Raw genomic sequence first — 69280 nt, forward strand, 5'->3', positions numbered from 1 at the left:
CTCCGTTTACCTGATCAGGATATAGGGCTCACGGCGGGTGTGACCGGTCAACAGGGGATGCTTGCTCCAGGAGGTACCTGATCCCACCGCTGGTGTGTCCAGGGGTCCGTGTTTGCCCAACCATCTATTTTGTATTGCTTATAGGAGTTATGAGATTGATCACTGTTCGTTATCTTCACCTTGCATGACAAACAATACGATTTCAGCATTTTGTTGACTTCTCAAATTTATGTAGCAATATTTCCATTTAATATTATGGATATGTCTTTCGAATGGATCGCAGTTGATCAGTGTCCCGTGGGGATCCGGGTTAGAATAGGTCGTCAGTACCCCTTGCTTGTCGTAAGAGGCGACTAAATGGGGCGGTCCTTCGGATGAGACTGCAAAAACTAATGTCCCATGTCACAGCAGGTGTGGCACGATAAAGATCCCTCCCTGCTCAAAGGCCATGAGCGCCGAGCAAAGGCCAAAATTGTTCAGCCCTTCACCGGCAGTGGTGACGTCTCCATATGAGTGAAATATTCTTGAGAGGGACGTTAAACAATATTCAATCAATCAATCAGTTGATCAGTGGTAAAGCGTTCAATTCGTGACCAGGAGGTCGTCAGTTCGCGCCCCGCTCGTACATTTACCATTGCTTCTTCGCCAAAAATTCAGCATTCAGAGGTGAGAATCACGGGTCTTTCTGATATGACCTTACAAACGGAGGCTGCGTGTCGCGGCAGACGATAGCACGATAAAGAATCATCATTGCTACGACCCCGAGCGCTAAGCATAGGTCTACATATGTGGTACTTCACTTACAGATGATGACGTCTTAATATGAGTGAAAAATTGTCATCGGGACAAAAACAACAATCAGTCAAACGGATCGATGCGCGAAAGCACGTCCTGTGTATGATCAATTTTAACCGTCTTGTTCAAATTCAGTATTTCGTATAGCAAATGGTTGTTATTATGATACCATTTGCAAATACAACCCGTCTTTAATTAGATTTTCACTGATGTGTTCTAAGCCTATTATCAAACTGTTATTTACATACTGATGTTGACTATAGATTACTTTGTTTACTGGATGAAGAACACATGACGTCAACAGAGAATGGTCATATCTCCCAACCTCTGGTGTTTCCAGGAGTCTGTGTTTGCCCATCTCGAAATTTTGTATCATTAATTCAATGTATGAGATCGATCACTGTTTGCTGTCTACGTATACACCTGTACATTGTTCACTGTTCGTAATTTTAATTTTGTTCACTACATGTGTATATGTATGTCACATTCAGTATGATATAACTGCACGATGAGTCGATATACACAATAGGGACGGTCCTTAAAAACAAACAAAACACTTCATGGAAACATGTGAACATGTATTTTACCGAGGTGCAAGGCTGATAACAAATCCATGCGAATGATTCATTCTCACTCTAAAGTTCCCATCTTATATTTTAATTTAGTTTTCAGGACATTTGATTAGTGCCGCAGTTACATTACATTTCTACATTTTAATTGGTTTTCATGCTATTGATTGGTTCTGCAGTACGCGCTAATTAAATGTTGTGCAGTACACGTTACCTTCACTTTCAGGTGTGTTATTGACTGAGTGACAGTTATAATTGATATTAAACGTCCTAGCTAGAATTCACACCACGCAAAGGGAGACATTATGTTGGTGCCGCATCATGTGATGCATGCAGTGGGAGTTCTGTGTCGTTGCACGACCTACCGTTACTAGGGGACTTCCGTTACTGGGAACTTCCGTTACTGGGGACTTCCGTTACTAGGGACATCCGCTTTTACTTTCATACTTTCATATATATAATTGAAAGAACGATAGGCCTATCTTTAATTCAAATGATATGAAGAATGATTTTTGAATAATTGCGTGCATATTTATGTTATAATATATATATATATATATATATATATATATATATATATATATATATATATATATATATATATATATATATACGGTGTAACCGTTGGACCGAGCGAAGCATGCTGTGGTCATTGGCGTGCCCCAAGTGATAGTCATAATTCTGTTCAGTACGGTAAATTACATCTCATTTAAAAATATGTATTATTTATGAAATTCCCATTGCACTAAACGCCCAGTATCAAAGGGGGGATATCTATGAGGATAATTACAGGATCCGTCTATTCCTTTAACGCGGAGAAGACGTAAACCGTGCATAGTGACGTCAGATGTAGCCTCGACTTTTTTCTTCGTCTTTCAAACCAAACAATTATAAACAATAATTCATTTCAAAATATATATTATTTATGAAATTTCTATTGCACTAAACGCCCAATAACATCTATATTAAAGGGGGATGTACGAGGATAACAGTTCTACAGCATCCGCCTATTCATTTAAAGCGGGGAATATAACGCCAGCAGACGTAAATCATGAATTTTGACGTCACATTTAGCCCCGAAAATTTTCTCTTTCAAATCAAACAATTATAAACAACAATACACCCCGTTTGCAATTTAAAAGACAGTTAAAATAAAACAAAATTAACCAATAAATTCAAAGTGGTAAAAGGTAAGCATAAATATATCGTATATTTTTATTTAAAGAAATTCATGAACTCGTTCATTTATTTAGTCGTATTACTGTTTTTCTATTTGATGATTGGCTAAAGACTGTAACAATGATAAATATACGATTCATTTTTAACAAACTGGGTTTTTGAATTACAAATTGCACGTTAGTCTTGTATATTTGGCATTCAAAATTAAAACACGAATAACTGTAGAAGCAACTAATGAATAAAGCATAATGGATCACAAAATTTTCAGTGAACGTATATAGAAATTATCTGTATTCATTTGCAAATTTTCTCATTTTTAATTTTACGTATACGTGTTACCTTTAGAGCCTTGCTTCGCGGACGGGCCGAAGCTTCGCTTGGTATTAATTGATATCATATACAGTAAATAAAACTTGATAATTGCAAAATCAATTGGAGCTCGGAATTAAATGCTCCTTGTGTATTATACGTGATCTCTCCGTATTGAAAATCATATTTTACGAATGCAATTGTAATACGTCATGCCAAATAGTTGAGCAAAGACAAACTGAATAGACGTACCTAATTTCAAAATTTGAAACTCAGCATTGCAAATGTGTTTATAATGGTAATTTTGGTCCAGTGTGGCAATTTAAAGGAAAAATTATGAATAAACGTCGTTTCTTTTCGTCAAACGCAATGCACTAAATGAATGACAGAGAAAACTGATACATTGTAAACAGTGGCCGGATTTCTTGGACTTTGTCATGTATTGCACATGCACACTCTTATATCAGTGAAATGTTTTAACTTTAGACTTATCAAGCGCAAACTTCCCAGAACAGTCCCTTAACGTTCGATACCTTACATATTGGACACCTTTCAACTTATTACTAACTTTCAAGATCTGTCATCATAAAACATGTTAACTAAAATGAAAACGTTTTTGTGTTTCTCCATGTTTCTGAATCATTACAAAAAGTCGTAACAGGGACCAAAAACAATGTTAATTAAACAAATATTTAACTAAAATAACAAATTGTTTAAAGAATATTTAACCTGCATGACAGTCGTCATCTCTCGATATTTACACAGTAAATATATGACAACACAAAGTCTGATCTTCACACATTCCGAAATTTTATGTGGTGAGAGGATTAGTTTTTCTCTTTACGTCAATACATTCCTCTTCAACAACATGGGACGATCAAAAGGCACTTGTATTGTGATTAGAACACAAGTTATGTCAGGGATACTAAGGGATTCTTATTTCAAACATCCCTTCATCCTAGCTACAAATACTCAGGTTTGACGATAAATAAATTTTAAAAGGTCTTTCATCTATGTTTCTTACTTATAGGTAAAGCCCAACGTTCAAAATATGAAGCAATTTCTTCAGTATAAATAGGCCCAGACAACATACGATTATTTGCGTCTGTATCGAAAGAAATTTCCGCGATGGGTTGTAAATTGCTCTCAGTTTTCCTCCTCGTTTTCATGTTTGATAAAATTTCTACTTTCCCCGAAGAACATCAAATCAAAGCTGACGGACGACTAGAGGGCATGTTTAACACGCTGTCACAGGAAGTGACATCTCTCAAGAAATTATGGGCAAATGACGTCACAAGGATAAAAGGCCAGATAACCAGACTTGAGAAACAGATGTACCTCCTGCAGGAATCCACTGTCTCGGGTTTTACACAACGTCATCGACGAGCGGCCCATTTACCGTGTAAGTTTGTTAATTACATTGATTGATTGATCATCAATATTTACGTGAGATTTTTTTTCACTCACATCAATTCAATCCCGCTATTCTTAAAGTGTTAAAAATATACATCATCTGGTTAGTTAACCATAGTAGGGGTATGTTTTTGTGTCTTTCTGATTTTATTTTTACAAAAGTTATCACAAGGATTAAAACTGAATTCAATCTAAAGATGGCCGATTAAGTTTTAGTAACACTGTTGGGTATTTTGAATGATTTAGCCACGTAATAAATGAGCAATTTCCTGACACTTCGATAAACGAACACTTTCTAGACACTTTCAACAGGACTTTACATTGCACCTGTATACGAAATCGTTGGCAATGTATCGTTTCATAGACTCTGGTGAAATTAATTTCGTTCTTTAGAATTATTCAGTCATATACTAAAATAATTATTTACATGAGCCCAGTAGCTAAGTACTTCGTTACTAGCTTGAAAATACGGATGTATGTTTAATTGCTGCGATAAAATTGAGAAATTCATTTCAAAATTAAGGATTATCTCCCTCATGCATAGCTCTTATCCTTCAACGAATATGACTCCTTGTTTGTTTTTTTTTTTTGGGGGGGGGGGGTTTCTGACACTTTAGTTTTACTTTCAGCTCCTACAAGATAATTGAATTATTATTTCGATTTTCCAAAATTTCGGCATGCGCATCACTGAAGAGACATGATTTGTCGAAATGCGCATCTGATGCATCAAAATTGGTACCGTATAAGATTTACATGAGGAGTAATTATTCACCAAGCCCGAGGGGCACGGCTATGTAACCATTGATTAAATATTATAATGCTTTACATGGATTTTTAAACTTTCTTTAGTTTATTCCATTGGTCACACCCATGTAGACAGATCTGTCACATTTAAGACATGAACGAGTTTACAGGAAAGTATTCTACCAAACTTCTTTGTGAAATTAAGTTTGTTAAGTTTTTGTTTGGGAATCTTTCTAAATTGATCTTTGTTAAATTCAGATATACCAAAACACGTCTTTGTGGAATTTTGTTGATATTCGGACTTGAATGAATTTGGATGAGACTATGTGAAATTGCTTCCAATATCTTTTTTAAAATAACCTTATTTAAACTTTGAATTTCCGGTGAAGATCCGCAGCAAAAGTAATAACATTGTCTAATCATCTTGCACCTTTTGAATTTGAATAATTCAGTGCTGAACAATCATAATATGGTGGACTTGTGATAGTCTCGTCCAACCAGACGCTCTGCTTATTCCGTAAATATCCGAAGAGCAGTGTTGCGTGTCGGAGATTTCCGGAGATAGCCGAGCGTCTGGTTGAACGAGACTAGACTTGTGACGGCTTGAACTCAAATGGAAATAGCTGGGGAAAATGAATCTGATCTGTCAAAACGGTCGATGAACATTCATTTAAATACTGTGAGATTGACCACAAGTAGACATATTTTAAACGGTAATTCCAGGTTGGACTACAACGGATGGCGGATGCATAAAATCTAACGTAATGAAGGGAAAAAAATACAAGTAGAAAATGTTGTAGGGTTAACGATGGCTACTTAATTCTCGAAAGTTGAATTTATTTTTTCTCAGTTTCTGTGAAGTCAGGCAAACTATTTATGTTTTACAAAACAGAATAATATTCTTACTTTCGACTGGGACAACTTTTACTGCATTATCACGATTAATATCGCAGTTTTGAGACTTTGAAGCGAGCAACCGATTATTTAATGGCTGCTTTGTTGGTTCTCTTCACTCTATATACTATATATACATGTAGCAGTTTGCTCAGATTGTGTCAAAACACTACATGTGAGCGGCGGTATCTATGACAAAACAAAAAAAAAACCTAAAAAAAAAAACACCAAACAAACAAACAAAAAAACCAACAACAACAAAAAAAAAAAAACACTAAACAAAGGAAACTATTAAGAAACCATCGTCTTTGGTGTCTATGTATAAAATTTGAACTTTTGTTCAGTAAAATTGCTTTTATTGACCACGGAAAGAGTGGGTGGGTCGATTCTAAAATTTTGTTTCAATTTTGAATTATAAATTATAGCCGTGTTTCTACGGAGATCTAAACACGTTTATATTATTACAAAGACATAGATAAATAGAGAGGTGGAAAGATAGAGAGATAAAGAGATAGATAAATAGAGATGGAAAGATATAGAGATAAATAGATGGATAGAGAGATAGATAAATAGGTAGATGGAAAGAGAGAAAAAGAACATTCCCTAGTAGCTGGGAGGTGGTTAGTTTGAGCTCTGATCGTATCATGATTGTATCAAAACTAAGTTTAAAAAACTATCATTGCTACAGCCCTAAGCACCAAGTATAGGTCTAGATTTGTGATACTTCACAGCTGGTGACATCTCGATATGAGTGAAAAATTATCGACGGATTGCACATTCGTTCGTAATCTAGTATTGACACTGCTCTTTAACCAAGGGAGAGAGGTTTATTGCAATACAGACAGTTGTGTCATACACTCGTATGCCCAACTGTCTAATTCACCTACATCTGGTCAGTCTAGATATGAGTGAAACATTCTGAGAGGGACATTAAAGCTTTAAGTATATATTTATGTTTTGTTCTTTGTAGCCAGGAGTAGTGTTCATTTTTCCGCGGGGATTAGAGCGGAATCTCACTATGGCGTATCCGATGGCGCGGCCCTTATTTTCCAACACGTGACTGCCAATACCGGAAATGCCTACGACCCGAACCTAGGAATATTTACAGCGCCAACCAACGGCACATACGTGTTTTTCTCCACCATTTTATCGGCAAACACCTATAATGTGTGGGTTGATATTGTGAAAAATGGCGTGAGTCAAGTCAGAGAGGGCGCACATGGGTCAATGAACACGTTGTATCCCTCCGCCAGTAATGTTGTCATCCTAGACCTCTTCCAAGGCGACAAAGTCTGGGTCAGATCCGGAACCACGGGGGCGCTGTATACTCACGAAGATAGTTCCTTGTCTACATTTTCTGGCTTTATGTTGTGAGGATTTACTAAAAAACTAAGAAACATTATTCGAGGTTTTGTATTTATTAGCAGTGTAATTAATCCGGAACATTGTGTTATTTCAGGATGAGCAGCTTTAGATTCTTGAAGCTCAAATGAAATCATATATTTATAAACTGTGTGTGTTTTTTCGTATATTTTTAAGTTATATTTACAGAACTTTCTTTCGTTTGTATGGCATTCATTGTACAAAGGGGCGTGGTAGTCTAATCGCGCCTCTTTGTACAATAGATTTCATACAAACGAAAGAAAACACTGTAAATATGTCTTGTGTCATGAATAATCATATCATCTGTAGCAGGTCTGGCGTTCGCATAGTCGGTACTTCGCGTTGTGTTTGTTTTATTTGATTTGATAGTGGTGACTTCGAAACGCCCCAACTACGCTATGATTAGAAACTTCAAAATAAATTCAAATGAAAATAAGATAAATAACACTTTACGAATTTATTACCAGTATGGATGTGACAAATACATACTCCTACATGTAAAGCCTAGAACTTAGATTAGAATCTATCAAGAAATCCTCCCAACCCAAAGGAAATAATTTAGTAAGTAAAATGGGGTAAAGTAGACGAACAAAACGTAATTCCAAAATAGGAATAATGGAAGGAGAAGTGTAGCTAGCAAGGCCAGCTGCCTCGCTTCAACGAATACTAAGCTGCATGGCTTTATATAGCAAATTAAACAATAGAAACTGTCATTAAAGTTATTGGCTAAAAGATAAAGTGGGAGTGGTCAGATGTAACGGGTGAATAATTTACATCGGGATCGAAATCCAGAAATAAAAGTAAATGTAAAACCCAAACTACCACACATAATCGCAACAAAATTACACGCGATATGACGTCATAAGTTTGGGGTTGATAAAATATTGGTCAAGCTGACTTTTTAGAGTTTCAAAATGACTTGGATGACAATATGTATGGTATTATGGGTAATGATATGGATGAAATTGCGTTGCCTTGAATGGTATTATGGATAATGAAAATACCGCGGGTGAGGTATTGGGCACAAGTACATGCATACATGCATGTCACAGATTTTAGCTACATACAACACGTGCGTTTTGTAGTTGAGAATTACCATTGTAAGTTACAGAAGCTATGGATGTGTGAGTGACGGATTGAGAGTCTCTCTCTCTCTCTCTCTCTCTCTCTCTCTCTCTCTCTCTCTCTCTCTCTTCACCAAAAAACATTCAAACCCTGCAGAGAACATATTGAAATCAGAGATAATGCAAGTAAAACTACAGATTTGGCTCCCAAAATGGCTGAGTATTTTGGCTAATACGCCCCCTTTTTCTCTTGAAACTCCTGGATCCGCCACTGTATGTGTTAATTGAACACATCAAGTGTGCTTAATTTGTTTATATATTGCATGCGTTATATCTTCATCATTGATTAATATTACAAAATTGTAGTTTTCTACCTATGTTCATAGACTGGAAGTTGTACGATTCCATGGGCGTTATTGCACAGCTAAGCTCCGCCCCTGGAAGTTATTGTACAGCTAAGCTCCGCCCCTGGAAGTTATTGTACGCTGGATTTCTGTCAAGGTTTTCTGTCTGATTTATGGTTAAGATCAAAAGAAAAAGTACCGCACCATGACACAATGGTACATATTGAATGTTATGAATATCACCTTGTGTGGATTTTCTCCAGACACATTTTATTTACGAAATAAGATATAATTTTTTAATGTTGTTGGGATATGACATGAATTTGGTCACGTGATCAAATCCTATAACGCCCGCAATTGCCCGAAGGGCGTTATAGTAGATTTGATCACGTACCAACTTCATGTCATATCCCAATAACATTCAGAAATGATATCTATTTCTTATACATGTATTTCTATTTTGATTTGTGTTCTTACTGAGCTTCCATAATTATGTAGCAGATGACCAAAATAACGACTGTAGAACACAAAATATAGTTCGTTAGAGTTTATCGAATAAAAAATTAGGAACAATATCAAAGATAATATAAGATATAGATACTTAATAATTGAAAATGTTTTTAAAAAGACGAAACAAAGACGTAAAGTTAACTGAAATGACGACAATAAGAGTGGAGTAATGATGTGATTTGGTCGCGATCAGCGATGGAGAAACTGGCGTCAGTCTAGCTTACTAAATGAAAACGCAATTGTTGAACACAGATTTCGACAGAAATACAAAGTATCTGAGAGAATTGATGGTGGACATGATGGGTCAAGTTAACGTTAAGCTCTTAGTCAGGTTTTTCGAAAGAAACAACGGTATGTTCATCGTTAGGACTCGCGGTTGTATTCATGCAGGAGACGATTCAAGACAGTAGGACAGATTTAGACAAAGTGCAGGTAGGTTGCGTCTTTTATTTACCTTCAGTATGTGTAAAAGAAAATAAAAATGAACTGACAGAGTTTTTGTTCACTTGAGAGATCTCTGTTGTAGGATTTTAATGAAGACTCGCACCGGTACCCTGACATGAACATGTAAAGTTTTCGAGCCTCGCAACCAGCCTCGCTTATGATCATGCCGATTCATAGCCGTGATGAAAGTTGCCAGGAAACAACAGTTTAACTTATCATCATAAAGTAAATAGGCTTTTAACTCTGCCTTCATGTTTTTGCTTCCAATATCATATAACTTTATTTTATAAATTCGCCATGCAGAAGTTGTAGACGGTATTTAAAATTGTATAAAATGAAACAACAGAACGATATGTTTAATGTTTCTCTTTTATAAATTGATGAAATTCTTGTTTGTTTACAAAATAAATTGTATAAATATCCTGCTGCAGTGGCGGATCTGGGGTTTACGAAAGGATGTGTGTGAAAGTCAAGTATTAGCTAAAACACTCAGCCATTTTGGGTGCCAGTCTGGAATTTTACTTACACTATTTCTATTATTTGAATTGTGGCGAGAGGGGTGAGTGGGTGTCTAAATCCCCCACTACATTGCATAAGCAAGAAGCCCGGTGAAAGTACGGGAACTGACTTTTGAAGCGGTGATTGTATTCATACACAAGAACAAACTGATCACGTGACCAAATTCATGTCACACGAAATTGTACATCGATTTCATTAGTATTGTCATATAAGGAAGTGCATCGGCAAATGTAAATATGCACAAATGGACAAGAGAAAACTGATTATCTACTGTTCAGTAATTGATACTATTTATATAATATACAATGTTACGACTTTGAATTTTATTTTTGAATGTGTTGACTGATTTGACACAATGTTTACATGTACATCTGTATTCGTTTATTGAAAAGTTACATGAATTACATATTTTTCTGTATTTTTTTGGTAGCTTTCACAGATTGATGTCTGTTCCAGACCCTTGGCTGATTATACACAATAAATGGATTACATTTTGAACTTTGGTTTTGAGGCATTTTGTTAACTGGATAAAATTAGTCTTTGCTTTATTAGCCGAGTTGCAACGAAGTTGAACTCGGCTATTGGTTTGGCGGGCGGTCGGGTGGGTGGGCGGTTGGGCGTCAACAATTGGTTTCCGGATGATAAATCGAAAAGTTTACAATCTAATCAAATGAAACTTTGAGATATATTATTTGGTACCAGGTAAGGAAGACCCCTATTGATTTTGGAGAAAAATGATCAAAGGTCAAGGTCACAGTGACCGAAAATAGAATGAAAATTTCAGGAAAATTTGGTTTCCGAATAATAACTCCGAAAGTTTAAATCCGAATCAATTGATACTTGAAGATATTGTTTTGTACCAGGTAAGGAAGATCCCTATTGACTTTGGAGAAAATAGGTCAAAGGTCAAGGTCACAGTGACTGAAAATAGATTTAAAATTCCAAAAGGATTTTGGTTTCCAGAGGATAACTCGAAATTTTTTAATTTGAATCAAATGAAACTTGGATATATTGTTGGATACCAGCAAAGCAAGGCCCCTATTGATTTTGGAGAACAAAGGTCAAGGTCACAGTGACCGAATATAGATTGAAAACTTCAGACAAATATGGTTTCTGGACAGTAACTCGAAAAGTTTAAAACTGAAATTAGTTCTTCACAATTATAAATATACCACGTCATTCCTGGCTTTACAATGTATCCCATGCAACTCGGCTCATGCACCCCTGGGTGCATATACTGATTTTTTTGTTTTACATGTTTCTTGCCTGCATATATTTTTCTATTTCCTCAAATTCTTTTAACAAATTTATCCTACTGTTGTAGACTATTATGTTGACAGTATTATACATGCATTTTATTTTACTCCTTTACTCATATGCAAATGTATGTATACATTAATCTAGGTGTGCACTAAAATTCTTTACAAAAAAATTATTCTTACAATAGCATAGTATATATTTTTTCCTGTATTGTTTCTCACAAATCCAAGAAAGAAGATATGGCTTTTGGACAAAAATATATGCCAACTGTATAATTTTCTTACAAAAAGTACCAGGTTATTTGGATCTTGCTATTTTAAGAAAGATAACTCTTCCATCCGTAATTTCAAAACAAACATTTTTATGCCCCCTTTGAAAAAGAGGGGGCATATTGTTTTGCAACTGTCGGTCGGTCTGTAGACCATGTATTGTCCGCTCAATATCTATCGACCCCTTTGCTTGATAACAACCAAACTTGGTACTGGGGTTGCCCCTGGAGAGTAGATGATCCTTATTGATTTTCAGGTCACATGGTCAAAGGTCAAGGTCAAACTGCTGGTCTTTACCCCATGTGGTAGACCATGTGTTGTCCACTCAATAACTTTTGACCCCTATGCATGATAACTACCAAACTTGGTACAAGGGTTGGCCTTGGAGGGTAGATATCCCTATTGACCTTCAGGTCACATGGTCAAAGGTCAAGGTCAAACCTCTGGTCTTAAGCCCATGTGTTGTCCGCTCAATATCTTTTGACCCCTTTACTTGATAATAGCCAAAATTGATACAGAGGCTTTCCTTAGAGAGTATATGATCCCTATAGATTTTCAGGTCACATGATCAAAGGTCAAGATCAAACTGCTGGTCTTAACCCCATGTGGTAGACCATGAGTTGTCCGCTCAATATCTTGAAAACTATTCACTTGATTGTAATGATATTTTATATGTGGGTTGGTTATAAAAAGAAGACGACCCCTATTGTTTTTCAGGTCTAAAGGTCAAGGGTCAATCTACTCTGGACATAGGAATATACTGTCCGCTCAATATCTTAAGAACCCTTTGCTTGACAGACATCAGACTTGGTACACTGGTACATCATCAGGAGAAAATGACACCTATTGATTTTGAGGTCACATGGTCAAATGTCAAGGGTCAAACTGGACATAGGAATATATTGACCTCTGAATGTCTCAAGAATCCTTTGCTTGACAGACATCAAACTTGGTACACTGGTACATCATCAGGAGAAGATGACTACTAATGAATTTGAGGTCACATGGTCAAGGGTCAAACTGGACATAGGAATATACTGTCCCTTCAATATCTAGAGAACCCTTTGCTTGACAGACATCAAACTTGGTACACTGGTACATCTTCAGGAGTTGATGACCCTTATTGATTTTTAGGTCACATGGTCAATCCACTCTTGACATAGGAATATATTGTCTGCTCAATATTTTGAATTGATGATACTACTCTCAATTAAATGATGTGTATGTGTGTATAACCCTTTTCAATTTTGCACCATTGGGGGCATATGTGTTTTACAAACATTTCTTGTTAACCTTGTTTATAAAGTTTTTTTTAATATATGGCTATATGGAAACTTTTTTTCAATTTTACTTTTTCATATAATTAATATACATGTGTATTTTCTATTTACAGAAGTTGGTACAGATTTAACCACCATGCAGTTTTCAAAAAATTGAATTTTAATGTTTAAAAAAAAACTATTTTCCTGAAATAATAGAAAAAATATCATGACTAAAAATATTGTTTTGTTGTATTTTAATTCAAACATCGTAAACAGGAATATCTTAAAAGACAAAATGAGGAGTTCTGGAGTGTGCAATTAAAAATTAATGAAATGAAATATTCTTTAAAAAATTGTGAAAAATGAACGACAAATACTTGTGATCTGGGGTTATTACAGATGTTTCTATAAATATATGAGGAATTGGTACAGGAAATATCACCAGGTGCATAATTTCACCTATCTGCAGAACTGTAGCTCTCTTTAAAAATATTGGGATGGAACAGAGAGCTACAGATCCACCCCTTATGAAAACCTTCGATTTACGGCGCACAAAAAGCTGCACACAGTTGAGGCCTGATGTCGATGTATTCTTGTGTTACTGTCTCATAAAATTAATATAAAAACATTCTTAACATATTTTCCTACTATACTTATGTCCAAACATACCTTCAAATATTCATTAAACCCCCATGCGACCCGAAAACTCACAACTTCAAATGATTTCGTTTGTTGACGTAGCCATGTTAGGTAAGTTCAAATGAATATTAATAGGAAAGAATGTTAAAACATTTGTTGTTGAAATTTAACCCCCTTCCCAACTTCCCCTAAAATTTTAAGATAAGGACTCAATATGCAGTCGTTGCCCTTTTTAGTATATCATTATCATAATCTGGAGTATATAAAAATTGTAAATCATAGGTCAGTGGATACAATTTCTTTCAACGCCGTCGCCAGTACTTTGTTTTTCGGCAGTCGAGTTACACCTACACATACACTTGTAACCACGAGCAGACCAGTAAATTGAAGCCAATAAGTAAATGTTTGGGAGCGAGTGGGTGTTTGTCCTTTCATTCATTGGATAGGCTCAAAAATATTTTCCTAAGGTAGCTGCCAGAATTGAAAGGGGTTAAATTATAATTCAAGTCTTTTCAGTATGTTTATTTCATTCCCCCTTCATTTGTGAAACAACATACTGTCACAATATGGGGAAGGGGTGGCAAAGCCGGGAAAAAGGATGGTACCCAAGGACACTTTTTGTATTAGAACTTACTCCAAAATATTAAGGAAGTGTCTGTTGGTAAAAAAAATCAACAAAAAACAATTTTGATATTATGACAATTAATTTATTTTCCTCAGCATCCGTCTTTTTAATACACTAGAAGAACAAACTGCGGTTTATTTATGGCCAGTTAAATGAATGATGCATTCTTTTTGTTGAAAATATTGTTGCACATTTCTTTGCAACTGAACATTACTAGAGTTCACAAACATTCCCTAAATGTATACATGCTTTCTAATTCAAAGCTTTTTAATTAATTCAGTTACACCCCCTCCCCCACCATTTTCAGTGATTGCATCTGAGTATGGTAAATTTATTGAATAATTGCTCTCTCGTTGAAATACTTATACTTTCCTCCCACTGGGTGGAATAAAGCAACTCCTTATTCAATTGTTGATTTATAGTAAGTGATACAATATAATATAATTAAACTATAAAATAGCTAAAAGTATCATTAATTGGATTATAATTAAGGGCATTCTTATATCAATGCATAGTATGTATTTTTTAAAAAGTTGTTATTTTCGATTACAGAGCCCATTAATTCAATTATATCATTCATGATTTACAAACATTAATTATATTCCATGATGTGCGCAACAATTTCAAACACGTATTTAATCTTTCCTCTAGGTACACTGTCATTTGTGCATGCTTATTAGGATTTCTCACGCTTACCCGTCTTTTTCTCTCTCTCTCTCTCTCTCTCTCTCTCTCTCTTTCTTTCTTTTTCTCTCTCTCTCTTCATCTTCTCTCATTCATTCTCTTTCATTCATTCTCTCCTTCAACCTCATTCATTCTCTCCTTCAACCTCATTCATTCTCTATCTTCTCTCATTCATTCTCTCTTGTCTCTTATTCATTCTATATATCGCCTCATTCATTCTCTCTCTCCTCTCTCATTCATTCGCTTTTTCTTCTCTCACTCATTCTCTCTTTCCTCTCACTTTCATTCGCTTTCTCTCTTCTCTCATTCATTCAATTTTTCCTATGTTATTCATTCTCTCCCTCACCTCTCTCATTCATTCTATCTCTCATTCATTCTATCTCTCATTCATTCAGTAAATGAATTAGGAAAAAAATAGGACAGTAAGTGAAATAGGGAAAACAGAACAGTAATTAAAGATGGGTCAGTAAACGAAATAGGAAAGATAGGTCAGTAATTAAAGTAGGAAATATGGGACAGTAAATCAAATTAGGAAAGATGGGTCAGTAAACGAAATAGGAAAAATAGGTCAGTAATTAAAGTAGGAAATATGGGACAGTAAATCAAATTAGGAAAGATAGGTCGATAATTAAAGTAGGAAATATGGGACAGTAAATCAAATTAGGAAAGATGGGTCAGTAATTAAAGTAGGAAATATGGGACAGTAAATCAAATTAGAAAAGATGGGTCAGTGATTAAAGTAGGAAATATGGGACAGTAAATCAAATTAGAAAAGATGGGTCAGTAATTAAAGTAGGAAATATGGGACAGTAAATCAAATTAGGAAAGATAAGTCAGTAATTAAAGTAGGAAATATGGGACAGTAAATCAAATTAGGAAAGATGGGTCAGTAATTAAAGTAGGAAACATGGGACAGTAAATCAAATTAGGAAAGATGGGTCAGTAATTAAAGTAGGAAATATGGGACAGTAAATCAAATTAGGAAAGATGGGTCAGTATAATTAAAGTAGGAAATATGGGACAGTAAATCAAATTAGGAAAGATGGGTCAGTAATTAAAGTAGGAAATATGGGACAGTAAATCAAATTAGGAAAGATATGTCAGTAATTAAAGTAGGAAATATGGGACAGTAAATCAAATTAGGAAAGATGGGTCAATATAATTAAAGTAGGAAATATGGGACAGTAAATCAAATTAGGAAAGATAGGTCGATAATTAAAGTAGGAAATATGGGACAGTAAATCAAATTAGGAAAGATAGGTCGATAATTAAAGTAGGAAATATGGGACAGTAAATCAAATTAGGAAAGATTGGTCAGTAATCAAAGTAGGAAAAATAGGACATTAAACGAAATAGGAAAGATAGGAGAATAAATGAAATTGGAGGAAAAGGACAGTAAATGGAATAGTACAGTTAATAAATTGATATTTTAAATCAATGATCCCGTGGGAATCCGGGTTAGAATAAATCGCCAGTTCCCTTTGCTTGTCGTAAAAGGCGACTTAATGGGAATATATGATTAAAATATTTTGCTAAATTGAATACAAGAGTAAGTAAAATAGAACAGTAACTACAATAGTTAAAATAGTACGGTAAATGACACATCATAGGACATTAAATGAAAGGGTACGTGAAATGGAATAAGTAAAATACTAAATAAAGTAGTAGAGTACATGAAGTAGGGATAATAGTGCAATTAATAAAAGAGCATAGTCAATTAAATATTATGTTTCATCAAGTAGTACGGTAAATAGAATAGTACAGAAAAAGAAATATTTACATATGCATCGGATAGTAGATATGATAGTTGATTTAATAAAATATTAAAGGAAATGAAAATGTAATGAATTTGCATAGTGAAAGAATTAGTACAGTAGATAAAATAATACAGGCATAAGGGAATATAGTTAGGAACTGGAGAGTGATGAAAATGTTCTTGGATACTAGACTTAAAAACGGTGTGTGAGAACAGATGTTTTGAGTTCCAGAATTCAAGTCTCTGTGCATGTTTTTGAGAATTTTAAAACTAAGAATGTATTGCTTTTCTGTTGAAGTAAACTATAAATAAAGTAGCACAGTTCATGAAATATCATGTTATATCAACCAGTGCAGTAAATGGAATAGTTTAGTTCATAAAATGTTACGTTACATCAAATAGTACAGTAAATAAATAGTATAGGTCTTAAGATATTACGTTACATCAAATAGTACAGTAAATAAATAGTATAGGTCTTAAGATATTACGTTACATCAAATAGTACAGTAAATAATTAGTATAGGTCTTAAGATATTACGTTACATCAAATAGTAAAGTGAGTGAACTAGTATTGTTCATAAGGTGTTACATTACAAAATATATAGTACAGTAATTCCATTGTTATTTATTACAATTGTTTTGATTGGACAAAAATAAAGCTGAACAAGATCGAGTTTATACATCAATAAATCCGAAAAAGCGATGTATTCATACACGTCTGAACAAATAACATAGTGCGGGGAAACTATTCAAATTTTTGGATTGGAATTATAAGAATCAAACATTCTTTTTGAGGAATTTATCGATGTGCAAACTCCGGACATTTTACTCACAAACTTAACATAAAAGTGCTTCGCACTTTTATTCAGTCTGTGAGTAAAATGTCCGGAGTTTACACATCGATAAATTCCTCAAAAAGAATGTTTAATCCTATAGTAATTATTTTTTTTTAATTACGTTATTTCAAGTAGTATAATAAATTAAATAGGTTGGTTCATAAGATATTTCGTTATAGTTCATGAATTATTACATTACATTAAATCATACAGTAAATAAAATAGTATAGTTCATTAGATATTTCGTTACTTTAAATCATACAGTAAATAAAATATTATAGTTCATTAGATATTACTTTACTTCAAATAGTACAGTAAATAGAATATTATAGTTCATAAGATTTTACGTTACATATATAATACAGTAACTAAAAATTCGATCGTTTATGAAATATTTTTTTACTTCAAGTAGTAAAGTAAAGAAAGTAATATATTTCATAAAATCTTACTATCTGTCAAAGAGTACAGTAAAATAGTATACTTCATAGTATTTTATGTTACATCAAATAGTACAGTAAATAAAGTATTGTAGTTCATTAAATAGTATGTTACATCAAATAGTACAGTAAATAAAGTACTGTAGTTCATTAAATAGTATGTTACATCAAATAGTAAAGTAAATAAAGTACTGTAGTTCATTAAATAGTATGTTACATCAAATAGTAAAATAAATAAAGTACTGTAGTTCATTAAATAGTATGTTACATCAAATAGTAAAGTAAATAAAGTACTGTAGTTCATTAAATAATATGTTACATCAAATAGTAAAATAAATAAAGTACTGTAGTTCATTAAATAGTATGTTACATCAAATAGTAAAGTAAATAAAGTAGTATCTAGATCACTAAATATTGCGTTACATAAAAAAAAAATAATAATAAAGAAAATCATCGAATAATACGGTTAATAGAATAGTATAGTTCATGAGATAAAATATTAAGTTACATCAAATAGTTCATGAGATAAAATATTAAGTTACATCAAATAGTACAGAAAGTAGTAAAGTTCATGAAATATTACGTTACATCAAATAATACAGTAGATAAATTGTAGAGTACTATCTCTCTATCTTCTCTTCCCCTCTCCCCTTTTTGTGCTCTCCTCTCTTATTCATTCATTCTCTCTCTCCTCTCTCATTCATTCTATAGGCCTATCTCTCTGTCATTCATTCTCTCCTCTGTCATTCATTCCTTCTCTCTCCCCTCTCGTTCATTCTCTCTCTCATTCATACCCTCTCCTCTCTCATTCATTCTCTCTCTTCTCTCTCATTCTCTCTCTCGCTTTTTCCTCTCTCATTCTCTCTCTCCTCTCTCATTCTCTCTAATTCTTTCATTCTCTCTCTCTCTCATTCTTCATCTCTCTCATTCTCCCTCATTCTCTCGTTCTTTTTCTCATTTCCCCTCTCTCATTCTCTGTCTCTCCCTCGTATCCTCTCTTTCATTCTCTCTCTTTTTCTTATTCTCATTCACTCATTCTTATTCACTCATTCTCTCTCTCTCTCTCTCTCTCTCTCTCTCTCTCTCTCTCTCTCTCTTTATATCTATCTTTCTCATTCTCTTTCTCACATTATCTCTTTTATTAACTCAAAGACATTAGACATTTATTTTATAAATTACAGGAGCTGCGCGCTCTCTCTCTCTCTCTCTCTCTCTCTCTCTCTCTCTCTCTCTCTCTCTCTCTCTTCGGATTTATTTAGGTTATTCCGAATATCGGTTTCGGTTTCGTTACTTACACGTGTTCCGGTCGAACTTGCGTAAGTGCATATTACATATATTCTCGGTCGTTCTTCTTACGAAACTCGTGTTTATTTTGTCTGAAAGACTCACCAAAGGAGGAAACTCTCGCCAGGATAACATGTTTTCCACAGCTCTGCAACCACAGGTATACACGTACATTGATTATTTGTTATACAAACGCAAGACGGCCCTGTGACTCGTCTTGCTACAATAATTAATTACTCGTGTAATAAAAATTCGTGCGTGAGTGATAAAAATTTAATATACCCTTTGTAAACTATGTATGCGGGTATATCATTACACAAGCGTCTCTGTTGTAAAACCAATAATTATTGGTTGAAAGCAGATGTACCCAGGGTCAGATGATGAAATCAATCGTCAGGTTGGGAACACTTCCCCTAGTATAGCAAGATCATATCGCTAAAACCCGATTATCTGTCTCTAGCGAGAGTAAATATATCCCGTACAACCGAGAAAAACACCCGTGGAGTATATCTCTTCATGTTTCACGTGAAAAGAAGAAAAAATGTCTGACACTTCTGCAATTATATAAATCAAAACAAAAACACTCACGATGTGTATTGGATTTCAGACTGCTTCCCTCTTACGCAGCAACTTTGATATGCAATTTCTTGTCTGTGTTTTCAATTTCTTAGAACCAATTCGCTTCTTGTTGAGTGCGTGTCAGACTAATTCAGCATAGCACAGAATATCCCATTATTTTCAAGAAAACCATCAAAACACCTGTTTATGGTAATGTTTACTCTCTCACTAAAGAGGGATAATCACATTTTAGCAAGAAGATCTTGCTAATGGGGAAATGTTCCCAACCTGATCATTTGAGGAATATCTGCACGCATGTGTTGGACATGCACACAAAAATATAGGGCCTAGTAGTTTCCAGACAGTATAACTAAGCTGTTGATAGCTGTGCATAATGCTGGGCTTGATTTCCCATTGTCCATCATATAGAATTATTATATAACATGATAAAATGTCCTATTGTTTATCTGACAGCGTCATGAATCAAATTCATTCATAGTATTTTATGACACATCTGATATACAAGGGTTTGCATCGGGCTTGTAAAACCATTCTGTAGCAAGAACGTAAAGTTCTATGTTTCTCAAGAAAAAGAGTTTGGCCAAGGAGATTATATTCCCAGCTTTGTCTGATTGTAGTTCTGTGATCCAGTGATTCAGATTGGAATGCAGGTCAATAGGTCAGAGGGCGTAAGTGACTTTTTTTTTAAATCGTAGGCCGTTTTGGCTTATTAACTCCTTGAAAACTTTAAGTTTAAGCCCTAGATAAATAAACTCAAAACTATAAACAAGGTCAAAAACTGAAGACCAGCAACCTTGAGGTTAAGTATTACGGAAGATTCTCATGAATGGATGCCATGCGGTATTCAAAAGAATAAACTTGAAGAAATAAAACAGATCACCAACACATCATGAGAATGGAGTGTGAATTTTGATGACTGCCCGAAGGTGGAAACCCGTCAACTAAATAAAAATTCACACTCCATTCTCATGATGTGTTGGTGATCTGTTTTATTTCTTCAAGTGAAAACTATAGTTTGATACTTATTTTGTTATTTCTCAATTCTTTAGTTTCATGATCACATGACTGATAACTGTTTCAGAATTCTTGTCAGTCGTTTCCTGTGTTGCAGGATCAGGGTTTGACATTTACTTTTTTCAGCACTAGACCAGTCGGGCTACTTCAAATGATTTTTACTAGACCTGACTTTATATCCACTAGCCCTGACCAACTTTCCAGAAAAAAACCCTGATAGTTTCTTCATATTTAGATACTTCATGTAAATGACAAACGTTTACGACGTAATTTATTAACTTGATAAACACTTTATTAATTAGTCAATTCAAATAAACTGTTTAAAATTAACATCGAGTAGATGTCGTAAAACATCACTGCCGACCCGACTTATTTATTAGAACTAAAAAAATAGAGATTATTCCACCACACGGTTCAAGATTGGTAGTTTCTTGTTTATTATTTAACACGACCAGTCGGACTAGTAAATCAACATTTTACCCGACCAGACCTATCATTTAGTAGACTCGGTCGGTCGGACGTGCCTTAGTGTCAAACCCTGAGGATGTTGTTTGTTTTACGTCCTGTCGGTAATTTTTCACTTAGTCATATTGAGACGTCACCAGCTGTAGGTGAGGTATCACAAATTTAGACCTCGGAGCCGTTGCAGCGACAGGAGTGTGATTATTCCTTTTTTTTTCAGTGAAAAATCACATAGAGAAAATCCCCTGATCATTTTGCTGATTGTCCCAATTTTCAAAAAAAAGGAAACACTGGGTTTGATCTAACACGTCTAAAGTGACAGAAAATGATATTGCATAGGCTGTTTTGGTCTTTCTGGTGAATTTTAGTTGGCCATTTTGAATATTTATCACCCAATTGCCGACACCAATCTGTGATCCCAGAGATTAAGCACTAGATCTGACAGTGATTTAGAGAATTACATTATGTTTCACCAACTCCGCTGAATGAAATTATGTTACGGTAATACTATTTACATTGTGTCCTTATTAAATAGGTTGTGACTGTATTGACTCAGTTCTCTTCCCAACTGAGTGGAGCTCGGGCCTCATCTACAGAGAGTTGGAGTCGAAATAATCATCGCAGAAATCATCGGCAAAAGTCATGGAAACGAGAGGACAGGTCAGCCGAGAGCGATGTACGACAGGTTAGTGTTGCCCTGAAGATCCATATCATCATGATTTATTATATTTTAACGTATTTTTACGACAGATTGTAAACAAGTTCCAGGGCTTGAAGCTAGTTTTTATGTCACCAGTCCAGCCGGACTGATGGGGTATAATTTCAACCAGTCCGCAGAAAAATTTACCAGTCTAACAGTTTTCCAGAAATAATTAAACATATTTCATTACTGTTATTAAAATGAAATTTAACTCAATATGCCTCAGACAATATTGTAACACTTAAATGTGGGATTTATATTTACGAATTAGATTCGTCTGATATCTACAGATCTAAACATGCCAAATTAGTGTATAAAATTTCATAAGTATAATTTCTAAAATAATGCTTTAGAAAATTAACCAGTCCCATCGGACTAACTAAAACAAATGTCAGTCACTCCGCCAGACTTTTAACCAGTCACAGACTAACGGGCACATGTTAATTTCGATCCCCGAGTTCTACAACTTTTATATTGTTGACTTGGTGAGGGGAGAGACATATTGTTACATGAACCAGAATTGTATCGTGGAGTCTGATAGAACTAATACATCACTGTATCGTGATCCTCCTAACTTTTATAGAAAGTGTCCTTTCAAATGTTGCTAGATTTTATTGAATCAGCTGTTACTTTTGCTTTTTACTTTAAGATGGAACAGCTGATAAATCTACTCAACTTGGAATATCTGCCTAAGAATTTGTCAGCCCTAGAGTTATGCCCCTTGACAAGTCCTCATGTTGATAGACTGGGGATAGAGAAGTATACTTCATCGCCAACTTTCTTTGAGAACAAATATGGTAAGTCAAGCCATGCAACATAGTATGCACTTGTGAAACATGGCTGTAGATTTATCTGTTTATCTTTTTAATTTTGTTTTCTGCATTGTGTGTAATGTTGTATGAAATTATGAATTTAGGTTTTGGGGACACTAGTTTTGAGAGACCTGTGCAAACTCCTACAGTTTGGAGACCTAAGCTTTTCCTACAACCTCAAAAAGCTGGTAAGATGTGTAAAAAAAAAAAGATAAGTTATTTAAAGTCGCACTTCGAAATATGAATTTCCTAAAGTAAATACATGTATAATATATATCTGTCAAGACTTTAAATGGGACAAATGAGCATATTTTGATTTTGAGTCCTGTCAAAGTTTGTTATGCTGTACAAATAATTGAGATACTTTTCTTTGAACAGGTAATGGTATGTCAATACGTCAGTTTCATGTTAGAAGGACCACTGGAGGGGATTTGGAAAGGCAGGATTTGAATGATGTAACTACTTTCATTTTTTCATTGTTTGAAGATGGGAATTTGACCGTCACAAGGCTCGAAATTAACTGGAAATACTTGCTAAATGTGACCAAGACTGCGTTGCAATATATGCTCACAAACTTTATTGATAGTTAATTCGAATTTTTACAATTTTTTGTTTTTTAGCTTCATTTTTTAAAATCATGTTTATTACTTTATGCTTTATTCCTCTAGAACACTATGTCCATTGTTTTATTGAGCATATAGGCCTTTACTTCAATTATGATTGCAAAATTTATAGCCTTTAGGACCTTGTCAGGTGGGAAGGGGGGTCAGACTGTAGGGTTGGGCTATAGGGATCATCGTATCAGGAAAATTCTGTCATGTCAAAAATTTAAATCTCTTCTTTACTCTTGAACAATATCAAACACAAGCTCTGGCTTCTGGAGGATTATAAGGATGGACCAGTCGAACCTATTCTTGCCTTATGAATTCAGCATTTATGGTTCCTACGGAAGTCATTATCTGAAACACTTTGGGATTCTCTATCACTTATTCCTATCGCCAACAGTTTTGTCAGCAAAGATTTGATTGGCTTACCTTAAAGTTCATTCTGATGAGACCCTATATAGACTGTCTTCAGATCTTTGTATTAGAAACATCAGAATATCAGAGCAGATCAAAGGTCTGGTTTTAATCAGATTGACATCACTTGTAACATAGGATCTCCTTTGTGTGATACGCAGGTGACCCTGAAGGCCCATGGGTCTTTTCTTCATCAAATGAATTTCCTGTGTTCTGTGGGACTGTGTGTTTGTTTATAAGACTGAGATATTTTTAACTGTCTCTCGGAATGCTTTTTTTTTTTTTCATATATGATTATGTTCATCTTTTTCTGTAATTATTTCAGATCAAGAAAACTTTAGAGAAATTTGAATCACGACAACAGGCAATGTTAAAGGCAAGTTATTTATATATCTTTGTGCGAGTGTGTTTTATTACTTACAGAAAAAAACACTCATTTTTGGTGTGAACTGGGCAGTCTATTAATTTAAATTTAAGTCAGATATAAAAGTTCATTCATGCAATGATAAGAAATTTAGACACATTAGATTTATCATTTCTCTCTCAGCCCATGCAACATACCCTACCTGTAACTAGGTGTCTAATATTACAGACAGTTAAGGGTTTACATTTCAGATCTCCATCTCTTCAGTTTGTCATAATGGTTATAATGTCAGAGTCAATAAAAGAAAATTAATTTTGATTTCTAGGTCAGAAGGTCATACTGCAATTCACATTACATGATATACACTGTATGCAGGTCAAAAGGTCATACTGTGATTCACATTACATGAACACTATGCAGGTCGAAAGGTCATATTGTTATTCACATTACATAACATGCACTGTACACAGGTTTCACAGACATTGCTCCGAGGGGCCCTAAGAAATGTTCAAATCAATGGCTGAAAATCTTTTTCCAGTTACAGGGACTTTATTTTCCTGTAAGTTTGTGAGGTGGTTTTTCTACTGTTGCCATTCGTAATTTCTAATACATACATTGTGCTGAAGAAATGGAGAGTGCATGATAGTTTGATCTCCTAGATAGATCTGACGACGCACGATGACTTGAAATAAAGCCTAGAGAAACGGAATTGGAGAAAGACTGTTTTTTTCTCTTTGTATGTGAACAGGAGTTTGCTGGTTCTAAGACCCAGTCGAGTGTGGATTTGATGAAGACACAGCACATTAAGGGACTGGAGGAGAAATACCAGGCTATCCTTCAGCTGATGAAGGAAGAGAAGACTCAGAAATCGCAGTCCAAGTACTTCAACACCTTCCTGTTACACCTGCTGAAGGCTCTAGGCTTCATTGGCATCATTATATTGTTCTACAGATCGTGTAAGTAATGAGTTATGCTGATGTTAGGAGTGTGTTCGAGACCGTCATTCCTATTGTTCTCGTGCTCAGTTCCTAGAGTTGCTAATGACGAGACCACTATTCCCGTTGTTCTCGTGCTCAGTTCCTAGAGTCGCTAATGACGAGACCACTATTCCCGTTGTTCTCGTGCTCAGTTCCTAGAGTCGCTAATGACGAGACCACTATTCCCATTGTTCTCGTGCTCAGTTCCTAGAGTCGCTAATGGTTCTTGTGATACATACTTGTTGTTTGAGATCAACAGGAATTTATATTCGTGTGAAGAACAGAAGAACAGAGGTCTCGAACACACTCTCAGTTAGGCGGTGGGCAGGGCTTGTGTGAGACCTAATGTAAACAAATTGGATGTTAGATAAACATGTCAAGTTAATACAAAATCCCTTGGTTTTTTTTTTTTTTTTTATGTAAGTGATGAATATTCATGTTAATGTGTGAATATTTCCGGGAATTAATGTTTGATTTGCATTCATTTATCACTTATTTTGATATATATAGTTAGGTGTTTCCAAACATGAAACAGCTATATCCCTCCCAGAATGTGAGGAATCCTCTCTCTCTCTCTCTCTATTCCTGTTCCCCTATAATTCAAGATTCCCGGGGGGGGGGGGGGGGGGTATACTTTTTTTTTTTATCTCCATTTGTTGCAAAGAACTTTTTGTTTATAAGGTTTGAACTATATGTACGGGTAGCGAGAGTGAGAGATTTTCATATTTATTATTATTGTACATTTGTTTTGCACATTTAACTAATGAAGACAATTACCTTAAACCCTTAAGTGCTTCACATGTAAAGCAATAAAAACAAAGAACAATATTAAAAGTCTATAGAAAAGGGCATAAAATAACACGAAAACTAATGTTAATATAGTAACCATGAGAAGGAAAAACCAAGTAAGTTTTTTATGTGTGTGTAGAAAGAACTGTGTCCACAAATATTACAGATTAAATGCAAGTTTAAAAAGATGTGTTTTCAGTTTGTTTTTAAAAACAGCTAATGAACCTTCGACATGCAGATTTAGTGGTAATATTCCTTGTGAATTGATCAATGGTGATTAGGCAGAGAAAATAATGAATATAAATGTAATCTTTCCTTTTATTTAAAGCTGCACTCATGACTAACAAGAAGACATTCAGCATCGTTGAAAAGGACCAGGTCAAGGAAGCGTTTGAAGACGTACAGGGAGTGAGTAATCCTGATCAATTAGACACTTGAAAGCATTTTGAAGACATAGATTACGTAACTACTGTGGAATTACTTTAATTCGTGGGGGCCAATGTTCGTGGGTAAGCAAAATTTTGCTGTTTCATGGGGATGCTATTTTGTGGATAGGCGATACGGTGTCACTAGGAGAGATAACTGCACTTGATTTTAAAAAATGTTTGAAGACACGTAAATCTGTGGGTAAGAGTGACCCACAACATCCATTACATGAATCCCCCACGAACAATGATGATTTCACAGTGTCCGTTGAGAATGGTTCAGGTTAATGAAATGTTTGAAGATACACAGAGAGTGAGTGTAGACAGAAAAATTTAGGTCAATGAAACATTTGAAAATGCACAAGTATTGAAAGATAAAAATCTTGGTTAAGGAAATATCTATTGAGAATAGTCTGTGAAATGAAATATTGCAAAGATTTTAAAAGTCCTCGTTTTAAGGAGGGGGTGGGGGTGAACTTGCAACCAAACAAAGGTTTTGCATGGTTTATTGTAGATGGATGAAGTCTTAGAGGACATGAAAGATGTGGTGAAATTCCTGCAGAATCCTCAGACTTTTACAGATGTTGGTGCCAAGATTCCTAAAGGTAAAGCTTCACTTAGGTAGGAGGTGCAAGTCTTCATTCTGTTTTTTTAGCTTCCGTTGTCCCTTTAAGTAATGACTTTGAATTTACATTCCGACTGGTAAAATGAGGCACAGTGAGTTGTGAAATGTGATATCACTATTTAGTGCCAAGTTCTTGTCTTCTGATCTAAGGGCTATTCCAGAAATAAATACATGGGGGGGGGGGGGGGTCGGGAGGCACCTTTTGTATATACCAAGCACCCAAAAAAAATTAAAAATTACCCCATGACCCATCAAATTAATAAACTCATTTTACAATGACCCATCTAATAAAAAAAAACAACTAACCAGACCCACCACAAAAATATTTTTAAAAATGGAAACGGTACAAATCTCGCGAGGTTTTCGGGACAAACATTCTAGTCAATGACGCGGTAATGCCTGTGCGACATTGTATCACAGTAGTTCTGAAGAAACGATGTCACATCAACAATCAAAGGCATCTCTGGCGGGAATGTTGGAAAGATTGGGAGTCCAAACGATGCTATTATCATGAAATGGGTATGGATATGTTTTTCCACGAATCGTTCGTCTTCTAATGGAGCCCGCGCCCGGAGGCCTCTATATCACCATCACACCGACTGATAAATATAACGCATCGGTACCCTCGTATAAATCAACTAAGGTTTGCCTATTATTATTAGAAAACGGAATACCTATTGGTTTCAAAATATTCCCAAAATCGATGCACTGTAAACTGTAATAATCTACAGAACAGAGTTCTCCACGCCGCCATCACGTCCAAAGGGACCCTATTAAAAGCGCCTCTAATTTGAAGAGTGCCATAATGGAAAGTTATGCGCTGCAAAGAGCGACAACTCGAATAGTTCTATGTTACTTTCGATTTCGAAAGCAGCATTTCGAAAGCACGTTTTCAATTTTCCCTCCGACGTTTTGTAACCAACACGACAAGAGCGACAATAAAAATATTCTAAAAACTCAACACCCACGTGGCACAAAATAAAACAATAGAAACTACCCACTACCCATAATAAATATTTTATTAACAATCCCACCACGGACCAATTAAAATATGAAAAAATACGACCACCCACACAAAAAAATATCATTTGCCGCCCGACCCCCCCATTTGATCATTTCTGGAACAGCCCTAATATCATTTCTTGATATAAGGATATTCAAGTTCAGTTTTATTAAAATTGGAATGATTCCATATATCATACTGAAACGACAACATGACCCCACCCCCTCTCTTCCCCTCCCACTCCCTCCCTCTCCCTCCTCCTCATATTTAATGATGTCCTCTGTTTTTGTTTTGTAGGAATTTTGTTAGACGGACCCCCAGGGGTCGGCAAGACGATGTTAGCTCGAGCTGTAGCAGGTCAGAACAATCTTATAACATTGAAATGTACTATAAATACGCACTATACCCTTTCTACAGTGTAATAAAACGGTTATAAAAAACGGGTTCATATAGCCAAGGGTGTTGTTCCGTGAAATGGCGAGGCAATTTGACTAAAACTTTTGTTTTAACGTGATTTTTCCTTTAATATCAAATAAGGATATAGAAAATTACTTAAAAGTCTCAATATGTATATATCATTAAGTAAAATGATTACATTTAACATTTTAAAGTTATCACGCAATATGCTTCACATTTAGATAATCACATTTTTTGTAGAAATCTATAAAAACATAATTACAGGGCTGTGATCTTTTTCCTCTTTTCAGAGGAAATCCTCTGATAGGCTCAATTTTCGAAAAAATGAAACACTCGGGGTTTGATCTAAAGTGACAGAAAATGATATTTTTCCAGGGAGGGTAACTTGGAGGTGTTTTTCCCCGTTTTGGCACCAGCTTTCCTCCGATTTCTGAGGCATTCAGTTACATCCCTGAATTATGCATATTTACAAAATCATGCATAGTTATCCTCCTCAATTATCTCTGTACATGGAAAGTGTTTAAAAATAACTAGAATATTCTTATAGATATATGTTATGTAACTTTATAAGTTTGTGTTTTAAAGCGTTACGGCATATCTGAACTTGCTAATTCCTTAAGAAATAAAAGACTCAATATGTGTAAGGCAGCAAAGCTATGATGTATAAAAACGTAATTTACAATATAGGCAAAAATGCCATAATGTATGAAGTTGTATTTGAGTACATTAGATTACACCTTGCATCTGTAGGCTTAGTTAACGAATGCAAAAAGGAGCTAAAAAAATTGAAAAAAATTTGTATATAGTTATGAGGAATAGTAAATTTGTTTTCACATGTGTACGTTATATAACGGTTTTAAAAATGTTATTTTTTATATTCAATTTATTACACTATGCATGTCAGTCATGAAATCACCCTTGGCTATATGAACTCAGTTTTTCATATCTGTTTTTTGAAGGTACAGCTAAGCGAGTTCAAAAGTGTCCTGACGTCGAAAGGATATGGGAGTTTTAAATATATGTCATACAATGATGGATGTTAATGATATAATGTGTTCACACAGCTTCTGAAGGATCTTATATTAAATTTACAATAATATACCATATTGCGGGTTTTTTCCACAGGGTGATTAAATTGACTTATTTTAGCTGTTACAATGTAGATAGCTTTTCGCCAAAATGCACACCATTTTGTAACTTCAGTATTTGCAAGAGAGATAACTCCTCCTTGCCTGCCAAAATTCATTCCACTAAAAATTATAAGCATACCTTTGAGGCAGCAAATCGTCAATTTTTAGGCCCGTGGAAAAAAGAAAACACTATATGGTATTGATTCAGAACTGAATGCTTGATTTACAGTTTAAAGTAATCACACTGTCTGTCTTTCTGTGAGGATCTATGTACGTGGTAGGGTGTGAACCTGTTGATATTCTCTGTTTCTAGGCGAGGCAGGAGTCCCCTTCATTTATGTAGCAGGCTCCGAGTTTGAGGAGATTTTTGTTGGAGTTGGTGCAAAAAGAGTTAGAGAATTATTTGGTAAGAATGCTGTTTTTTTTCGTTTTTTTTCTTTAGTTTGATGTTGAAAGGAAGCATAGCAGCACTTCACGGTCACATTGGAGGTTGTCTCTCACACTTGTGAACTTTTATAATTTTAAGAGACAAAACTAAAGATGACATATACAGCTGTATCTGCGGACTTAAGTGTATATATATATAACACAACAAATTATTGCCTTTGGTCTGAAGATATGCTGTGACCTTGATCTAATATCATTGATTAAGTTCTGGGTCTCTTAGAAAAGATGGATTGTACATGTATGTGTATTGTTTATCATCCCACACGAAAATCTTTCATATGGAGACGTTCTTAGAAAAGAATTGTAAATTTTGTGTCTGAGTTATAACTTTGTAACAAAGAAATATTAGCTGCTCATAATTCCTTTCACGGATATATTATAGCCAATGTGTGTCTTTACCTTCACTAAAGGTCAAATTCAAGGTCATTTGGGTAAAGATTAATTTCATGTAAGGGTCATGATTTTGTAATGTTTTAGCATGACACAAAAATCAGTGAATATAGTAAAAAGGATATGTATTGATCCTGACCCAGGTCATTTGCTCAAGTTCAAGGTCACCAATATAAAACATTCATTATTTATTCCTGGGTTGAAACTTTGTAATAAAGGAGCATTGGATGCTCAGGATTTTGGCTAGCTTGTATGAAAGTGAGCTCAAAATTTGTGGTATATAACAAAATTTGTCCCAGTTTCAATGTTGGAGCACTTTGTGGGTATTAGTCGTCATGTGATAGTTATAGTTCCTATAATTAATGTGTTGTGTTCCTAATTATTCAATACGTGTCCCGTAGAGTGAGACTGATTTATTCAATACGTGTCCCGTAGAGTGAGACTGATTTATTCAATACGTGTCCCGTAGAGTGAGGCTGATTTATTCAATACGTGTCCCGTAGAGTGAGACTGATTTATTCAATACGTGTCCCGTAGAGCGAGACTGATTTATTCAATACGTGTCCCGTAGAGTGAGACTGATTTATTCAATACGTGTCCCGTAGAGTGAGACTGATTTATTCAATACGTGTCCCGTAGAGTGAGACTGATTTATTCAATACGTGTCCCGTAGAGTGAGACTGATTTATTCAATACGTGTCCCGTAGAGTGAGACTGATTTATTCTATACGTGTCCCGTAGAGTGAGACTGATTTATTCTATACGTGTCCCGTAGAGTGAGACTGATTTATTCAATACCTGTCTCTTAGAGTGAGACTGATTTATTCAATACATGTCCCGTAGAGTGAGACTGATTTATTCAATACCTGTCCCGTAGAGTGAGACTGATTTATTCAATACGTGTCCCGTAGAGTGAGACTGATTTATTCAATACGTGTCCCATAGAGTGAGACTGATTTATTCAATACATGTTCATAAGAGTGAGACTGATTTATTCAATACCTGTCCCTTAGAGTGAGGCTGATTTATTCAATACTTGTCCCATAGAGTGAGACTGATTTATTCAATATGGTTCCCTTGGAGTGAAAATGGATTCTATCACTATCATTGATGTTCTGGGGGGAAAATCTGCAACTGATCTAACTTAATTCTGTTCGAGATCAAGCATCTTAAGGGAATAACAGTGAAATTATTTGTCCTAGGTGAATGTATTGCTGCACAAATGTTTTTTTCTCAGAATACATCTTGAGTAAGTAGTGTATTATGTACTGTTTTTGGTACTCCTGTTTTCAGAATGCATGTTGTCATTGTTTTGATATCTGTGTTTCAGCAACAGCGAAGAAGATCTCACCATGCATCGTGTTTGTTGATGAAATTGACAGTTTGGCGGCTAAGAGAACTTCTAGTCCATACGTCCACCCAGCGGCCAACCAGTGCCTCAACCAGTTACTGACGGAATTAGATGGGTTTGTGTCATCTACTTGTTCAATACGTGAAGCCGATCTCTTTAAAGTTTTCTAGATCAGTGACAAGATTTTAAATGATTATTTGTGGATTTAATTTTTTTCTTCTTCACTCTGCGAGGTCGTAAATTCAGGATCAGCTGTTCTGTATGTTTAAAATTAGAAGTTGAAACTTTCGTCAGCTTTATGTCAAATAAAATTAGTTTTTCAAGAAATAATTATTTTTTAAAAAAAAACAACAGATGTTCTATATCAATTATAATCAAGTGTTTAACAGTTAAAGGGGGTTTCAATTTTGCTGTAGATATATATAATTTCGTGGGGAATGAATTCTTTGGTTTTGTACAGTCATTGAATACGATTTTGCATGGATTAATATTCGTTGTTTATTATTATCTAAGAATTACATATCAAGCATATGAAATATAAACAATGTTGGTTATTTGCAAGCTTAACTTGCTTAGATATCGTTATAATATCACAATTATATCTCTTGGATTCGTATTTACTATTAAAAGAGCTCTTGTAAATTTGAATCCAAGCAATGTAATTGCATGTGATGATACGTGTACCATTTATATACCATTTATATACCATTTGTTCAATGAAGCTTGCTGTCGTTAACACTATTCACCAACAAATTATTACTCAGTGACCTGTGCAAGTCTGAGTCATTGAAATGTTTAAAGTGTTTATATTAATGTATTCTGTTTGTCAATAATATTTGTAAGTAACTCGGGACTTACTGGAGGAAAAAGGCTTGTGTCCTCGCGAAAATTAAATTCATGGTATGGTATGCGGCTTATGTGTCGGATCCCCGGAAGAAGGGCAATGATGGTGCTTGTGGATATACGGATATCATAGAAATGATATAAAATGTGACATACAGATTGGTTTCGTCACTTTGTCATTTCAGATGAGCAGTTAGCTGAAATCCGTAGATCTATGTACACTTTGTCGTGTTAAAATCAATACTTATTATCTTATAATGAAGTATCCTGTTGTAACAGTAATCATTTTCAATTACATTGAACATTTTTATTTCACCTGTGTATTCTAATGATGAGTTGATGTACTACATAATTACACAACAATGTGCAGGTACATAATTTATTTATATGGAATACAGTGATGATGATTATGGTATTGACAAAGTACGGTATAGTGCGTTTTTTCTGCGGTGTGATAATTTTGGCTTATTTTAGCTGTTACTGCTAAAATTTATTCGCCAAATATGCACCCAAGTGCACCTTCAATATTTGCAAGGGAAAAAACTCTTCCTTGTCCACCAAAATTTATTCCGCTAAAATTATCAGCATACCTTTGAGCAATCAAACCGCCAAATTTTAGACCTGCGAGAGAAAAAAAAACGCTATACGGTATATAATCTATTATTGGATGACGAATAACAGTGACATAGATATTTCTGACATTAAAATAAACATTTTCTTGTTGGACTTGATTTCGTTGTTTTCTAAACACGAAAGTAACGATATTTAATCCGACACAAAAGTAAATGTGACTACAGCATACAAGATTTTTTATCCAAGATAAGTTTCCATAGTATGCACTCAAGTTAAAGTTTTTCTGGAATTGAGATGTTGTAAAAAGAAATTGATGCTAACATGTTCTATTTATAGATTTGAGCAATCCACAGGGATCATTTTGATAGGAGCAACAAACAGGAAAGACGTTATTGATCCGTAAGTTCCACATACTATAGTAATGACATACTTAACTATCCCTAAGTTCCACATACTACAATAATGACATACTTAACTATCCGTAAGTTCCACGTACTATAATAATAACATACTTAACTATCCGTAAGTTCCACGTACTTCAATAATAACATAGTTAACTATCCGTAAGTTCCACGTACTACAATAATATATACTTAACTATCCGTAAGTTCCACGTACTTCAGTAATAATATACTTAACTATCCGTAAGTTCCACATACTATAATAATAACATACTTAACTATCCGTAAGTTCCACGTACTATAATAATAGCATACTTAACTATCCATAAGTTCCACGTATTACACTCTTGACATACTTAACTATCCGTAAGTTCCACGTATTACACTCTTGACATACTTAACTATCCGTAAGTTCCATGTACTACAATGATAACATACTTAACTATCCGTGAGTTCTTCGTACAATAATAACTGTAATTCATACTGGTGTGTATATGTCTATAATGACCTAGAGTTAATTTCCAAGTCTTGTTCAGTTTTTGTGTTTTCTTAACATTTTCCCTTAGAACATAGATGTGGTATAGAATATACATACTGAAGATTGTTTTTATAATACTATGACTTGTTAGTTATCATATTTTCATTTCCCTCAGGGCCATGCTGAGACCAGGGCGATTTGACATGCACATTTCTGTGGATAGGCCTGACCAAAAGGGCAGGGAGAAGCTGTTCCAGCTCTATCTAGGCAAAGTGCGGAGTGACACAGGTAATTCAACTGACCACTGAATGTATACAGGCAGAAGTGACCTAAATACCTGTGTTAGCTGACCACTATATGTACAGGCAAAAGTGACCTAGATGCTTATGTTAGCTGACCATTGAGTGACTTGAATACATTTAGATCAGTGTTTGTAATGAACCCCAGATAATGCTGGCTATATGTGTACGTATGTTTCATCATATTATAATTCTATCACGTTTACAGTGACCTTGTACACATTTACATTTCATCATGCTGTAATTCTATCACACAATGACCTTGTGCACATTTACATTTTATCATGGTTTTAGTTCTGTCACACAATGACCTTGAACATATTTACATGTATGTTGATGGTATTCATCTGTTGTGGTGAACGGTTAGACCTTGTAGTTTGACTACAGAAACTATTGGTTCAATGCATTAGTCAATAAAATGGAAATTTTGTACTGATCAATGAAAGTCAAATGTCCAAACTGGTTAACTCATCCCAAAATACCCAGGTTTTTTAACTGAGCAGTCGTCATTGTAGGTTATTTATACCAGTCTTTTCGGTTTGTCTCGTGGATGTTCTTAATTATGTATACCAGTCTTTTCGGTTTGTCTCGTGGATGTTCTTAATTATGTATACCAGTCTTTTCGGTTTGTCTCGTGGATGTTCTTAATTATGTATACCAGTCTTTTCGGTTTGTCTCGTGGATGTTCTTAATTATGTATACCAGTCTTTTCGGTTTGACTTGTGGATGTTTATAATTATATGTTTTTCTTTTGCTTACAGCTGTAAATGTGGAGAATTTGGCTAAAGGCTGTGTCGGCATGACAGGTAAAAGGAGAAGGGGTCTACACAAGCAAAAGTGTTTATTAAATGAATTTCATATTAAAAAATTATATATGAAATAACATAAGCATAAGTCATTGTATTTAAGATATAAGATATGGTACTGTACAATAATAAAAATGATAATAATATAGCACCCTATATGACTATAAATAACCACTCTAAATCACTGCACACAATAAAAATGATACTGCATGTTATAAAAGTAGTAAAAGGAAATTATAATAGCATTAAGACAGATAACATGAACACAATTGTTTTCAAAAATAAATTTCATTTTTGAAAATGCATGAGGGTATGAACTGTGATGCTTCACGTTGGTATATATGTGTACTTCATGAAGCGTGTTAGCTGACAGAATTCCCAGCTGTGAAAATAGATGTACAGTAAAATATCTCTATCTCGAAGTCCGAGGGACCTCGAAAAAACTTCGAGATATCCGGGGGTTCGAGATATCCAAAATTGATCTTGGATATTTTTTTGAAGGAGGATATTTGATGCATAGTATGGGATTTGCATTATAAACAACAACCCTGTTGCGGTTTCGTATAGTTTAATACAAGTTGATAAATTAATATTATGGAATTTCAAAGACAAACATTTCGTTGTTTGAGCGGAGGTCTCCCTATAGGTAACACGTATATACATGTTTAAAAGGAAAATGTAGAAAACCAATGAAAAATTAAACTATACCCATGGAACTTGAAAATTTTGGTCCCAATGGCGTCGATTCGAATACAAGCGTGTGGACATGTATTTCTCCATTTTGAATCTCGTGTACCCAAGTAAACGTCGTTCTGAGATGTTACATGAAATCCGTAAAAGCATGTAAATCTTATTTTCTTAATCATATATAATCACTCATCGATTTAAAACGCGATTGTACAATGCAATGTCTCACATATTTGTGTATTTGCTAAACACCGACGCTGAATATGATGTCACAATGCACTGTTTACATCAGTTGCATAGCGTTTCCCGCGTTCAATAAATAGGCGGATCAAAAATGTCTAAAGTTAGAATACTTTTGATTGAGCTCTGTCCTCATACCTTAGGTGATAATATTTCGAGCTATTTATGCCCTGTTATGGATCTAGATACTAATGCCAATATTTTTTTGCTTCGCCCTCGAACATGGTCACGCCGTAAGATATATATAAACATCCAATTGAATTCACAATGTGTTTCAAAATTAAGACGATCGTGCCTGTATGCTTACTTAAGTTTATTGATGCCCAGGCTCGACTGGGATGTAGTTATTGCGTTGTAATGAAAGAACCTAATGTATCACGTAAGAAACAAAAAGACGGATTTTAAAAGAAAAAACTTTTAAATGTTTATTACATAAATTTTCGTGTTTTCTCTGTACTAGTTTTAATGATGAAGCGTGTATTATTAAATGCGTTATCGTTAATAAGAGCATTACCTTCAAGCGTACTTCGACGATTTTGTGCGTTTATCTAACCCGCATGTTAATGATATAGCGTGTGTCATTCAAAACACCATCCCTGGAATCGGATGTGTTAGTTCATAATTGGCGGTGAACTCTAGCCGTAATGTTGGAAGGCTGCCCTAATCACCCAAGCTGTTGAACCATTTATGGCGACCCTGGTCAACTTGGAAAAAGTGAGCATTGTTTAGCGATCGTTAATTATAATTGATGTAGCTGCGGGTGTGAATGTGTGACTTAACGACGCCAAGTATGGTAAGCAGAGCGGAAAATTGACTGCACTTAGAGATAAACCAGGTGAATTTGGGGTATGGGACCTTGAAAATACTTCGACATGAGCGGAGTATTCAAGATTACCGTGTTCGAAATATCAGAAGTTTTTTTAATCATTTATATAGGGACCGGCGGTTGACTTTGACTCAAGCGGGGTATTCGAGATAAACCATATTCGAGATACAGATATTTTACTGTACTATATTTATCAAGATTCATACAAGCATTGTTTGCAACTGCAACATATTTATGAGAAGATGGCTGTCAAAAACACTTGAAATATATTTAAATTCATACTTAAAAGTGAATGATCTCGACGCATCAAAAGAAATTTTGTAAGTGTTAAGTCATTTCAGGACAGTATCTGTAAATAGGTACAAACACATGAAGGTGAAACTATAAATATATTTATTTCTAGACTAGGCTCTATCTCAAAAAGAAGAGAAAGACAAGCATTCATATTTGTCACACATTTTCACAGGGGCGGACATTAGTAATCTTGTGAACCAGGCAGCACTGAAGGCGGCTAAGGACGGGGCGGACATCGTGGGGATGAGTCACCTGGAGTACGCTAAGGACAAAATTCTCATGGGTGAGTGTGCACCGCCAATATCTGGGATCTCCATATCTTATCGAGAATTTAAATTCTCATATACGAGCATTTTCAGAATCTAGTGGTATCTCATACTGGAAAGGCCAGCTGTGGTGTTAGGACTAACTGCATTTCGCATCTCGATGAAGTAAATATCAGGGGTGTGATTTTTCCTCTTTTCAGAGGAAATCCTCTGGTTGGCTCAATTTTCAAAAAAAAAAAATTAAACACTCTGGGTTTGATCTTAAGTGACAGAAAAAGATATTTTTCCAGGTAGGATGATGTGTTTTCCTTCTATTTTGAGCAGTTTTCCTCTTCTTTCTGAGGAACTCAGTCACAGCCCTGAGTAATGGAAAATGATATTTTATTTGTAAAGTATGAGTGCATGTAGTTGTTGGTGTTCAGATACTGTTACTGTACATTTCTTTCAAATTCTCCCAACAGGTACAGAGAAGAAGACACGAACACCGGACGAGGAGGCTAACTGGGTCACGGCGATACATGAAGCGGGACACGCTATCGTGGGGCTGGAGTCGAAGTCGTCTGCCTCCAAAGTCTACAAAGCCACGATCATGAAGCGAGGCCAAGCTCTAGGCCATGTGAGTTGTTTTACATTTTGTTAAACAAAATGTCACTCTTACAGAAATGACAACTGCTTTAGGTTTAATACCAAACATTTTGACCTAAAGATTGTGGATTCAGCATCTCCGATTCAAGGGCTCTGAAGGTTTTGGAGTCAGGGTCTCTAAATGTTATGAATTCAGAACTTAAAGGTTGTGGATTCTGAGCTTGAAGGTTTTGGAGTGAGGAACTGTAAATGTTGTGGATTCAGGATCTCTGAATGGTTTCAGATTATGGGTCTCTGAAAATCTGAAATTTGTCGTAATGGTTTTCATACCCCAGTCTTTAGATGGGATACATTATCTTAACTCATTCAGCCCCACTGACGAGTATACTCGTCCTATTTTTAGTGCACTGTTTACCCAGTGACGACTATAGTCGTCCTGGTTTTCCCCTCCTATCTGGCCGATGACGACTATACTCGTCGTTTTACCTGTATGTGAAAGAAGCTTTGATTGGTCGAAACTAGAAAAATCCGGGTACACATGATTATGCCAACCAATGAATGACATGTTAAGATGTCTTTGTGTGAAGTGTTCTTTATTTAGATACGATATAAATAGCTATACATAAAGGAATTTGGGACACATGTTTAAAATATCGATCGAAAATGGCGGACGTATTGCGAGAAATTTTACAAGACGATAGCAGCGAAGAATTTGAGGGATTTGAATTGAAAGACATTGAAAATGCAGAAGACAACTACATTTATCATCTACTTAATTTGGATGATGCTTTAGAAAAAGGATCAAACCTCTAAGTGTCCGATATTGAATCGGAATCCGACCCCGAGTCAGAAAGTGAAAGTAGTGATGATGACGAGATTGTATTGGCAGATTTCAATCGTTGGACAGACAATATACAGGATATAAACATTCCTGCATTCTGTGGACCGCAGCCTGGACCCACACAAATACTTGAGGCCGATAAAAAGGAGTTAGACTTCCTGAATTTATTATTTCCTGACGAGTTTTATACGACAATTTCCGAGGAAACAAACTCGTATGCGCAAATCTGCATCAGAGCAAAAGCAAACTCTGGATGGTACGACACAACTCCTGAGGAAATGCGTGCATTTCTTGGTTGTTTAGTTGTTATGGGTATTGTTTCTGCACCTGAACAAGATTTGTACTACCATTTGGACAACTTTCCAAACATTTATGGACAATAAACAGTGACAAATGAAAATTTTTGTTGGTGAAAACTGTTTATTTTTTTTTTCTTTTGGGAAATGAACAAACACTTTTTATGGTAAGATAATAAATTTTATATGATTAGAATCAGCATTTATTCTTCTTTCTAAACTGAAAATTTCAAAAACAGATGTGCATTATTAATGAAGTAGTGGCTATTTATCTATTGTCTGCTGATCATTCAGCAGCAGCAGGGAATCTGATAAAAATTTGCCTGGGGCACTCGCTGCAAAACACTGCTGGGGCTTATCTCAGATAACATAGCTGGGGCTGAATGAGTTAAAGTGATATCTGCACATCTGTCCATATTTTTAATTCTCTGTTGCATACATGTATCAAGCTGAAACTCGCTGTGTTAATTCTCTGTGAGTCACTTTCGATCATGGTGCAATTTTGATTGATTTTGATATATCTGTCTCCTTCCACAGTTTTCAAGTAAGGACATTCTTTTTTTACAGAGAGTATTTTTGGGTATTGAATATTGTCATGTGTCAGGAATTTTGGTTTTCGTTATTTTTGAGCTTTTGAACTTACTCAGTTTTGAGGAATATTACAGAGTGGATGCATGGCTTATCCTTTTGAACTCCTCTCACAGTTTTCAAGCTAAGGCCCTTTGTAAACATGAAGATGTGCACATTGCAAGGATTTTCATTTCTCAACAATTTTCTTTGATGCTTGAAAGTATTACAGGTTGTTGAACTTGATCAATTTGGGGAAATAGTTTACACACAGAACTCTTGGTTTGTCCATCTACATCCTGTCAGTTTTTGAGCTAGGACATTTTGTTCATACAATGCAAAAGACTGTATATCACAGCTTGATGATGGCTGATACTAAGTAAAGTTTTACAACTCGTGGCTGAAGAAAACCACCCTATATATAAAACTTGTGGTGGGGGTATTCTGTACCGTTTCTGGTGTAACGTATATACTCTCCGTTAAGTAGGATTTTGGGGATTTAAATTTTCGTCCAAAACTCTATATCCGACTTATAGGAGTGTCCTAAGAAGAATTAGTATTTTTCTGGATGGCGTAATGTATAGCCTAATATTTTTCAAACTACAAAAATATGGACGAAATAAACAAAATAGTAACAGCTTAATTTGCTGAGAATAAAAAGTGAAATATCGATGTCATATCCCAAAACATTATTGGAACATAAGAGTATTGATATGAAATTAATTTGTTGGGAAATATATCAAATATTGGCGCATTTCTCAAAATATTATTTGAAACACAGGTAAAAACATTAGAGCATTGATTTGAAATTGTCAACCAATTCTTCAAAGAAGTTAGACCGACTTATAAATGGGTCAATGGCAATTCCCTCCAAAATAACCGACTTATAGGCGAATCGACTTATAGGCGAGTATATACGGTAAGCATGTGATGTGGGGTATTGTGTACCCTCTCCAGTATTCTTGCTGAAGTTTACATTGATAAATATTTCTGTATTACAGACTCAGTTTTTGCCTGAGAAGGAGGAATACACTCACAGCCGAGTCCAGCTGATGGCACAGATGGACATCGCGATGGGAGGTCGGGTCGCGGAGGAAATCATGTTCGGAACCGACAAAGTCACAACAGGTTCACATTCATCACAATAAAATATCCATTTTATCAATTCTCTCTATCAACGAGGATGTAGAGCATATAAATAATAATAAATAAACCTCCCTATAATGAATCTTTTTAATGGGTGGGTTGATATGTACTAAGGAACCCTCTCTATAAATGAAACTTTTTAGAAGTGGGTCAATATGTACTAATTGAACCTATCTATAATGAAACTTTTTAGCTCACCTGAGCTGAAAGCTCAAGTGAGCTTTTCTGATCACCCATATTCCGTCGTCCGTCCGTCTGTAAACTTTTCACATTTTCAACTTCTTCTCAACAACCACTGGGCCAATTTCAACCAAAGTTGGCACAAAACATCCTTAGGTAAAGGGAATTCTAAATTCTTAAAATAAAGGGCCAGTCCACCTTCCAAGGGGAGATAATCAAGAAAAGGTAAAAATAGGGTAGGGTCATTAAAAAATCTTCTTCTCAAGAACCACTGGGCCAGAAAAGATGAAATTTATAGATAAGCTTTATTAGGTAGTGCAGATTCTAAATTGTTAAAATCATGGCCCCCGGGGGTCGGATGGGGCCACAATAGGGGATCAAAGTTTTACATACAAATATATATGGAAAATCTTTAAAAATCTTCTTCTCAAGAACCACTGAGCCAGAAAAGCTGAGATTTATATGAAAGCTTCCTGATATAGTGCAGATTCTAAATTGTTAAATCATGGCCCCCGGGGGTCAGATGGGGCCACAATAGGGGGTCAAAGTTTTACATACAAATATATAGGAAAAATCTTCTTCCCAGAACCACTAAGCCAGAAAAGCTGAGATTTATATGAAAGCTTTCTGATATAGTGCAGATTCAGGTTTGTTAAAATCATGGCCCCCTGGAGTAGGATGGGGCCACAATAGGGGATCAAAGTTTTACATCCAAATATATAGGGAAAATCTTTAAAAATCTTCTTCTCAAGAACCATTGGGCCAAAGAAGTTCACATTTACATGAAAGCTTTCTGACATAGTGTAGATTCAAGTTTGCAAAAACCATGGCCTCCAGGGGAAGGTTTGGGGCCATAATAGGAACTACGGTTTTACATGCAAATAGATATGGAAAATCTTCTGATATGGACCAAGGTGACTCAGGTGAGCGATGTGGCCCATGGGCCTCTTGTTATGGTGATATGTTAATGGTGTAAATCTCTCTCTCTCCCTTCATTTTTCTGAGATAGAAGAAAATCCCCTTTGATTTGACTGTTTCTTTTCTCTCCTTCAGGAGCTGCCTCAGATTTCAGCCAGGCGACCAGGATAGCTAAGAGTATGGTCATGTTGTATGGAATGTCCGAGACGGTCAGTACTACAATGTCCATTCAAGGGCCATAACTTCTGATGTATCAATTTTGCCTTATCCTCATATGTGATCATTTTTTATGCCCCCTTTTGAAAAAGATGGGCATATTGTTTTGCATTTGTCAGTCGGTTGGTCTGTAGACCAAGTCTTTTTCGCTCAATATCTTAAGAACCATTTGTTTGACAGACATCAAACTTGGTACACTGGTACATCTTAAGAAGTAAATGAGCCCTATTGAATTTGGGTTCACATGGTCAAAGGTCAAGGGTCAAACTGGACATATTAATATATTGTCTCCTCTAGATTTTGAGAATCATTTGCTTGCTTTGTACACTGGTACATGTACATCCTAAGGACTAGATGACCTCTATTGATTTTTGAGGTCACATGGTTAAGGGTCAATCTACTCTGGAGATAGGAAGGTTTTGCCCGTTCAACATCCTGAATGTTTTTGGCATTATCTACTACTAATGCTATCGATTGAATGATACTTGTTTATAGCCCTTTTCAATTTTGCACCAGTAACCGGTCACTGTAACTCAGTGGTAGATTCATAACCAGGAGGTTGTGAGTTCGAGCCCCACTTGTGCCATGTCCGTGTCAAACCTAAGACGTAAACATTGGTAGTGATTGCTCCTTCGCCAAATGCTTGGCATTTAAAAGTAAGAATCACAGGTCTTTCGGATATAACCTTAAAAACAGAAGTCCTGTGTTTCGGCAGGCATTGGCACAATAAAGAACCCTCACTGCTACGGCCCTGAGCAGTAAGCCTAGGTTTGAATGTGTGGTACTTCACCTACAGTTGGTGACGTCTCAGTATGAGTGAAAAAGTCTTCAGAGGACATAAAACAACCAACCAATTTTCACCATTTGGGAGAATACATGTTTCTGAAACTTTTCTTGTTCTGAAATTTTTTTTTTTTAAATTTCTGTAAGACTCGTCAAAAATGTTTTGAATTTCTTTTTTACTTGAATGTCATATTGTGATTACATTTAAAGTAGATAACGTTGACATAGAGGTGTTTTTTTCTAATAAAGCAACAAGACAGAGAGTTATCTTTCTTAGTAATGTGCATTGTAGCTTGGAGCCCGTGTGTATACAGAGGAGGATCTAACTTTATTGAGTTCACACATGAGAAAAGAAATTGACGATGAAGTCAACAAACTTCTACAGGTAGGAATGGTTCAATACCGTACATTTCTTACTTGTCATTGTGTAGACGTCAAATCACAAGAACGTGAACATGAATCACAAGAACGTGAACATGAATGGTCTGTTGATCAACATTTTGCACATGTATTTCAGCAATATAAAAATAAATGCGAGTTATTTTATTTTGTGAGTGGTCCATCTCGCTAGATTATGTGATTATAAAGTCCTTACTTATGTTTAGAAATTTACAGTTTCTTTAGCTAAAATTGATCTGTATCTACAGGGATGAACAAAACTTATACATGTTCTACTGTGCTGGAGACTGGGGTCATTTCTTCAACATATGAAACTAAAAAAACAGCCATTTTCAACCGAATTTGTTTTTCCTTTGTAAATGAAAACGGATATGTTTATGCCCCCGAGATCGAAGGGCATATTGTTTTTGTCTTGTCTGTCATTCTGTCTGAAACTTTAACCTTGCAAATAACTTTTGAACAGTTAGTGCTAGAGCTTTTATATTTCAACTGAGTATTCCTTGTGACAAGACCTTTCCGTGGTTACCAAAATTTTTGACCCTGTGACCTTGGAGTTTGACCTACTTTTTAAAAAAATTGACATTGGTCATAACTTCTAAATGGTAAATATTAGAGCTTTGATATTGCACATGAGCATTTCTTGTGACGAGATATTTGTCCTTGTGACCTTGGGCATCTTCGGAATTGGCCATTATCAGGGGCATTTGTGTTTCACAAACACATCTTGTTTTATTTTGTTACTGTTACACTTTCCAGTTTACATCTTGTTGTCAGTAGTAACAAAAATACAAATATCTTGACCTTGATGAGAATGGCGACCTTGACCTTGATAGGAATGGTAGCATCTCTTCTTTATTTTATGGCAAGTTTTGTTTGAATTTTTTGTAGGATTCCTATTGCAGAGCGAAAACACTTCTTACTAGTAAAAAGGACAACCTGAAGAGACTGGCAGAAAACTTGATGAAATATGAGACTTTAAATATGGAAGAAATCAGCGAGGTCATGGCTGGGAAAGAAGTTGTTCGAACATGACAAGGGCATTGTGAGATCCAGTAACATTGTAACTCTGTTGGAGTGTGGAGATGTGAGAGATCATGTGATTGTTGGAAGGAATTTCATTGGCTGAATGCTGTGTGTACATGGATTTTATTGGTTGAGTTTTCATAGGCTGAATGCTGACTGTACATATATCTATGAAGTGATACAGATTTTTTAATTCATCGAAAATCATCAAATTTTGTGACTGGCTCCGCCTGAGTGAGCGTTTCTGATAATGATTTTGTTTATTGTCATTGGAGTATTTATCATTATTCTACGGTTTTTATTCCTTTTTAATAACCACTTGCCAAACGCCCAGCAAACTTGATACAAAGTGTCTTTTTATAGAGGGTACTCAAGTTCAAAAGAAGGGCCGAGTTCATGTCCATGGGGATATGGCCATGTTGTAGTAAGGATAGTGTGGTGTGTGGGCAAAAACTCGTAGGAAACTCCTGGCACCAGGGCTCGAAAGCTTAGATGAGCTCACTTTTTATCCAAGTGTCATTTTTTCGCTTCATGTTCTTTATATAAAAGTGATACTGAGATCAAAAGTGAGCTTGTCTAAGTTTCATGTCCTCAGAGACTGCTCCGGAAAAGTCGGAAGTATTACAAGATCGCTTCCTTACCTGTAAAGATTTGGGTTTCTTTAAAGTACGATGACAAGTAGAAAGGGGGGGGGGGTAAGAAATTGGTAAAGATATCAAGGGTGGTATGTGTCAGATTATAGAGTTTTACTTGGGGAAACAAAAGGAATGTCTTCAAACAGTGTTCGTCTGGGGAGCTATAAGGAAACAGACTGTTGAATTCCAAGCATCCTCATGTTCTGTACAGCCAAGAATGTGCACATCAGAAGGTGTGGGCCTGGGCAGGTTCACAGTAAGGGGTTATATTTGTGTGGGCCTGGGCAGGTTGACATTAATGGGTTATATCTGTGTGGGTCTGGGCAGGTTCACAGTAAAGGGTTATATTTGTGTGGGCCTGGGCAGGTTCACATTAATGGGTTATATTTGTGTGGGCCTGGGCAGGTTTACAGAAAGGGGTTATATTTGTGTACTCTCTCCACTAGTGTACTGAATTTGTTTTAACTTTCTGGAAAGGTGAGCTTTGTTGCCCAAGGTTTTTTTTTTTTATAAAATTCTAAATGTGGAAAATCAACTGTGCTGTAATGTCTTCAAAGAAAAAAGTGGTTAACAGACAGCTGAAGACGGCACGCATTATTCGTTAATCATCAAAGAAAAATTATTTTTTCTGAGCATTTCATTCATCAGACTTTTGTTTTTTCTAAGTTTCCTTGGGCAGTTTTACAGATATGGTTCATTGTTTCGTGTGAAGTTATTAGCAAACATCTTGCATCTGCTTTTTACATGTGTTCGTTGTGTTTATGTTCTGTACTGTTCGTACAGATCCCAACGGTTAAGATATTTATTTAAGAATTAAGTTCGTTGGTTTCCTTGAAGCCAGGTTGCACTGATTATTTCTGACACAGATTGCATCATCACATAGAACACATAAGCTGTTCATGTTGAAAGGCCAATGGTACATGCCCTAATCTAAACTTTTTAATTTTCATCTTTTATCCATAACAAAGACGTTTTCCTCAGCATTGTTTCACGGCTATAGTATGTTTTTTAGGGATGGGGTTTGGGTTGCAGCCACCCCAAACCATGTGTATTTAGATTAAACAGGGACTTGTTTAATATCTTCAATTATGTAAGGGGTGAGATCAAAAGTTCAATGTTTGACTAAAAACTAAATTCACTTCGTTTTCACCAAGAACCCCACCCACCCCACCCCTTCTTTTCAACTAAATATGACGAATGTTGAAGCTTATCAATTGACAAAGTAATGAAGGAAAAACATACCATTATAAATAACACTCTGTATACCTATTCTACTGTTTATTCACAAATAAAAAGGAACATTAAAACTATGTTCAATAAATTATGATATTATGTAGTTTTTTAATTAACAGTTGCTTATCTTTTTCTCTTTCCACTGAAGTGTAATCGACGTTGGATTACAGAAACTTATGGGAGATTTTATCCCCTCCCAACTATTCGAATTTAGATTTTTATCCGACGTTGATGTTTAATGTTTACTAAATATGATTCCAATTAATGGAGTCTGAACCCTACATAGAAAACTGCTTGGTGGGGGCCATGATGGATAGACGTGTGCCATTTATTTATTAAAAAAAAAAAATCTTTTGGACAGGTATAATGATATTCACGATGGAACATGGTCACTTGGATATTTTTCAAAAATGATGTTTTTTGAAATGTTGTAAGGTTTTGGGTGCATATTTTGTGATTTATTAAGGCATCTGTTCAACAGAGGCAGTCGTTGAATAGTGTTAGACATGCATCATGTTGTGTTTATTGTTATGTGTGTGTGTATATATATATATATATATATATTTTTTTTTTTGCAAATCTATTGTATTTGCAGAAATACTTATTGAAGATGAATTGAAAGAAAACGCTTTCATGTACTGTGTCACGTCTTCAAGAAACACAATGGAAAATTGTACCTATATTATTATAAAAGAAATTATGTCAGATTGACAGTAATGTGGAAGGAAATATTTTGTCACCTTGTCATGTTCAGGAGAAGGTTTTTTGTCTGATACCTTTGAAATAGTTCACTGAGACCTGTAAGAATGTCATCATGTAATACTGCCCACTCCAATAATTTATCTGTAGATAAGAAGGGGGGGTGTCATTTTATGAGGACTCCACATAGAAACTTTTGTAAGGAGTCTTCTAGAACATTCAATAAAAGTTCACTATCATTTTGAGTTTTGTGACGTAATTTGATTGATTGGTTGTATATACTACCACTCAAGAATATTTCACTCATATGGAGACGTCACCATTGCCAGTAAAGGGCTGCAAAAATTTAAACACATGCTCGGCGCTTACGACCTTTGAGCAGGGAGGAATCTTTATCATGCCACACCTGCTGTGACACGGGACCTCGGTTTTTGCGGTCTTATCCGAAGGACCACCCCATTTAGTTGTCTCTTTTGACAAGCAAGGGTATTGAGGACCTATTCTACCCGGATCCCCTCGGGTTAATAAAACGAGGTATCAACAAACTGTCATTTGATCAAATTAATCCTGTCTACCTCATCAAGATCTAGGGCTCACGGCGGATGTGACCGATCAACAGGGGATGCTTACTCCTGCTAGACATCTGATTCGGCTATGACCAAAGGGTTAACATAAATATTGTCTCGCGAAATAAATTATCTACAGTACATGTATAATGGATTTTAGTATGTATATACACTGAAAGTTGTACGGGCTATCTTATCTCGCATTGCGTTCAGGTCCGTCTACAAAACATGGCGCTGGATTTCGCTGTTTTGATCACTCTTGTGGGGTTATTTTTCTGCGGTAGTGACGGTTTACTCCTGACAGACCCGTCCGTTATGGACCAAAGATTGACTCATGTCGAGACGCTTATCCAGGGACTGACTCAGGAGGTGAATGCACTGAAACAAGAAAACGCAGACCTGAAGTCTAAAATATCCGCAGGTAAATTAATAGGATTAAAACTATTTTTGGATGCGAAATTGTTTTTAAACTCCAAAATAAATTTGTAGCAAGCAAAACGCGATAAGTGGTCATGTATCGCATGAATTAAAGATTATTTCGCCGATCGACTTATAAGATTTTTCGAAATATCAAATGATTTATATTGAGGTAAAGTCTGGAAAATTCGGATAAATTAAACCGGCACAATACCGGAAAGTGGCGAATGACCTAGTCTTCAATAACTTGTGCTGCGATTGCCTGACCTTTGAGAAGTATGTTGTAATGGTGATAAGAAAAGTCTGCCAAAACACGTGTCCGATTTCCACACTGATGCTGTTCTCTGAATGGAAATCTTGATGAAAAGGCGAGGATAAGGAACATTGGGTAATTCTATAAAGAATAAAAAAAGAAGAGAGTTTGGCAAACACGGTCCCCTGGATACAACAGGGATGGGATCAGGTGCCTAGGAGGAGTAAGCATCCCTTGTCGACCGGTCACACCCTCCGTGAGCCCTATACACATGTACCTTGATTCATCTTGCGGTGTTGTAAAGACTGAGTTCCGACAGAACCCGTGGTAGTGGCACTTGCGCGATACACCTCTTCGTCGCTAGCCACGGTTACTGAGTCCGGTAGTACCTACCCTACCTCAAACCGTGGCTGTATGATCAGCGAAACACTTTTTTATGAATATTTATAAAATGACGCGATAATTGTTTTGACCAATCACAGTCATAACAGATTTCCGGTATGTTAATGATACGTCCAGTATTTGTTTACAAGTAATAATGGACAAAAAAAAAAAGCTACATATCCCTGTTTACAAAAGCAAGTAAAGTTTTATAAGTATTTATGAAATGAAATTCGCATTAACAGCAGTGTTAAGCTTGTAAATTTTGTGTTAATAAACTTAATTGTATTCTCAAACTTGATGAGGAAATTCGGGGTAAAGTTGATGTGTTGAAATCTGAAAGACGAGAGTTGATCGGACAATTACCTAAAGAGAGCGGCGTGGTTACGCATATTATATGGTAAATTTATTAAACCGGTGAAGTAAACAAAGAAGCGTCCATTAATTACAACAGCTAAAAAGGTGTCCACTTTATTCTCAATCGACAATATTCGGCTTATTCCGCTACGAGCACGCAATGACCTCCGAACGGTTTTCTTTCCACCAAGAGAGAGAGAGAGAGAGAGAGAGAGAGAGAGAGAGAGAACGTCATGGAAGCTCACCGATTGGTTGACTAATGAACATAAATATTCATGAGGTCGAGGATTATTTTAATCGCACAGCCACGGCATCTGACGTATTGTAAACGGAGACAATAGGCGTGGCTTGTTTGTGACGTAGTGTAAACGGAGACAATAGGCGTGGCTTGTTTATGACGTATTCTAAACGGAGACAATAGGCGTGGCTTGTTTGTGACGTATTGTAAACGGAGACAATAGGCGTGGCTTGCGACGATGGATGTACCGACACACACCAACAGTTTAGTATATACGCTTGCGGAATATTCTGCATACCAACCATGCGCGACTTTAGCACGTAAAATTACCCATAGGCAAGGCAATCGCATGTGAAGTACTGCGCGAAAACTTATGATAAAATAGGCACACCAACTTTTAAAGTCTATTTGATTTTCATTTAGGTAGAACGCCGTCTCCTGTGTACTTTTCGGCCTATAGGAAGACCACCTTAACGTATTCTACGTCATCCCAAGTAGACGTTGTGTTTGACGGTGTCCGCAGTAACTTCCACAACTGTTACGATCCCTCTAATGGTCGCTTTACTGCTCCTGTCAAAGGGTTCTACGTCTTCAGCTGGGAAATATTGACATCGTCGGGCAACATATTTGACACCGAGCTGTTAGTGAACGGAGTGCGCTACCAGCTGAATGACTGCAACAACCTTGCGCAGACTGCTGCGTACTCGAGCTGTACCGGTGTAGTTCCAGCTCCGTTAGAGGTTGGGGACGTTGTCCACATCCGCAGTACTTCCGGGACACACCTCCATGGCGGTGGATGGTCCACCTTCAGCGGGTGGCTTGTATTTGAAACGAGTTAATAAATACAGGTAGTCTTCCTCACTTATATAACATGTATAAGGATTTACATAGGTTTAATAAGTACAGAAAAGATTGCACTAAATTTACTAATGTATATACACTTTCTACTACTTTCGGCTTGCAAATCAATATGTTTTCTCTGCAGCAAATTAAGACAATAGACTGATCGAAGTGCTAATGAGTGACGTATATTAGATCGATTGCTTGTATTAATATTTAATGCAGAGAAAAATTATTAGAGTAAGCATCCCTTGTTGACCGATCTTGGTACAGATTAGGTAAATGGAGTAATCCGTAGTCAACAGTAGTATGAAAAGAACGGCCTAACATTTGGTTTGAAACACGTCAGACAACATTCGACTTAGTGATGCTTTGTATTTGTAAATTAGATCACTACAACGAACATAGAATTTGCGAGATGCTGAATATGAATAACCATAGCTCAGCTGTTCTCGACTGTAAGCAAAACATGCAAATCTTTGGTCTAGTATTGTGGTTCCATCCTACATCTGGGGGCAATGATTTGAACAAACATGATTCTGTACCATGTGAATGCCAGAAAGTTTTCATTTAAATTTAAACTTTTCTGACCGAGCGAGAAGAATTTCAAATTTCAATGGAGAAGATGAAATATGGCAAACTTTGCATACATATGACAAACAATCCGGAAAGCTCATTTGGACAGCCGAATTTTAGTTCACATTGCCTTATATGGTTAAAATCTTTGGTACGAAAATAACGGTCTATCACAAAGAATGCACACATGAAATATGAAGTTTGACAAACTTCGAAGTTATGGTAACAAGGTCAATGAAAACCCTTGAATTCATACATTTGATTGATTTATTTGTACGTCTCGTCGAGAATTTTTCCCTCATATTGAGACTTCACCAACTGTACAGGTGAAGTACCACAAATTCAGACTTATGCTTAGCGCTCAGGGCCATAGCAGTAAAGGTATTTTATTGTACCAACGCCAGTCACAAAACGGGACCCCCGTTTGTAAAATCATATCCGAAAGACCCGTGGTTATCAATGCCGAGAGTTCGGCGAAGGAGCAATCGCTACTGTTTATTTTAACGTCTTAGGTTTGGCGCGGCCATAGCACGAGCGGGGCTCGAACCTACGGCCTCCCGGCTACGAAGCGAACGCCTTATCACTGAGCTACTGCGAACGGTCACAAAACATTTGCATGTGGATATGTGGCCCTGTTACTGTTATCTTGGAAAGAGTTGTTTTTAATCAATTTTCTGAATATCCTCACATAAAACTGTGATCTTATGTTGCGGTACCACCCTACACCGGGGACCCCTGAATTAAACAAAGTTGAATTTTCACTACTTGAAGATATTTACATATCACTAATCACCGCCTTGCTGTCGTTGAGATGAAGATTTTTAAATTATTTTGTAAAACTTTGATCCCCTATTGTAGCCTCAACCTTCCCCGGGAGAGGGGGTGTCATGATTTGAACAAATTTGAATTTGCACTATCTGAAGGTGCTTGCACATTGATATGACTAATCATAACCTCGCTGCTCCTAACATTGTTTTGATTGGCTGTTTGCTTGTTTTACGCTTCGTCGAAAATATTAAATTTTCCTGTGAGTATCTCATATTGAGATGTCACCAGCTGTAGGTGAAGTACAAATTTAGACCTATGCCTAGCGCTCAGGGCAGTAGCAGTGAGGGTTCTTTATCGTGCCAAACCCTACCGCAACACGGGACCTCCGTATTTAAGGTCATGTTCGAGAGATCAGTGATTATCACTTCTAAATGCCGGGCGTTTGGCGAAGGAGCAATCACTACCTATTTTAATGTCTTGGGTTTGACACTGCCATGGCAGGAGCGGGGCTCGAACAAGTTGTGAACCGAACGTCCTACCACTGAGCTACAGTGGCCGATGTTGTTCTTAAGAAGATTTTCACATCTATCCGCATGTAAGACTCTGATCCCCTACTTTGACACCACCCTAAATTCAGAGTCCACAACTTGAAGAATCTTGAATCTGAAAATGCTTGCATATGACTAATAGTGATAGTCTGTGTATATCTGCAAGTAAAGGTTTGATCCCCCATTGTGGCCTCACTCTACATCTTGGCCATGATCTGAATAAACTTAAATATACACTATGTCGGGAAGATGGCGTATGTATTTTATTTTTTCTGGCCTGTTGGTTTTGCCTTTTCTTTTATCATCTTTCCTGTGAAGGGACATGACTTTATATTTCAACAGACTCGAATTTTAAAAGAAATTGGCCCAGTGGATCAGGTCAAGATAAAAATGTTAAAAGTTTACAGACAGATAGACATACAGACGGACAGACAGATAGACGTACAGACGGACGGACAGACGATAGACAAAGAGTTGACAAGGTGAAGATAAGAAAAGTATGTTACTCTAATGTAAATTATATTTAAAATGTAAAAGTAAATAGTCTTTACTTTTTATCCAAGACATATGTCATACAAAAAAGAAAATATCCACCACCCCCACCCCCACCCCCTTCAAATGAACGATGTCTCATCATTCTTTCACCAGAGGGCGCGTTGCGCAAGTGCGAGCAGCACACGGAACTCTGGATAGGGAATAATTTACTTTTACCTTACGTCAATAGTCATTTAGGTCCACATCATATTCGCACTAGTGAATTTTTACTATGTTCCAATGAAAGCTTCGAATACGTTATTTGAAGAATCCAAAAAAAGTTTGTACTTGGATATATATACATAATGAATTCATTACCCATCACAATGTCCGTGGAAGATTATACCAGGAAAAGAGGCACTTGAAAAGTTGTCAGAATGGATAAAAGTATTAGATGAATATAAAAATCTTGTATTATTCATGTTAAAACAAACATGTGTACCATCTGTCCTTCTGTGTTTAGTAAACCAGAAATGGTGAAACAATTGGATAGGTTACATGAGGAATAATATGTTTTGGTTTCAGCTCACAAAGCTTGTAACAATGTTGTCATTGTTTGTAAGGCTTATTACTACAAATGTATTATAAACAAACTTGGCTTTAATTCCATATCTAGTAATCCAACTTATACTGACCACGCCTTTCTAAAGACAAAATTCTTAAAAATCAGGCTTCAGGTATAACAACATTTTATAACTTAATCAATGGAACGAATGAATATGAGTTACCGTACTTATACTGGATTCCAAAACTTACAAATAGATATAATGTTGTAAATGTGATGATGCTGCTGCTGACAGATAATGCCTGTATTAAAGTATGCTGTCGGTACTAAAGTACAATGGTGGTGCTAAAGCGTGATACTGTATTTACAACGAACTACCAATGATCAAAACTCGAGGTGTTTCGCTATAATATTCAGTTCAAACGTAAGTTCACAAAGTATTATGATTTGACAGGATCGTTTATTTTATTTTTGATACGGTGCAATATGCCAGTCCTTTCACTTTTGTTTTAATCATTAAGAAATGTTCTTCCTGTCAATCACTTTTCTCTCCCCCTCCCTTATAAAAAAAATGTATTATCCTTATTTCAGTTAAATTGGGTAGAATACCGGATATCATATTACTGCAACTTGAAACGCCTCCATGCAGATCGAAATTTAGAAATCAAAATATACTGCATATAATTTTATATACCGTATGTGCCAACGTTATTGCTAAGTTCAACCTGCTGTAAATGTAACCTAACAACCAATTGCATTTGCATATTAATGAAATGTGGTCTTCCAAAGCATGACAAAGGTATTCGTCACATAACAGGGAAAATAAGGATTGATTGGTTGTATGTTGTTTAACGTCCTGCTCGAGAATATTTCACTCATATGGAGAGGTCAACATTGCCGGCGAAGGACTACAAAATTTAGGCCTGTGCTCGGTGCTTATGGCTTTTGAGCAGGGAGCGATCTACATGCGGTTCAGGTAATTCCGTTTAAACAAACAAGAAGTTGACTAAATAGTGATATTCTTTACTACATCACGATGTTGTGAATTTTCTTCGTTTCAGCGACTACATGTAGCTCTGGGTTTCGAAGAGAGCGTCTCTTTTCATGTTTTATTGCTGTACACAACATTGACATCCAGGGCGTCAGTCGGAACATACTCGGCCTTTTCCGGTTAATAAACCCCGGAAAAGGCCGAGTGATGTTCCGATATACGAGTCATCAATGTAAAGCACCTTATATTTAGAATATTTACAATACAGTTACCCCCTTCCGTTTGTTTGGGGTTTTTAGGGGGCTGGTTGAGAGAAGAGTTCTATGCAAATGATAGTTTTTTTTAACAGGTCCTTCAATCTACAGTAATTACACAAAATGTAAGATTTCAACACATAATGCGAACATTACTAACATTGCAAAACGAATTGTCGAACATTGCATTTAGGATGCAATTTGGGTGATTTTTAGGTAGACGAAAATGCGTGAATTTGAAACAAATAGGTAATACACTTCAATGTGTAACATTCACTTGAACTATTGATTAGATTTATCAGAAATAGAAATCATTTGTGCCTTCACGCTTTTACATTTGAAGGTGTTTGATAATTTCAATGACAAGTGTGAATAAAAATCTACTTTCTTCTCGTACTAAGATTTATTAATTGATAATTACCTTTGTGACGAATATATATTTGAAAATAATGAGACACCCTCATTTGACAGTAAAACACGACATAACTGTGAAATAACCCACCATGTCATTTCGATAGTGCTTCAGTACTCTTCTGAACGTTTACTAAAATGGAAAATTCAGGTTTTGGTGTCAGATACAGGATTGTATTTCAAATCTCCATGATTAGTTTTTGTGAAACAATATCAAACAAACTAATTAATTCGCTACACCTATATTGGTACATCATTGGACATATATATCTATCCAGCACGCATGTTGGTTTGGCGTTCAGATTTGGTGTATCGTCTTTTATAAGAGTACCTGTTTTGACTGTTCTGTGAGAGAGCACCTGTTTGTTTTGACTGTTCTGTGAAAGACGTTGGTCATGGAGAGAGTAACGTAAGTAGTATTCATTTACTTATTACCAGACAGAGACATTACTTATTCTGCTTGTGTGACCATTTCCAGTTAATGTAGCATAACTATATTCAACCACCGTTAAAGCCAAAGAATCGCTTCATTTGTCTGAAAGTCGCGGCGTAGCTCCATGTATGTTCTGTTCTTATGTCGATGGATAAATTCCTAATGCTGGTTATAGAACCCAGTACTCGGAGTCTTAACAACAACAAAAGAGTCGCTGATTAATTTGAAAATATCAAGTTTGACTAGGGGAGCACGCACTGTTTACAGGTTTGACTATGGGAACAGGCACTGTTTACAGGGTTATTTTTGCCTTGTGTTATTTTGTGACTTTGTACACTTGCAAATGGTTTTGCCACTTTTTAAATTTCCCCAGACACAATCTTGTTAAAGGAGAAAACAAACTATTTTCATCCGTTTTAAGCTCACCTGAGTTGAAAGCTCAAGTGAGCTTTTCTGATCGCCTATTGTTCGTCGTCTGTCCGCCTGTAAACTTTTTACATTTTCGATTTCTTCTCCAGAACAACTTGGCCAATGGCAACCAAACTTGGTAAAATGCATCCTTGGATGACGAACTTTCAAGTTTGTTCAAATGAAGGTCCATGCCTTCTTCAAATGGGAGGTAATCAGAAAAATGCAAAAATAGAGTGGGTTCATTTAAAAATCTTCTCAAGAACCACAGGGCAAGAAGAGCTGAAGTTTACATGAAAGCTGCCCGATGTAGTGCAAATTTCAGTTTCTTAAAATCATGGCCCCGGGGGTAGGATGGGGCCACAATAGGAAATTAAAGTTTTACATACAAATATATAGGGAAAATCTTCTTCTTAAGAACCAATGGACCAGAAAAGTACAAATTTGCATACAAGCTTTCTGACCTAGTGCAGATTCAAATTTCTTAAAACCATACCCCGGGGTAGGGTGGGGCCAAAATAGGGGATCAAAGTTTTGTACACAAATATACATGTACATTGTATAGGGAAAATCTTTAAAAATCTTCTCAAGAACCACAGAAAATTTTATATTTACATGGAAGCTTCCTGACAAAGTGCAAATTCAACCTTTTTAAAATCATGTCCCCCAGGGGTAGGATGGGACCACAATAGGGGATCAAAATTTTACATATAGTTATACATGTATATAGGGGAAATTTTTAAAAAAAATTCTAAAGAATCACTGGGCCGGAAAAGAATACATTAACATGAAAACTTCCTGACATAGTGCAGATTCAAGTTTGTTAAAATCATGGCCACTGGGAGTAGTTTGGGGCCACAATAGGGGATCAATTTTTACCTACAAATATTTACAAGCGAATATATAGGGGGAAATCTTCAAATATAAGCCCAGGTGACTCAGGTGAGCGATGTTGTCCATGGGTCTCTTGCTTGAATTCGCCCTCTGACAACAAGGCGAAAGGAGCGAAAATAAAATGGGGGCGAATATTTCACTATATACAGGGTATTCTCAATACGAACATCCGTCCACCCCAATTCTGAGGCTGAAGATCTGAACGCATTAAACTGAACCGAATAGATTTATTGGATGAACCACAATTAGAACTAACATATCAATACATCAGTACCGACGGATATTTTTTCGTTCTTAATTTGACTTCAAGAAAGGCAAGGTGAAGATAACGAACAGTGATCAATCTCATAACTACTACAAGCAATACAAAATAGATAGTTGGGCAAACACGGACCCCTGGACACACCAGAGGTGGGATCAGGTGCCTAGGAGGAGTAAGCATCCCCTGTTGACCGGTCACACCCGCCGTGAGCCCCATATCCTGATCAGGTAAACGGAGTTATCCGCAGTCAAATCAGTGTGCCAAGAACGGCTTAACAATCGGTATGAAACACGTCAGACAGCATTTGACCCAATGCGAGGTTGTATTGACGAACTAGATCGTTATAACGACCATAGAATTTGCGAAATGCTGACTTCAATCGAGACTGTTGAAATCCCTGTACCATCAACTTGTTTGTCAGTAGCTTACCTCGATTTAAAAACTGACTATACCCAGAACAAGCTCTTGCATATCGAATCAGTTGAGATATATAAACACCATATGCAGGTGATAATGGAATATTGCTACATAAATGTGGGAAGTTGACGATGGAGAAGCTGAAATCATCCCATTTGTCATACAGTTGAGTTGTCAGTTTGCCGTTAATGTCTACTTTCAATAAAATATCTAAGTATGAAGCAGAAGTGGACGACTCTGTGGTGTCCTTTATTTCGAGCTCACAGGGATATATCAAATCGACATATGAATGAAAGCTATCATTGTTAATAGACAAAACGTCATCGATATATCTAAAAGTCGAATTGAAGGTCACAGCGAGAGATTTTTTCTTCTCACGTAGAAGTTTTTGAATAAATTCTGCTTCATATGAATATAAAAACAGGTCAGCTAACAAAGGAGCACAATTGGTACTATTTTCTCCTACATTATTGTTCTATTATTACTGGACAATTTCTAATGAAAAATTGAAGATAACGAACAGTGATTAATTTCGCAACTCCTATAAAGAATACAAAATTAAGAGAAAGGCAAACACGGACCCCCGGAAACACCAGAAGTGAGGTCAGAGGAGAGAGAGGAGTAAGCAGTCTTATCCGCCATGGGTCATTCTTAATGGTGAAGGTGGCACGCTATATATCATAATGATACATTCTTCCACTGACATTTTTCTGCGTAACATAAAGTGTTGCGTCTTAGCTTTTAAGAACATTTTTGTTATTGTTGTAATTATCAGAGGCTCGTTTTTATACACCCTATGAAATATATAAATCAGGGCAAACACCCACCCTGAAAACACCAGAGGTGGGATCAGGTGCCTAGTAAGAATAAGTATTCGCTGTTGAACGGTCACCCCAGCCGTGAGTCCTATGTCTTGATCATGTAAACGGAGTTATCCGCAGTCAAAATCTAAAGAAGCTTCAAAATTACATAGTTATAATGAGGGTGAAAAGAACGGCCTAAGCGAATCGAACCAGGGAACATTCGACCTTTACCATGATAACAAGCATAGCAGTTGCGGAATGTTGACTTTGAATTAGACTTTTGAAATCCCTATTACTCAGAAATCTGCCTCGGTTTAAAAATTGATCATACGCAAAATATGCTTTTTCGTATCGAATTAGTTTGGCGGAACTATACCCCGTATGCAGGTGGCAATGGAATTTTGTCACATGAATGTAAAGTTTGCCGTCAAATCTAATCGTTAGTTTAGCAAAAACTTTAGTATTCTGTAAAACTTCCAAATATGACGCACATGTGGAAGGCTTTAGGGTGTCTTTCATGTCAATTTTACTGAGGTATATAGAATTGGCATTTGAATAAATTCTGCTGCATATAAAAAAAAGTTGGTTGATAAAGGAATACAATTTGTACCCTGACGATAGAAGACCTGGCTCAAGGGTAATTAAGTTTAGACAAGCCTATATTTGATCCCAATCGGGTCATGCTCGTCCTTTCCCGGTCACAGAAAAAAGACTCAGGCGTGAAATGGCGCAAAGATTGCATCAATTTGATGCATTCATTCGCTGGAAGCGCGCATATGGATGAGACTAAAAGGCTAGAACTATCAGAATGTGTTATGTAGAAGATTGGATTTTGGCATAATTGGCACCATTAACATCTTATTCACTCCAATCTATAAAGATATAAGTGGAAATTGATAGTGGTAGAATATCTTAGCTATATAATTATGATATTTTAGATGCATTTCTTTTAGCCCCAAAGCTCGTATTTCATATTGTAACGTATATCTGTGACGTCATAGTTAAATTTAAGTACACATAAACTTCCGCCAGAGTTCGTTTGCTCTCAAATATGTAGGTGACGTAATGAGGCCCCGACGGGGAGTTTGGTACACCTAACAACCGATTCTGATGGCGTCGATTTACATACTATGTTTATTTGTGGTTATGGAAATAGCCGATTAGCTACGTTTGATTTGATCTAAGTCTCACTTTCACTACATGTTCCTTGTATAAAAGTGAGACTTACATGAAACGTGAGCTCATATATAAGTTTTATGGCCCCGAAGTCTAGTCTCAAAGACTGTAACTTTAGATGAAAGGCAAATGCTGCAAATTTGAAATTGAAGCGATTTCTTTCTTTCAATTTGTTGGCTTGAAGTCTAGGAAGTTATATAATTTTGTTGTAGTTCAAAGAGTGGCAAGCCATCTAGAACTGGTGGAAAAGGGGGAGCACTCCCGAACATATGGAACACAACTAGAGGTCTGGGAAATGGTGCCTTATTGGGCGATGGTGGAATGCCTGGAACCCCACAAGCCTTCCATCTTCGGAAGATGTTGCCAGAAGAATATGACTTTAAAGCGTTCATGTACGGAAAGGTGGTCCCTGCCCTTGTTTTGGTGATTGTCACACTGAATATTCTGATGGTGATCGTGTTTTGGCGTGGGCGTTTCCGGTCACCCAGCCACGTGGTTTTGATAGGCATTGCATTCTGTAACATGCTGTACATGATATCTCTTGTTATTCCTTCAGTGTATTTCTATAGTTTAGGATTCGGTGTCGAGTATATCCCATACGTCTGGTGCATCCCCTTTCATATTCTATTCTTTAGTTTACCGAATATCTGCAGCATGGCTGGGTTATACCTGACAGCCTTACTCGGAATACATCGGTTTTTGATCATTTCGTTTCCTATCAAAGCAAGATCATTCCTTAAAGTAAAACAAACGGTCTGCATCGTCATTTTCATTGTCGTCCTGACGGTCTCTGTTGATTTCAATAACATGCTCAACCTACAACACCTTGATGAGGTACACGTGAATTCTACCGTTGTTACGGGTAAGACAGTGTCAGGGTGCATATGGACGAGGAGACCCAAAACTGATTTAAAAACGGTTTTGATGGAGTTCTCCGTCGTTTTCCCTATAAGTATCTTGATTATTTTCAACACACTACTCATCAGGCTCTTTTTCAAAACCAGTTCCGCTAGACGTGAAATTTCCCAGAATGCCGACAGGGAAGACAATGTTAGGAGAATGATAGTCCTGACGTCAGCTATTGTGACGTCAGTGATTGTTGTCTCGGTACCGGACATCGTTGTAAAGTCCCTTTTGTATGCTAATGGAAACCACTGTAAGAATTGTTTTGTAAACAAAAGTCAGTTCACTGCGTTCATGCAGTGCGCCGTTATGGTGACGTACTCCGCGAATTTTTTTATTTACTCTTTTCTCAGTAAGAAGTTCAGGAAGACTGTAAGAGATTTTATGCGATGCAGGACAGTCACAGGTACATAGAAGTTTAATAGGCAGATATGACAGATATATTCTGTTTAGATTCGGGAAACGCAAATCGTAAAACGAGATACGATATATAGAACGTAGAAACAAGAAATAGGAAGTTGTGATTTGAAAATATATTTTGATAAAGGCTATTTTCCTTCCGATTTTTCGCACCCGTATTCTACTTATATACCATCTATTGAACCTGTGCGCGTCTTTGTATCAGGTTTTGTGTATCACCCGTATTTTGACAGCAAACATTCTCAGCGACATAGTTAGAAGATTAAGTTTTATAAAGGTACAAGGGTGCTGCATCTCCCAAACGTTTGTTCACTTGGGCGCGCCTCTGTGCTGTCATCGCGTTTCTTGCCTGTATATGTACCATGTGTTAATAGCTGTACAGAGAGACACTGGACATTTCTTACATGGTCACATGCTTGTTTTTCATGATTATTTGAAATTTTACGAAGCGTACACCAAAACTTTAAAGCGTTTCAAGAGTGCGAATTTTAAAAAAGAAATACCGGTATCTTGTTGTAGAAATCAAAATTTTGTTCTGTCCTATTGTATCGCGTGTGTCTCGTATCGTGCGTGTATCCTATCGTATCGTGCGTGTATCCCATCGTATCGTGCGTGTACATCCTATCGTATTTTATCGTATATCATGTCGAGAATAACAATGCGGGTACTGTATCTCTTTGAGAATATGAAAAGCACTCTACACCTACTTATGATATTCCCCAAATCATTTGATCAAATATGTTATATTATGTATAATGATACTTCGGTGTGCGTATGTTATCTGTATGGCGAGAACTGTAAACGGTTTTTTTCCTGAAAAGTATACGATGACAGTGTTGTTTGTGATAGAGTTTTGTAACGTTGTGGTTCATGTTTGTTGAATAAAATTTACTATTATGTTAAAATGAGTTCTTACATGTACATGTATGTGTAAATATGATAGATTTACTAATTATAGCAATATAGATTACTAGCAATGGACAAATATAAGTAAGGATTCTGTAAATTTCATTCAGGTTACGCAATGCGGAAACTTGCAATAAATCATTTGATCCCGTATTAGATATATCAAAACAAAAGTACGTACCATCTATCCTTCTGTGTTTAGTAATCCAGAAGGGATAAAAGAATTACATTATTACATGAGGAATATGTTTTGGTTCCAGCAGACAAAGCATGTAACAACATTGTCTTTTTTGTAAGGCTCACTATTACAATTGTATTTTAAACGCATTTGGCATTAATTCCACTTTTGGTAATCGTACTTATATTCCAACTGCTCTATCAAAAGATGAAATTCAGTCTTAAAAACATGCTTCAGTTTTAGACACATTTAATATCCCAGTCAATGGGTCGAATGAATGTGAGTTACCATACCTATACTGGATTTCCTAAACTACATAAAAACCCTTACAAAGATACATTGCTGGATCCAGTTAGTGCTCTACCAAGCCCCTATCTTTGCTCCTCACGAAAACATTAACAACTATGAAGGAGAGACTTAAAATTTACTGTGCGACTATATGCCTGAGGTGGTGTAAATCAAATGTGGATTCTAAAAACGTCTAAAAAACTTTTAGTAAACTTGAAATCGCAAAACTTTCCTCAAATCAAAAACTATGACACTTCACACGACCATTCCTCACGATTAATTAAAAACTAGACTTTTTGACATCATAGACAGTTCAACAAAAATCGAAAACGGAAATATTCATATCTAGTGATCAGTCATCCAAAAATTGCTTTGTTAAACACCACTCTGATTCCACGCAGAAGTACTCTGACCTTAAAATAAAAATTATGCTATAGTTCCTCATTGAAAATATCTTCGTAGTCTTTGGTGACCAGGTCTTCCAACAGTCTGTTGGAATTCCCATGGGCACGAATTGTACTCCTTTGTTAGCTGACCTGTTTCTTTATCATATGAAGCAGAATTTATTTTTAAAAATCTATTTCAGAAGAAACAATATCTTGCTGTGACCTTCAATTCGACATTAAGATATATAGACGACGTTTTCTCTATTAACAATAATAACTTTTATTCATATACCGATTCGATATACCCATGCGAGCTCGAAATAAAAGACACCATCGAGTCGTCCACTTCTGCTTCATGCTTAAATATCCTATTAAAAGTAGATATTAACGGCAAACTAACAACTCAACCATATGACAAACGGGATCGATGCTTTCAGCTTCTCCATCGTCAACTTCCCATATTTATGTAGCAATATTCCATTATCACCTACATATGGTGTTTATATATCTCATCTGATTCAATACAAAAGAGCTTGCTGTGCGTATGGTCAGTTTTTAAATCGAGGCAAGCTACTGACAAACAAGATGATGGTGAATGGGTTTCAGCAGTCTCGTTTAAAGTCAGCATTTTGTAAATTCTATGGTCGTTATAACGATGTAGATTGCCAATACCACCTATCATTATGTCAAATGCTGTCTGACGTGTTTCATACCGATTGTTAGACCTTTCTTGGTACACTGATTTTGACTACGGATAACTCCGTTTGCCTGATCAAGATATAGGGCTCACTGCAGGTGTGACCGGTCGACAGCGAATGCTTACTCCTCCTGGGCACCTGATCCCACCTCTGGTGTGTCCAGGGGTCCGTGTTTGCCCGACTCTTTATTCGATATTGCTTATAGGATTTATGTGATTGATCAGTATTGATGTGTAAATTCTCGTTTAGATTTATCTTTGTCCAATTAAAACAATTGTAATGAATAACATTAGAATTATCTAGATTTATCTTTGTCCAATCAAAACAATTGTAATGAATAACATTAGAATTATCTAGGTTTATTTTGTTTTACCTCTTTTTCCTGTAATTTTAAGAATTATATGCGAGTATTGGATTTCCTCTACATTGTTTCATCTTAAATTCGCCAAATGCAATCACATAGGGATTCTTCAGAATAACTCGCACCATTTCTAATGGCTAATTTCAAGTAAATATAAATCACTTGGTATCCTATGAATTAAATCTGTGCTAAAATATCTTTTTAAAATTCTGTATACTAAAAATAGTGTCTAAGCTAAACTCCAGTTTCCTGTGTAAACGACATTCTCCAAAATAATCTATTTCAAGTTTCCGTATGTCAAGTTTCAACATAGTACGGATATTTTTTATGACTAGCTTTTATGGCAAAAGTTGTACCGGATGTAATACCTATATTTGTTTCCAATTTCATCGAATTTGCTTTCTTCGTTTTCCGCTATATCCATTTTGTTTTTATTTTGGTTTTTTTTCATTAAAAGTGTTGAAACAATTTCCCCTTTGGCCATCCTTCAAGCATTCTGTGTAGTCATCAATATAACAGATGTCACAAGAATAACAGGAAAAAAACACACTATCTGTATGAAGATCATTTCCTTCCATTTTGTGTCTTTGCCCCACCCCTTATGGGGACGGAAAGGTAAAAACTTGGGTCGTATCCCCCTTTAAAAATTTCAGGATCCGCCTCTGATTCCGATTTTTTTTTTCTGCGGATGACAGATTTGTAAATGTGAAATGCGAAAACGTACAAAAAACGAACGACTAAAGCGTTGATTCTCTTTGCTATTTTTGATATTCCACTGTGTATTATTTGCACAATTTGGAAATAAGAATTCCTTATTTCAAAAGTTAACTTAAAAGATAAAATAATACTAATACGCACGGAATACTGTAAAGGTTGTTATTTACACGAGGGGGGGGGGGGTTACATTAATTACGCGGTCACGTAATAAGCGCGTAAAATTCCCCCACGCGTACTTAACTCCCAGCGTAAATAACTACGTTTACAATACATCTCTTAAAGTATTATAATCATGCTTCTTCTTTTGCCACCATAACAAAGACAAAATAACTTCCAAACCTCCGACTAATCAATATCACTTTCTGGCAATTGTCCGGAGACACACGTCGCCAGATTTTGTATGGAATAAAATCAAATCGCTAAATAATTTCAACTAATTTGTGATGATCTATATACATTATAGCATTCAATGATATTATAAGTTTGATAATATTTTTTTCGTTATTACATTATGCGTTGAACACGACGAAAAATGTAAAATATAAATTTTACACACAACCACATCCTCGAATTATGTTTGTATGTATTGTCTACAAATATCAATGTTGATTTATTGATATTTTCTTAGCATATGGTTTTCTCTAAATTGGATATGTTTTTGTAAAATAAAAGTTTTCTATTCTTGAAAAAAAAAAACCCAACAATTTCCGGATTTATCTAAACAAGCAGAATATCGTATCATACATTGTAGCTATATCATATGATTTTTATTTAATGATTATATGATGCTAGTAAATCGGTTTGATCATTTCGAATTTGCATGAAGTGTTATGCGTGAAACTACGACGTGATTAATTTATCTTATTAACACCGTAGTTACTAGTGTATTAGTTTATACTGGTTTTAGGTGGATTTTAAGTATATATCCGCAAATATATATATTGTACGAATATTGTTGTCCATTTCATATTTTCACATCGTCGCAGACCGCCATCACAACAACACTTCCGAAGTTCATTCCGGAAGTTGATGTCCCGCATATGGAGAAATTCTTACCATTTGGCTAATTTGCATGACGCCATCTTGGAATTCGAACTATCAGTCATTACGTAAAGCAATTGATAGAGAAAAATATGTAAAATCACGAATGTAATCTAACCTCTGCATAAACACACGTTTCCAGCATCATACCCCATTCTTCATGTTCGTATCTTTTCAATGAAACAATTTTCAATGTAACTGATACAAAATTCGGAGTTCCATTTATAGTTAAAGTTTTGAATCGAAGAGCCCCATTTAATCCATTATAAGCATTTCAAGAATCTTTGAAAATCACAAAAAGTCCACTTTTTCACTTCAAAAAGCAACGGATACAAAATAACGATCACTAATTCCAGCATCGGAAACGACAAATTGACATGTGTTTTTCCGGAATCTGTTCACAGATTTATTGAATTATTTTTCAAAAAAGTTCGTTTTTGAATCAAAACCACCGTTTTCGGCATTTTTAGCATTTCGGCAAAGAGACATCTACGGGGAAAATCAAGTTTAGAAAATGCAGTCATTCCCATGTATTCATTTGATGAATAGAAATGTCATGAATTTTTCTGTCCCTGACACTTGTACTGACGTCATGAGGCCTTCTTAAGGGATACCTACAAAATGTTTAAATGATTTCGGAAACCAACATTTATGTAAATATGATGCTTCACTGAAACTTGATCCATTTTCAAAATAAAGGAAACATTTATTAGTGAATATGTATTCGTAACTGCAGTTAAAATAATTATTAATACTCGAGATAGAATATTGCTTGGTAAAGGTGGGATCGCCCGATCTGTATGTTGTTGACTAGGGGGGGGGGGGGGGGGGGGGGGGGGGGGGGGGGGGGGGGGGGGGGGGGGGGGGGGGGGGGGTGCTATGCTATATACATTGACTAACCGAACAGGAACCAGTAAATGTACGGATTAGCGATATGATTCAAGAGGTAAGAACGAAGACAGAAATAGTAAATGTTAAGTTCGTAGCCTTTCAGTTGTATGCCTTTTGAGAAAAAGTGGACCTGCGTGACCAGTGACGTCAGATACGAAACTACGTAAACAATAATTATAACCAGAAACATGGCGCTAATTTTCTTTCGTACTTTTTTCTCCCGATGTCCGTCGATCTTTGCGGCTGCTGCAGGTTCGATATCAGTCCACCCCACATCCTGACGCGGACTCCCAACATCCTGACCTGATTCTCAACATCCTGACGCGGACTCCCAACATCCTGACGCTGACTCGCAACATCCTGACGCGGACTATCAACATCCCGACGCGGACTCCCAACATCCTGACGCGGACTCCCAACATCCTGACGCTGACTCGCAACATCCTGACGCGGACTCTCAACATCCCGACGCGGACTCCCAACATCCTGACGCGGACTCTTCGTCATTTTGACCTCCACAATGGAGCTCTGTGTCTTCCGATGTTTTGTTTACGTCTCCATCATTTGCCCGATTTCGCCTTGATGGTGAGAGCCTTTTATAAATGGTTTTGGTAACAGGGATGTACAAAACGAAAGTGACGACAAAGTTAATGACAGATATGAGGAGCATAACTGCAGAGTATGGTATCATTAATGTAGGTCCATTGATGTCATCGTCCATATGTCATATAGATACAGAAATATTCCGAGTCGCACCGGCTGAATTCCGATTGATTACTGTATTGTAAAAACCTCCGAATTTCAACATCGGTGCAGCGTATCCAACAGAAAAAAGAAATATCAACAAGATACTTATGCAGGATTTGCCAGACATTTGCGGACCAAACGGGCGACAAATAATCAAGTATCTCTGCAACGCTATCACCAGGATCGTGTGGGCTGAAAACCCTCCGGTCATGATAATAAAAAAGGAGAGAGTTTTACATAAATATACACTGGGGTATACGTAGCGCATCGTGTTGTCCAGATAAGTTTCCACGACATTCGACAGGTACCCCGCAAGATCCACCACAGTTTTGTCCTGTACGTATTTAATGTACATCAAAAGGACAATGAAGTTTCCGAATATTTCAAAGACTGCTCCAATCAGGCGCATCGCTGTGTTTGGAAGCAATTGGTCCGAATATTCTTGAGATAAAACTTGCGCGTCAGCCATATAGACTATAAATTCTACAAACCCCTACCATTTCCTTCTCTCTCTCTCTCTATTGAAAAACAAGAGACTAGATAAGGCAGAGTGTGATGGACAATGTGGACGGGAATGCGAACCATTAAACAATTAAGAAGAATTGTTGTTAGGAGTTAAAGTTGTCTTAGCATCGCTCTACGTCACTACCAAAAGTGAATGCGGAACCACGTTTCCGTTTTCAGAAATGTGGTATTTGAACGATATCGATTTTATTTTTATTTTTAAATTGGATATCCGATATCGATTCCTTCCTGTTCGGTCTTGTCAGATGTGACTAAATTTAAGTTGATATTTTGTAAAAAAGGAAAGTTAAAGATATTTCTGTCAAGCTTTTAAAAAACAACCTGTGAAAAAACAAAGATAACATAAACGACTTTCGAAAGATCATGCGGGAACGGACGGTTCTAGACGAGAACGGAACAAATTGGTTGGGGAACGAAACGCCTCGGGCTGAGAACGGAACACTGAACGGTCAAACGGAACAATTTGATATGGGAGCGGAACAGTATTTATCGAGAACGTAACGGTAACGGAACAATTCAAATAGTGTTACATAGTAGTACTATTCGGAATCTGTACATGTTCAATAAAAGGTGACACAACGAACAGCGATCAATCTCATAACTCCTATAAGCAATACAAAATAGATAATAGGGTAAACACGGACCCCTGGACACACCAGAGGTGGGATCAGGTGCCTAGGAGGAGTAAGCATCCACTGTCTGCCGATTACACCCGCCGTGAGCCCTATATCTTGATTAGGTAAACAGAGTTATCCGTAGTCAAAATCAGTGTGTCACAAACGGTCTAACAATTGGTATGAAACATGTCAGACAGCAATTGACCCAATGATAGGTTATATCTGCATTGTGTAGTATTATCAATTTCAGTTGAAGAATATTCCTACTTATCACAGTGAGGGGAAGCATATAACTTGTTAGTAAACTGAAATTTGTTATACTTTATTTTTGCACAGAGTATCTACTTTTGATTGATTCAGACGGGATGCTTACTCCTCCTAGGCACCTGATCCCACCTCTGGTGTGTCCAGGGGTCCGTGTTTACCCAACTATCTATTTTGTATTGCTTATAGGAGTTATGAGATTAATCACTGTTCGTTATCTTCACCTTGCACTTGAACTAATAGATCATGGAATTAATACATGCCTTCTGACAATATAAAAATGAAAAAAAAAACATAACTAGAGATTGTTTTTATGAAAAACAAATGTCTCCCCAGCTCCCCAAATTGGAAGTGCTTCAAATGAAACCTCCTCCCCTTAATTTACTGCATGGTATGGAAGAGAAAGCATGAGCAGGAACATAGACATTATGAACTCCCATAAGACATATAGGAGAAGTGTTCACAAACTATTTTACACCTTCCACCTCTCGGATCCACTATCACTTTAAGGATACCAATTGGATTCCCATATCCCTACAATATGCATATCTGTAAATGGCATTGAAGTATTGTACAAAATTTCAAGTCTATCGGATAAGCCATATAGGAGGGGATGCATTCACAAGCTATTTTAACATCCTCCACCCCTGTCTTAGATCCATTATAACTTTTTACGAATATAATGGATCCTCCCGTCCTACAAATATGCACATCTACAAATGGCAATGAAGCATTTTAAATCCTCCACCCTCTTAGATCCACTATAACGTTGAGGAAAATAATTGGATGCACCTGTCCTTCCAATATGCAAATTGTACACAGTTTCAAGTCAATCCAATAAGCCATATAGGAGAAGAAGAGTTCACAAACTATTTTACATCCTCCACCCCTCTTAGATCCATTATAACTTTTAGAAAAATAGTTGGATCCTCCTGTCCCTACAATAAGCACATTTAAAAATGACAATGAATTATTGTACAAAGTTTCAAGTCTATCCGATGGCCCATATAGGGGGAGAAGCGTTCGCAAGATTTTGTAACAAACAAACAGACGGACGGACGGACGGAAAGTACAAAAACAATAGGTCTTTCCCTCAAAGAGGGGGGATGTAATAATAGTAGACGGACCTTTTTGTACAGCTTCCCCCAAAAGGTTTCAAAGAAAAATCATATAAAAATGATAATTTGAGTAATCTTACAAACTAAAAAGCCTGTGTTCCATATCAATGATAAAACATCTTGCAATAAGAGGTATACTCTTTTTTTAATTACTGACGGGGGACTTAGATTTCCATACAAAATTTCGGGTTCATTAAATCAGATAATTTTGAACACGTGTTCTATTAGAAA

General features: G+C 36.3%; 3 protein-coding genes and 1 pseudogene across 4 annotated transcripts; 3 read left to right on the forward strand and 1 right to left on the reverse strand.

Moving 5' to 3' along the window:
• Positions 1–3921: 3921 nt before the first annotated feature.
• LOC125662567 (caprin-2-like) lies at positions 3922–7277 on the forward strand. Its single transcript, XM_048894814.2, has 2 exons — positions 3922–4254; positions 6874–7277. Exons 1-2 carry the CDS (start codon positions 3981–3983, stop codon positions 7275–7277), a joined length of 678 nt encoding a protein of 225 aa, XP_048750771.2. The 5' UTR covers positions 3922–3980.
• Positions 7278–19227: 11950 nt separating this feature from the next.
• LOC125662559 (ATP-dependent zinc metalloprotease YME1L1-like) lies at positions 19228–47196 on the forward strand. 2 transcript variants are annotated; one of them, XR_008797554.1, is made up of 22 exons: positions 19235–19379; positions 21810–21959; positions 22624–22771; positions 22891–22974; positions 23165–23241; positions 24131–24181; positions 24918–25125; positions 26264–26343; positions 26875–26965; positions 28286–28345; positions 29849–29941; positions 31703–31838; positions 33476–33538; positions 34194–34306; positions 35079–35123; positions 37343–37453; positions 37898–38052; positions 40727–40853; positions 42105–42178; positions 43261–43353; positions 44256–45274; positions 45353–47196. XR_008797554.1 is itself a non-coding variant. In XM_048894800.2 (21 exons), the coding sequence occupies exons 1-21, from the start codon at positions 19353–19355 to the stop codon at positions 44397–44399; spliced, it is 2130 nt and encodes a 709-aa protein (XP_048750757.2). In that variant the 5' UTR covers positions 19228–19352; the 3' UTR covers positions 44400–47196. The 2 variants fall into 2 exon arrangements, 1 of the variants encoding a protein (XP_048750757.2); XM_048894800.2 differs by having other exon boundaries at positions 19228–19379; positions 44256–47196.
• Positions 47197–47673: 477 nt separating this feature from the next.
• Positions 47674–50030, forward strand: LOC125662570 (complement C1q-like protein 3). The gene is made up of 2 exons (XM_048894818.2): positions 47674–47944; positions 49593–50030. The coding sequence occupies exons 1-2, from the start codon at positions 47752–47754 to the stop codon at positions 50006–50008; spliced, it is 609 nt and encodes a 202-aa protein (XP_048750775.2). The 5' UTR covers positions 47674–47751; the 3' UTR covers positions 50009–50030.
• A 15922-nt stretch (positions 50031–65952) lies between these two features.
• LOC125663152 (uncharacterized) overlaps positions 65953–69280 on the reverse strand; it is a 5121-nt pseudogene continuing 1793 nt past the window's right edge.

The sequence above is a fragment of the Ostrea edulis genome, chromosome 8 (assembly GCF_947568905.1).
Source record: "Ostrea edulis chromosome 8, xbOstEdul1.1, whole genome shotgun sequence".
Classification (NCBI taxonomy): domain Eukaryota; kingdom Metazoa; phylum Mollusca; class Bivalvia; order Ostreida; family Ostreidae; genus Ostrea; species Ostrea edulis.

What these genes read in the sequence shown, in the direction of transcription:
- LOC125662559 (XM_048894800.2), top strand. Translation starts at nt 19,353, where the DNA reads ATGTTTTCCACAGCTCTGCAACCACAG. An exon ending in CCGAGAGCGATGTACGACAG is followed by an intron (nt 21,960 to 22,623) that starts GTTAGTGTTGCC and finishes TTTTACTTTAAG; the next exon opens with ATGGAACAGCTGATAAATCT. An exon ending in TGGTGCCAAGATTCCTAAAG is followed by an intron (nt 26,966 to 28,285) that starts GTAAAGCTTCAC and finishes TTTGTTTTGTAG; the next exon opens with GAATTTTGTTAGACGGACCC.
- LOC125662570 (XM_048894818.2), top strand. Translation starts at nt 47,752, where the DNA reads ATGGCGCTGGATTTCGCTGTTTTGATCACTCTTGTGGGGTTATTTTTC. An exon ending in GAAGTCTAAAATATCCGCAG is followed by an intron (nt 47,945 to 49,592) that starts GTAAATTAATAG and finishes ATTTTCATTTAG; the next exon opens with GTAGAACGCCGTCTCCTGTG.
- LOC125662567 (XM_048894814.2), top strand. Translation starts at nt 3,981, where the DNA reads ATGGGTTGTAAATTGCTCTCAGTTTTCCTCCTCGTTTTCATGTTTGAT. An exon ending in ACGAGCGGCCCATTTACCGT is followed by an intron (nt 4,255 to 6,873) that starts GTAAGTTTGTTA and finishes TGTTCTTTGTAG; the next exon opens with CCAGGAGTAGTGTTCATTTT.